Source organism: Eumetopias jubatus, unplaced genomic scaffold (genome assembly GCF_037043125.1).
Source record: "Eumetopias jubatus isolate StellerSeaLion01/CBP00866 unplaced genomic scaffold, mEumJub1_p1.0 scaffold_4, whole genome shotgun sequence".
Lineage (NCBI taxonomy): Eukaryota > Metazoa > Chordata > Mammalia > Carnivora > Otariidae > Eumetopias > Eumetopias jubatus.
In genome coordinates, this window is record NW_028274810.1 from 64,991,297 (window position 1) to 65,063,067 (window position 71,771).

At 43.5% G+C, this 71,771-nt stretch overlaps 2 protein-coding genes and 1 non-coding gene across 5 annotated transcripts in view; 2 read left to right on the top strand and 1 right to left on the bottom strand.

Moving 5' to 3' along the window:
• The first annotated feature begins 27,546 nt into the window (after positions 1-27,546).
• On the top strand, positions 27,547-44,806 carry COA7 (cytochrome c oxidase assembly factor 7). Its single transcript, XM_028106732.1, has 3 exons — positions 27,547-27,709; positions 30,921-31,061; positions 43,526-44,806. The coding sequence occupies exons 1-3, from the start codon at positions 27,604-27,606 to the stop codon at positions 43,972-43,974; spliced, it is 696 nt and encodes a 231-aa protein (XP_027962533.1). The 5' UTR covers positions 27,547-27,603; the 3' UTR covers positions 43,975-44,806.
• Positions 44,807-67,148: 22,342 nt separating this feature from the next.
• Positions 67,149-71,771, bottom strand: part of SHISAL2A (shisa like 2A) — a 17,414-nt gene continuing 12,791 nt past the window's right edge. Inside the window, exon 3 of one of the 3 annotated variants that reach the window (XM_028106779.1) lies at positions 67,149-67,393. In XM_028106779.1, coding sequence (XP_027962580.1) covers positions 67,149-67,393 — 245 coding nt within the window. Of the gene's footprint in view, positions 67,430-71,771 lie in introns of all 3 variants that reach the window. The other 2 variants (XM_028106778.2, XM_088022991.1) reach the window with 2 other exon arrangements.
• On the top strand, positions 68,115-68,187 carry TRNAK-CUU (transfer RNA lysine (anticodon CUU)). The gene has a single exon. It is a non-coding gene; the product is annotated as a tRNA-Lys (tRNA).

Below are 71,771 nucleotides of genomic sequence, written 5' to 3' on the forward strand. Positions count from 1 at the left end.
TACCTCTGCTAAAAGACTTTTTTTTCCTCTGATCTCAAACCTAATTTTTGTAAAATGTAATAAAAATTAATTATTAAAACAAATTAAATTTTAAAACAGACATACCAAATGCAAGCCCAGATCACTTTTTTTACCATCTTCACCACTTTTAAATGTACAGTTCAATGGCATTAAGTACATTCACATTATTGTGCTACCACCAACCACCATCTAGCTCTTGAACCATTTTCATCTTGCAAAACTGAAACTCTGTACCCATTAAACAATCACCCCTTATTCTCTCCTCCTCCAGCCCCTAACAACCACCACTCTACTTTCTGTATCTATGAATTTGATCACTCTAAGCCAGACTTTTTGTTATTAAATTCCACAGACACAATTTTTCTGTTAAATTGCTATAAAAGCTTCTAGGGGCACCTGGGTGGCTCATTTGGTTAAGCATCTGACTCTTGGTTTTGGCTGAGGTCATGATCTCAGGGTCATGAGATCCAGCCCCACGTCGGGCTCCATGGTCAGCAGGGAGTTTGCTTGAGATTCTCTCTCTCCCTCTCCTCCTGCCCCTCCCCCCACTCACACACTCTCTCTCTCTCTCTCTAAAATACATAAATAAAATCTTTTAAAAAAAGTTTCTAAATATTTACTCTCAATTTTTACCATAAATTGGTAACAAGCTGTTCACAGACCATCTCTAGTCCACAAATCACACTTTTGGTAGCACAATGCTAAGTCCCACATGGTTTCATTTCCTCGAAGACATCTACCAGCAATTCTTTCTATCTTCTACATTGTCATTTTGTTTTTCTCTCCCATTGACATACCAACATGGACTTATTTCTTCCATCTCAAAAACAAAACCAGAAATACCTCTCTTGACCCAGCTTGACTCTGCAGCTCTCAGCCTGCCCCATTTCTCTGCCCTTCTTTACAGCAAAACATCTCATAAAGGTGGCCCGTTACTGTGCATGCTCCTCGATGTCTTGACTTCCTTTTTCCCATTCTGTGGACCCATCCTCTACTACTCCACTGAAATGCTCTCATCAAGGCTACCAGTGACATAATTTATTAACATCAATTTTCACTCTTACTCGACCTACCATGAGCACTAGACACAGCTGATCATTTCTTCCTCCTTGGCTACCATGGCCCTCCACTCCCCTGGATCTTCTTCTATTTCACGGCTGCTCCTGGCTTCTCCACATTTCTCTGACCTCTAAACACTGTCTCAGTCAAGTATTGACTTTGACCTTTTATCTTTGCCATTTATACTCCTTCCTTGATGATCTTATCCCATCATATTACTTTATATATGATCTATGTAGGGTTAATCCCCAAAATTACACCTCCACTCCAGACCTCTGTTCTGAATTTCAGATTTATATATCCAACTACCAACCACACACCTCCTCTTTTTTTTAAAATTTTTTATTGTTATGTTAATCACAATACATTACATCATTAGTTTTTGTTGTAGGGTTCCATGATTCATTGTTTGTGCATAACACCCAGTGCTCCACGCAGAATGTGCCCTCTTTAATACCTATCACCAGGCTAACCCATCCCTCCACCCCACACACCTCCTCTTGTAAGTCTAGTAGATTTCTATTATTCATTAGTAGCCACCCAATAGACTTCCCCTCAAGTCCTATAGGCTATGAATAAACCAACAAATAGCAAAGGGAATAAGACTACCAATATTAGCTTTGACTAATCATGATTTAGTCTCTATGTCTGATTTGGGAGTCACCATACCTGAGGACCTGGTGGTAGTAGAGGAAAATCACTATTAAAAAAATTAGGGTTCTGCCATCAAGAAAGAATGAAGCCATAGTTGATCTATAATCAATGACACAGAATAGAAAGTCCAAAAATGTATCCAAATATGCATAGGAATTTAGTATGATAAAGGTAAAATTTTAGGTCAGTTAAAAAAATAGTAGTGTTTTTGGTGTTAGAATAACTGCATAGCCATCTAGAAAAAATTAACTTGGATCTACACCTCACATTATTTACCAGGATAAATTTCAAATACATCAAAGATTTAAATGTAAAAAAAATGAAACTAAAAAATACTTGATGTATCCATGGGGGAAATTTTTATAATCTCAAAGTGAGGAAGGTCTTTTAAAATATATATTTTAAAAAATGTGGTTGCTATAAAAGATTGACAAATTCAACTATGTAGAAATAAAAAATGTTTGTAGGGCAAAAAACACCTTAAGAAGAGTAAGATGACAAATAACTATAAGCATGTTTGCATTTCATATCATAGGAAATTGATAATTTTCATATTTATATACAGAGTGGAAATCACGAAGAACTAAAATACAAGGGGAGATGGGTGGGAGATGGGCTAAATGGGTGACGGGTATTAAAAAAGGCACTTGGGGCACCTGAGTGGCTGAGTTCATTAGGCGTCCACCTTTGGCTCGGGTCATGGTCCAAGGGTCCTGGGATCGAGGCCCACTTTGGGCTCCCCACTTACCAAGGAGCCTGCTTCTCCCTCTCCCTCTCCTTGCCGCTCTGCCTGCTTATGCTCTCTCTCTTTCCCTGTCAAATAAATAAATAAAATTTTTAAAAAATAAAAAAGTTAAAAAAAAATAGACAGCACTTGTGATGAGCACTAAGTGTTGTATGTAAGTGATGAACCATTGAATTCTACTCCAGAAACCAATATTGCACTAAATGTTAACTAACAAAATTAAAAAAAAAAATCCAAGGGGAAAATATGCAAAAGACATAAACTGATATTTCATAGAAATGGCTCTTAAATGCTTACTCTTACTTGTAATAAGAGAAATGCATTAGAATTTGTTTGAAATGCTATTTTTCATCTATCAGAATGGCCAATATCCACAAGACTGATAAGATGCTGTGGTGGCAGGGGCAGTTTGACGTGTATGTACTCTTCTATTTTGTTTGTGGGAGTGTAAATTGGAGCGACTATGGAAGACAATTTGAGGGTGGTATTTATCAAATTTTTATTTATTTTTTTTTATTTTTTAAAGATTTTATTTATTTATTCATGAGAGAAAGAGAGAGAGAGAGAAGCAGAGGGAGAAGCAGGCTCCCAAAGAGCAGGGAGCCCGATGTGGGACTCAATCCCAGGACCCTGGGATCATGACCTGAACTGAAGGCAGACGCCCAACCATCTGAGCCACCCAGGCGCCCAAATTTTTATTTTTTTTAAAGATTTATTTATTTGAGAGAGAAAGAGCAAGAGCACACACGCTGGAGTGGGGGGAGAGGCAGACGGAGAGAATCTTCAAGCAGACTCCCTACTGAACCCTACAAAGTGTTACATCCCAGGACCCTGAGATGGTGATCTGAGCTGAAACCAAGAATCGGATGCTCAACCTACTGAGCCACCCAGATGCCCCTATCAAATTTTTATTTATTTTTTTTGAAGATTTTATTTATTTATTTGAGAGAGAGAATGAGAGAGAGAGAGCACATGAGAGGGGGAAGGGTCAGAGGGAGAAGCAGACTCCCCGCTGAGCAGGGAGCCTGATGCGGGACTCGATCCGGGGACTCCAGGATCATGACCTGAGCCGAAGGCAGTTGCTTAACCAACTGAGCCACCCAGGCGCCCCCCTATCAAATTTTTAAATGCACATTCCCTTTGACTCAGAAATTCCACTTCTAACAAGCTTTGTTTATAATAACAAAAGATTGGAAAAACTTAATTGTTTATTAATAAACTGGTTAAATAACAGTGTATTCCTACAATACATACTCTGCTGCCACAAAGAATAAGCAAGTTCTTTATGTAGTGATATCGAATGATTTTCAAGATCTATTAAGTGAAAAAGCAAGGTCTTTTTTTTTTAAGATTTTATTTCTTTGTTTGACAGAGAGAGACACAGTGAGAGAGGGAGCACAAGCAGGGGGAGTGGGAGAGAGAAAGGCAGGCTTCCCATGGAGCTGGGAGCCCGATGCGGGGCTCGATCCCGGGACCCTGGGATCATGACCTGAGCCGAAGGCAGACGCTTAACGACTGAGCCACCCAGGTGCCCCAAAAAGCAAGGTCTTAATGTATATCACATACTGTCATTCCTGTAAGAAGTGATGGTGGTAATATATATACATCATTGCTTATATATGCAGAAAATATCCCTGGAAGAATTTAAAAGAAACTGACACTATCAACTGTCCTATTGCTGCTGGAAAGGACAACTAGATGGCAGGAGACAGGTAGGAGGGAGACCTTTCATAATATAACCTTTTGTATCTTTTGATTTTTTTTAGGCTTTTTTTTTAAGTTTTATTTATTTATTTAAGTAATCTCTACACCCAACATGGAGCTCAAACACACAACCCCGAGATCAAGAGTAGCACACTCTGCCAACTGAGCCAGCCAGGCGCCCCCTGTATCTTTTGATTTTTTTAATCATGAGGCTATATTATCTATTCTAAAAGTAAATAAGATTTGGAAGATAATCATTTGGAGGCACCTATTTGTTTTACAAGTAAAATAATTTTTTACAATGAGGAATAACTTTATCGCCGTTCCCAATTTTAAAAGATTCCGACAGTATTTTATTCTTGTTGAGTTAATGAGAACTAGATCAGTAGTTACTCATCATAAGTTTGGTGAATCAACCTCCTTTGGCAAACAGTTTATAACTTTAAATGAACAAATATCATTTTCTACAACAAACATTCTAACAAACGTAGTTTCCTATAGCAATTCATAATCTCAAGGTCACAAATCGAGATTCTTTGAAACTATTAAAATAAACCTTTTGATATTATTGTGAAGCTCTGCTCCTTTTGATAAATATAGAAACTCAATTTTATGAGGAAAGAGTAAGTATAGCTTTAAATTAAATTCAAAGACAAATGGTATATAGTTGCACACTATTCTTTCCTCTTATCTGTGTAAACAGAAGTTAATGGTTAATTCAGTATTTTGCCCTCTCAAAAACACGTGTACCCTTTCATTCACCCCAATGTTTATAGCAGCAATGTCCACAACAGCCAAACTATGGAAAGAGCCTAGATGTCCATCAACAGATGAACGGATAAAGAAGTTGTGGTATATAGATACAATTGGAATATTATGCAACCACCAAAAAATGAAATCTTGCCATTTGCAACAACGTGGATGGAACTAGAGGGTATTATGCCAAGCGAAATAAGTCAATCAGAGAAAGACAAGTATCATATGATCTCACTAATATGAGGAATTTGAGAAACAAGACAGAGGATCAGAGGGGAAGGGAGGGAAAAATGAAACAAGACAAAACTGGACAGGGAGACAAAGCATAAGAGACTCTTAATCTCAGGAAACAGACTGAGGGTTGCTGGGTGATGGACATTGGGGAAGATAGGTACTATGGTGAGTGCTGTGAATTGTGTAAGACTGATGAATCACAGACCTGCGCCCCTGAAACAAATAATACATTATATGTTAATAATAATAATAAAAAAAAACATGTGTACCCTGTCAAAATTTCTGCTTTGAGCTTGTGGCCTTTTTTTTTTGTTTTTTAAGATTTTATCTTTATTTGAGGCAGAGAGAGAGAGAGACAGAGCACAAGCAGAGGGAGAAGCAGGCTCCTTGCTGAGCAAGGAGCCCGATTCGGGACTCGATCCCAGGACCCTGGGGATCATGACCTGAGCCAAAGGCAGACACTTAACCGACTGAGCCACCCAGGTGTCCCGACTTTCTTAATCTAAGTATAATCAAGGCTGAATCTAAGGCCTTGTGATTATTTATTTATCTGAAAAGTCAACTGTTTACAGAATAGGGAAGATTCCTTCATATTCTTGAATGATAGCTGTTATTATTATTATTATAAAGAGAATATCAATTTGTTCCATTTTGCTTCAGAAGGTAGAGCTAGAGGCAAAGGGGATGGGAAGTTATAGGAAGGTAGATTTCAGTTCAACAATGGGAAGAACATTCTAAGAGCAAGAACTGTCCCACATAGAATGGGCTACTTGTGAGGTAGTAAACTCCTAGTCACCAGAGATGTGAAAAAAGGGGCCGATTGACAGAATGTTAGGGATGGATAGACAGGAGTTCCATGATTAGTTTAAAAATGGACTTGATGATTGCTCAAATTCCTTCTAATTCTAAAAGTGATTTGAGAAAGTTAAATGGGAAAAGGCAAAAGCAAAGGATTCGGAATTTCAACACACCTCACTGATTTCAGAGGCAGGATATCCTGTTATTTTTAATATTCAGTGCCCTCAGTCTTTAAGGGAGGGAACCATTCTAAAGGTCTTCTGTCTTTTGTGTTACTCTGTTGGATAATGAAAAACACTCCCAGTTAAAAATACACAAGTTTCTCCTTAACAATTTAATAAGAGGTAAAACAAACACTGAGTATGATGAAATTTCAACTGGCTACTTCTGAGTATGAGGTGCTGAACTGCATTCCAATCACTCAGAACCCAAGATTCAGGGCAGAAGTTCCCAATAAGCATCAGCGGTAGGAAAAGTCCACTCTGGTTGGTGGCTGGCTACTCTCTGTGTTGAGTTAAGCAGTATCAAAGGGATGGTTTCAGGGCTGAACGTCACAATCCAGATACTAACGCTAGCAATCCCTCACAAAGTCATAGCAGACAGTTTTGAAAAAGCAGTTTATCAGCCAGCCTCACATTTAATCCTCATAACAATCCCCTGGAGCTGATAGAAGGGGTTATTATCTCATTTGCTAGATGGGAAAACACAGGCTCGGAGATGGGAAACTCCACAAGTCAGCCATGAAAGAGCTAAATCTGAGCCAGGAGCCCATTCTATCACCTCACAGCCTTGGAGAGGATTGGAATTTCTCTCTAGGATAGAAAGGACCATGGGAACAGGAGGTCTTTCTAATGAGGAATTAATTTGTTACTATAATGTTTCTTAAACTTCAGTGTGTATTGTAATCATCTAGAGCACTTGTTAAAGCAGTTTACTAGGTCCCTCCCTGGAGTTTTGGATCCATAATGTCTGGGTTGGGGCTCAAGATTTTGCATAACTAGCACATTCCCAGGAGATGCTGATGATGAGCCACTCTTAACTCTATCCTTCCTTTCTACTGTCTTCTGTCAGACGCCAGAAGGCAAATGAGGATGATTTGAGCAGAAAAACAGAAGAGGGGGTGCCTGGGTGGCTCAGTCAGTTAAGCGTCTGCCTTCGGCTCAGGTCATGATCCCTGGATCCTGGGATGGAGCCCCATGTCAGGCTCTCTGCTCAGTGGGGAGTCTGCTTCTCCCTCTCCCTCTGCCTCCTCCCCCTGCTCATGCTCTGTCTCTGTCTCTCTCTCTCTCAAATAAAGAAATAAAATCTAAAAAAGAAAGAAAGAAAGAAAGAAAGAAAGAAAGAAAGAAAGAAAGAAAGAAAGAAAGAAGGAAAGAAAGAAAGAAAGAAAGAAAAGAAAGAAAGAGAGAGAGAGAGAGAAAGAAAGAAAGAAAGAAAGAAAGAAAGAAAGAAGAAAGAAAGGAAAACAGAAACTTTTTATACCTCTCTTGGCTGCTGCTAAGCAACAAAGGTGCTGTCTCAGGATGAGACTGAGGAGCCCTGTGCCAGGAGTCAGAAGGGTTGAATGCTAGGCCCCGGCTGTGACATTGGAGAGGTGGGATTTAATACCTTTCAGACCACTTGGATGGGGCGCCTGGGTGGCTCAGTCGGTTAAGCGTCTGACTCTTAGTTTTGGCTTAGATCACGATCTCAGGATTATGGGATGAGGCCCTGCATCTGGTTCTGTACTCAGTGTAGTCTGCTTGGGATTCTCTCTTCCTCTCCCTCTCTCTCAAAAACACAAACAAACGAATAAACAACAACAACAAAAAAAAACACTTGGAACCCTGAGATGCTGAGGCCTTGGGCAAGTCTTTCTTCTCTCTTAGGAATCCATTGATCATCTGTAAAATGCCCTAAGGGGATGAATGGTCAGGAGGGGTAGCCTCCAAGTTCTCTGCCAGTTCTAACATTCTGGTCTAGCTAGAATCTTGATTTCTCTAGGTGCCTATGTCTCCAGGGTGGACAGAGTAGCTGATACTTAACATAGACCACAGGAACTCTGAGAAATCAGAGTGTATATGGGAAATCCTCTTCATATGATGGCTCTGAGACCTCATAGGGGAGCTGGTGAGAACTCTGGACTATGAAATCAGAAATTATGTCTCCAGAGAAGAGAAATGTGGGTTAAAAATCAATTAAATATCTTCTTGTTCTGTCTTAATTAAAGAGGAACACTGAACAGAGGGCTTTGTACAGAAAGGAAACAAACTCATGAGACTTATAAGTATAGTGATGTAAAGTGAGCCTTCTTAACTAACCAGGCTGAGGCAGAGGTCTCCAACAAGATTACATTTTACCGTGCTGTCTTTTAATGTAAGTTACAAGTCTTTCCTATATTTTCCTGACTTTTTTTTTTTTTTTGGTGCCAAAACCCAGGAGCGAAGACTTTTTTTTTTTAAAGATTTCATTCATTTATTTGACACACAGAGAGAGAGAGAGAGAGAGAGAGAGAGTACAAGCAGGAGGGGCAAAGGGAGAGGGAGAAGCAGGCTCCCCGCTGAGCAAGGAGCCGGATGTGGGACTCAATCCCAGGACCATGGGATCATGACCTGAGCCGAAATCAAGAGTCGGATGCTCAACCAACTGAGCCACCCAGACACCCCTGCCTGACTTTTTTTTTAAAAAGCTTTATTTATTTATTTGAGAGAGAGAGAGAGCATGGGGGGGTGCAGAAGGAGAGGGAGAGAGATTCTTTTTTTTTTAAAAGATTTTATTTATTTATTTGAGAGAGATCACGAGCAGGGGGAAAGGACAGAGGGAGAAGCAGACTCCCCACTGAGCCGGGAGCCTGATGCAGGACTTGATCCCAGGACCCCAGGATCATGACTGGAGCCAAAGGCACACGCCCAGACGACTGAGCCACCCAGGCACCCAGGGGAGAGATACTTAAGCAGACTCCACACTGAGCACGGAGCCCAACATGAAGTCTGATCTCACAATCTCATGACCCTGAGATCAGGACCTGAGCGGAAACCAAGAGTCTGACGCATAACGAACTGCGCCACCCAGGCGCCCCTGTATTTTCCTAACTTTTAATGTAAATAGATAAGGTTAACTCCTAAAACTTGTAAAATATGTTTCAGAGAGTTGCAAAAAGGCACAAAAAGTGTTTATTGTGAGAAAGAGCATTAGTTTGAGAAATATGCTTATTATTCACTTAATCTATAAATGACCTTTCTAGTGTTTTCTTTTTCCTTTTTTCATTCCCCAACACATAGTGAAACCTCTAGGAATAGAAAGCAGTTTGGCAGTTCAGTCGTCTTTTACTCCCCTGAAGTTGCTGGTTTTTAGAATAAAGGTGACTTTAGCTATTTCTGATTCAAACATCAGGGTGGAATGTGTTCCATAGAACAAGGACTCAAAGCCCTAGGATGTAGGAAGATGAAAGCTGCCAAAACTTCTGCTACAGGGTAGGGGGAAGTATGTGCCCAAGATAGACAAAGAAGTGACCATCAGATGAAGCGTCCGAGTGCCAAGGCCACACTCCAAATCAACTGTACAGAACTGGTATCTCTCCTCCATTGTTCTCATCAGCTAAACACATTCACAGAAGAGCTTGGCATCTGACCCAGTCTTCACTCTATTGTAGTAATTGTCAAAGTGTAGTCACCATACCACTAATATCAGCATCACCCAGGAACTTGGTAGAAATGCAAATTCTCAGGCCACCAAGGCCAACTAAATCAGAAACTCTGAGTGGGGGGCCCAGAAGTATGCTTTGTAACAAGTCTTCCAATGGATTCTGATCCACACTAAAGTTTGAGAGCCCCTGGGCTATTGCAGTCCTATAATAACTTGGGTGACTTTATATTCAGCTCAATGACCATCCAGCTACCTGGCCTCATGCTCCTTGACCTCCTCAATTCTAATGACTCTCTCCTCCACTTCAGCCACCCACTCCCATGGCTGCAACCTGGACCTTGTCAGACTAAAAATTCCTTCATGTCTGAAGTCTGAAAACATCCTACACACACATCACAATCCCATCTTTGTATAGATTGTGCTTTCCTTGAATGGTAACAAATTCCCAATGGCTTCATGTAGACAGGGAGAGATCAGCCCTATATTCTTCTTCTCCTGGATCTTTCCCCCAGGCTTCAGACCTCCACACCCAATGCCAAATGTGGACTTCACCTGGATGTCCCACCGGTGTCTCATAGCAACAGGTCAAAAAATTAACTCTCCATCTCTCCCCCAGACTTGTTCCGTTTCTTGTGCTCCTATCTCAGGAGCAGATGCCCACAGATGAGTTTTTAAGGGTGACCCAGGAGTCATCCTTGACACCTTCCTCTCCTTCACCCCTTACAGACAAGAAGTCACCCAAATCCCACCAATTTTACCTCTTTGGGGTCATAAGTTATTCATTTATTCTTCAACAAATACTGAGGCTTGCAAAGCCCTTTCCAGACCAGAAATCCTATGGGTGATTTCTTCAAATCTGTTCTTTCCTCCTCCTTCATAGCCCTAGCTCCAGTGCCTATGTTTAGCTGCAATATTCCTTCTCTAGGCCAGTGGTCCTGATTTCATATTAGGATCACCTGATAAGCTTTCAAAACTATAAGGCCTTGGCCCAGTATCCAAATAATCTAATTTAATGGGACTGGGCTGTGCTCCAGAAACAGAATTTGTTTGTTTGCTTGCTTGCCTTAAGAGAAGTTCTAGATTTACAGCAAAATTGAATGGGAAGTACAGAGATTTCTAAAATACTCCCTTTTCTTTTTGGTGCTGAATAATATTCCATTGTCTGGATTTGTCACAAAACCTGGAGGGTTCGTTTTTTTTATATATATTTTATTTATTTATTTTAGAGAAACAGAGAAACAGAGTATGGGGGAAGGGGCAGAGGGAGAAGAGAATCTCAAGCCGACTCCGCACTGAGCACAGAGCCCAATGCAGGGCTGAATCCCAGGACCCTGAGATCACGACCTGCGCCAAAACCAAGAGTCTGATGCTTAACTGACTGTGCCACCCAGGTGCCCCCAAAACCTGGAGTTTTTATTTATTTTTTTAATTTTTTTAAAGATTTTATTTATTTATTTGAGAGAGAGAATGAGAGAGAGAGAGAGCACATGAGAGGGGGGAGGGTCAGAGGGAGAAGGAGACTCCCTGCTGAGCAGGGAGCCCTATGCGGAACTCGATCCTGAAACTCCAGGATCATGACCTGAGCCGAAGGCAGACGCTTAACGACTGAGCCACCCAGGCGTCCCAAACCTGGAGTTTTTAATTTTAAGCACCCTAGGTGATTCTAAGGTAAAGCCATTTGTCAACTTTATCCTCTTTTTTAAGATTGATTTATTTATTTTAGAGAGACAGACAGACAGAGGATGGGAGGGAGGGGCAGAGGGAGAAGAGAATTTCAAGCAGTCTCCACCTGAGTGTGGAGCCCGATGCAGGGCTTGATCCCAGGACCCTGAGATCACAACCTGAGCCAAAACCAACAGTCAGATGCTTAACTGACTGAGCCACCCAGGCGCCCCCCTCTAGAAGAACTGTGAGAAACTATGGTTCTCTTCACACATTTTAAATTTGACATCTATATTTTTATTATCAGTTTAACACTTGCTTACTGAACACTTTTTTTTAAAGATTTTATTTATTTGACAGAGAGAGCGCAAGCAGAGGGAGAGAGAGGGAGAAGCAGGCTCCCCGCCGAGCAAGGAGCCCGACATGGGACCCGATCCCAGGACCCCGGGATCACGACCCAGGCCGAAGGCAGCTGCCCAACCAACTGAGCCACCCAGGCGTCCTGCTTACTGAACACTCTTGATTTGTTCTTCTGGGACTCTCCCTCAGAAGCCCTGAATATTCAAATCAATGAGTTTTTAAGGGTGACCTAGGAGTCATCCTTGACACTTTCCTCTCCTTCACCCCTTACAGCCAAGAAATCATCCAAATCCCACCAATTTTACCTCTTAAGGGATCATAAATTGGTGCTCCAGACATTTTTATCCCCAGGGCAATACTCTTACAGTAATATTCAGGATAGGTGAGAAGTATATCTTTCCTTTAAAGGTGAGAGAAACATTATTATAAAAGAGAAAAAATTTAAAAAGCACACTATCAGGCAGATCAATTTTAGGGACGAGTGCACACATAAAAGTTGGGGATGTAGAAATTGCTCATGCTTTGTACCCCCTGGAAAGTTTTCATGAAACTCCAGGGGTGTGGGTTCCCCCATTTGAAGGTTGTTGCTTAAAACATTTCAGTAGCCTTGGTGGTCACTCTTCTACCCGCCTTTTTCCTTTTTTGGATATATAATTCACATGCCATAACCGTTTAAAGTGTACAATTCAGGGGCACCTGGCTGACTCAGTTGGAAAAGTATGCAACTCTTGATATCGGGGTCATGGCTTTGAGCCCCACATTGGGTGTAGAGATTACTAAAAACAATAAATAAATTTAAATAAATAAGTAAAGTGTACAATTCAGTGGTTTTTTTAGTAAATTCACAAAATTGTGCAACCACCACCACTGATTCTAGAGACCTGTACCCAATGGCAGTCATTCCCCCATTCCTTTCTTCCGCAGGTCCTGAAAACCACTAGTCTCTGTTCTATCTCTATGGATTTGGCTGTTCTGGGCATTTCATATAAATGGTATCATATAATATATGGCCTTCTGTATCTAACTTCTTCCACTTAACGTTATATTTTCAAGCCTCATATATGTTGTAGCATGTATCAAGACCTCATTTCTTTTCATGGCTGAATAATATTCCATGGTATGGATGAAGCATAATTTGCTTATCTATTCATTAGCTTGATGGACACGAGTTATTTTCATTTTTTTTGGCTATTATGACTAATGATGTTATGAACATGCATGTAAAAGATTTTATGTGAACCCATTTCTCTTGGGTATATACCTAGGAGTACAATTTCTGGCTCATATGGTACCTCCATATATATCTTTGATGAACTGCCAAACTGTTTTCCAAAGCAGCTGTACCATTTTACATTCCCCCCAGCAGTGTTTGAGAGTTCCAATTTCTCCATATTCTCACCAACACTTGTTATTGTCCAGCTTTTTTTATTTTAGGCATCCTTGTAGGGGTGAAATAGTATCTCATTGTGATATGAATTTGCATTTCCCTAATGACTAATGAGGCTGAGCATCTTTTCATCAGCTTAAAAGCTGCCTTCAGTCTTAAATCTCTAATTCAACCCCCTTTTGCTACCAAATTATTTTTCTAAACCATATTACACTCCTGTTTGGAGCTTTTGAATGGCTCTACATCTCCTATAGGGTGAGGGCCAAACCTCTTAATTTGACAACTGAGGCACTTTCCTGCCTGGCCTCTGTCCATGCCTTGGGCAACAACACTTCCATTCAGGGTCTCCTAGCTCTGTTCTAGCCATATTAAACCACTCATAGTTCGTGGAATATATATAGTGTTATTTTTTCAAGCCCCTGTGCATTTACTCATAGCATTCCCTCTGCCAAGAAACCCTTTCCTGGTTTCTTCAAATATGTCTTCCACTTGCTCTTTGATACTAACTTATGTGTCTCTTCCTCTGGAAGGCCTTTCCTGATCAATTCCTCCATAATTAAGTTAGCTATCCCTTATGAGCTTCCCTCTATAGCAGTACTATACCAGAGTTGTCTCTTTTGCTTGTATCCTCAACTGGGCTGTGAGCACCTTTAAAGTGTTGACTGGATTCAATTTACCTCTGTTTTCAGGGCCCAGAACATGGCAAAATTGGAGGAATGAATTTCATGGGATCCACATGTCCCTCAAATGCCCTCTGGCTGAAGTGCTAAGAGCTTGTTCCAGTTCCTCAGGAGAAGGCAAAGCCAGCTTACCTTTAGGGCATCTGAAAATAGCCCAGACTACTCAGACACAAAACCTTCTTCCAGTTGCAGGAGTATGTACTAGTTGAAAGATGAGTGATATATTTTTTTAAGATTGTATTTATTTATTTGACACAAAAAGAGAGCACAAGCAGGGGGAATAGCAGGCAGAGGGAGAGGGAGAAGCAGACTCCCCGCTGAGCAGAAAGCCCAGGCGTGGCACTCTATCCCAGGACCCTGGGATCGTGACCTGAGCCAAAAGCAGATGCTTAAACAACCAAGCCACCCATGCGCCCCTAAAATGAGTAATATTAATCTATTTGGGGCTATCTCATCAACTACAGATACTAGATTACTTCTTTTATTGTCAATATTTGTCATGCACTATTAGGAGGCAGACACCTTCACTCTCACACAATTATTTTATTAAAGAGACAACATAGAATATAGAACTTGTTAAGAGCATAGGCTCTGGAGCAAGCCAATCTGCCTGGGTTTCACTCTCAGCTCCATAATTACTAGCCGGATGATCCTGGGAAAGTTATGTGACATTTTTGTGTCTCTGTTTCTTTATCTATAAATGTGATTGTACTTACCTGATAGAATTCTAGTGAGGACTAATTGAATTACTCTCTCTCTCTCTCTCTTTCTCTCTAGTCCTGCCTTAGACAGGAGTTGGCAGGATATAAGTGTCATGTATGTAGTAACTATTTTATAAAATCCTCCTGACAATCCTGCAAGCTAGATATTATTATCCCTCTTTTACAGATGAGGAAACTGAAGTTTAGGGAGAGGTGATAGAATTAACTTGATTCCCAGGCCTGGGAACTGATACAGATCTCATATTTTGTGTGTACATTTTCTTGTCTTTAACCCTTCTGCCACTCCCTCTTGGGGTGGTGGAGAAAGGAAGAAGTGGCAGCTAGTTTGGAACCATCACCCCAATCAGACTATTGAGGCCTTGTCTCCAGGGCACCTTTCTGTAAAGGGTCATCTGCCCATGTTCTCCAAATCATGCATATGCCATGGGCTGGGCAGAGGGTGGGGCCTGTGTGTGTGTGTGTGTGTGTGTGTGTGTGTGTGTGTGTGTGTGTGAAACTCCACTTCCCTAGCCATCCTTGCCTGCCATCTACTATTTAGTGTCCTAGCTCTTTCCAACGAGGTCATTTTATTTATTTTTTAAATGATTTATTCTTCAATAAATATTAAATGAGGCTTTGCAAAGTCCTTAAACCTGGAATTCTAAGGATGGCAAATTCCCTGACTAATGATAACTCTTCTACTATACATTATTTCCACTGGCTCATGTGCCCAATAAATAACCTCTCCTTTGTGTCATGCCATATGCTGGACACTGAGGACACAAAAATGAATAAAACTCAGTCCCTGCCATCAAGTTGCTCAGGTCTTGTGGGGAAAAAGATAGACATTAGCAAAATATGATTATCACTCATAAAAGAAGCATCATGTCTACCAGAGCACAGAGAGGCATCCAGCCCAGTTGACCTGGGCTTTGAAAGGCAAATATGAGTGGGGCACTTGGGCGGCTCAGTTGTTAAGCGTCTGCCTTCGGCTCAGGTCATGATCCCAGGGTCCTGGGTTTGAGCCCCACATCGGGCTCTGTGGGAAGCCTGCTTCTCCCTCTCCCACTCCCCCTGCTTGTGTTCCCTCTCTTGCTGTGTCTCTCTGTCAAATAAATAAAATCTTAAAAAAAAAAAAAAGAAAGGCAAATATGAGTTACCTAAATTAAGAGGGGAAGAAAGGGAACCACGTGTGTGAAGGCACTGGAGGATGAAACCACAATGACATGCTTAGGCTCTACAAAGAGTTTTGGATGAGGCACAAAGAGTGTATATATGGCAAGGGCAGAGACAAAGCTGGACAGGCAGGCTGGGGCAGATTACAGCTGGATTTGTGTGCAAAGGTTAGGAGCTTGTAATTCAACTTTAACGTTATGTGACATTTGGTTACAGCCCTTTTCTTGCACAACTGCTTTTTTTTCTGGCAGTCAGCATTCATTTACATTTAGAAGTCCAGATTAATTTACCCATTCATTCATTTATTCAACTTACAACATGTACTGAGGACCTGTCAATTTTTATATAGGGACAGGAGGCCTGAGGAATAGACTTTTGGGATCACAGCTTGAAATCTTGTGAGCTTTTACAGAAGGCACTAAATCTCAGCCCAGGCTTGAGATGATTTACCCTGAAACCCCATCCCTTCCCTACTCTTGGTTTTGGGTCGTTTGATCTTCCCTGAACATGCTATGGTGAACCAGGTCCAGGACCCATTATGGGAAAGGCTACAGTGATAACAGCTGAATCAGTCAGGCTGGGTGGTGAAGAAGTGCCCACTGTGCTCAGGCACATGGAGCCTTGTGAGTGAGATGGAGAAAGAAGAGAATATCAAGTCCTCATGCTCTGGGAATTCACAGCCTCAATATGCAAAAAGTTAGACCTGGAAGACACATTACAAATCATTAGTCACAGGGGATAAACTGAGCTCTTACAAAATGCCTGACTCTGGGTTGGGACCTGAGACCCAGTTCCTATCCTTAAGGAGCTCACAGTCTGATAAAACAGGAAATGTAAAAACAGGTTCTCACCATAGTACCTCAGGAGGCGGAGGAGATAACCAGCTGACCACAGCCCACTGTCAACCAGTAAAGGTTAGGAAGGTGTCCTAAACAAGGACTGGGGGTGTGGGGGGTCTCACGTCTGAGCTGGTGGTATAGTCTGAGCTGGGGCTGGAGAGAAGTGGGAAAAGCAGCCCACACAGAGAAAACAGGACAGAGAAGAGTAGTAGGTGAGAGTGATTGGTTTGCTTAGAATGGGTGGGGAAGTATCAAATAGAGGGTAATAAGGGGCCAGATGACAGGGCCTTGAATGTTGAGCTAGGTATGTGGTGGAGTCACTGGTTTCAAACGTGGGGGTGGCATGGCTAGATCTACCTTTTAGAAAGACAAGTCCCTTTCATTGCTGGGCTCCAGGGTACACATCTGTAAAATGAGGGAGTTAAATTTGATCTTCAAAAGCTTTTCAGGGCACATGTCCTATGAGTCTGATTTAAAGCAGTGCTTCTCAGACTTTATTGTGCATCTGAATGACTTGGGAATCTTGCTAAAATGCAGATTCTGGGGGCGCCTGGGTGGCTCAGTCGTTAAGCATCTGCCTCCGGCTCAGGTCATGATCCCAGGGTCCTGGGATTGAGCCCCACATTGGGCTCCCTGCTCAGCAGGAAGCCTGCTTCTCCCTCTCCCACTCCCCCTGCTTGTGTTCCCTCTCTCGCGGTCTCTCTCTCTCTCTCTCTGTTGAAAAATAAATAAAATCTTGGGGCACCTGGGTGGCTCAGTCGTTAAGCATCTGCCTTCGGCTCAGGTCATGATCCCAGGGTCCTGGGATTGAGCCCCACATTGGGCTCCCTGCTCAGCAGGAAGCCTGCTTCTCCCTCTTCCACTCCCTCTGCTTGTGTTCCCTCTCTTGCTGTGTCTCGCTCTCAAATAAATAAATAAAATCTTAAAAAAAAGAAAAAGAAATAAAATCTTTAAAAAAAATGCAGATTCTGGTTTAATAGGTCTGAGTGGGACCCAAGAGTCTGCATTTCTACCAAGATCTCAAATGCTGCCAATGCTGCGGACTACACTTCCAGTAGGAAGGATTAGAATCATTTCCAACCTATAAATTCTATAAATTGTAGATTATATGATTAGACATAGTATGTTACTTAATTTTCACATTGTTTTAAGGTTTGCAAAGATATATACTTATATTATCTCCTTTTACTGCTTTCAGCAATTCTTCCTGAAAGGTAAGCTAAGGAGACAACACATTTGTGGTGGTGTGAGCATCCTTAAAACTTCACTATTTCACCATCAGAAAAAAATGAAATCTTGCCATTTGCAATAACGTGGATGGAACTAGACGGTATTATGCTAAGTGAAATAAGTCAATCAGAGAAAGACGGTTATATGATCTCACTTGTGGAATTTAAGGAGGGTACATGATATAATGAGCACTGGGTGTTATATAAGACTGATGAATCACTGAACTAAAACTAATAATACACTATATGTTAATCAATTAAATTTAGATTAAAAAAAAGAATTGGTGAGGTTTAAAAAAAAGAAAACTTCAGTATTACAGTTGGTCTGTCTCCTACCAGTATCATGCTGGAGTTGGATTGTGAGTTTCATTTTACAGATGAGGAGACTGAGGATCTGAAAAGAAAATGGACTTAGCCAAGGCCAAATACTGTAGAAGTGGCAGGACAGGAATTAGAATGGAAGCCTCCTGATCCCCATTCCAGTGCATCCATTCATTCACTCAGCAGAGATTTATTATACACCAACTATATTTCAGACCCATTACAACATGTGAATGTGACTGGAAAGAGTGAAATATATAAATGTAGGGGGAGAAGGCTTATTGGACAGTGTGCTTTATTACTGAGCTGTCAGCTCTAAAGATGGACTACATAGGAAAACCATTCATTCAGGCAAGAGAGATATCAATATTAATCTCTGACTTTTGTATGTACATTTATCACATATTGACTAAGCCCTAATCTAGGCCTTATGTTAGATTCTGATGACAGAGGTATGAGTCAGACAAGTTTCAGAGAACTCACAGTTTCACCTAATATTGCATTTCACTATTTACAAATCCTTTCCCCATCATTACTGTTAGCTGCTATTTGCTGAGTGCTTAATAGGTACAGTGTTGTACTGAGCTTTATACACCATTATCATAATTATCTTAATCCTCAAAAGTTTCATTCGAAAGTATACCCCATGAGGGCAGAGCGATATCAATATTAATCTCTGACTTTTGTATGTACATTTATCACATATTGACTAAGCCCTGATCTAGGTCTTATGTTAGATTCTGATGACAGAGGTATGAGTTAGACAAGTTTCAAAGAACTCACAGTTTCATCTAATATTGCATTTCACTATTTACAAATCCCATGAGGGCAGGGATTTTTGTGTTTTGTGTATATATCCCTAGAATCTAGAAGAGTCGGGCGCCTGGGTGGCTCAGTCGGTTAAACGACTGCCTTCGGCTCAGGTCATGATCCCGGAGTTCCGGGATCGAGTCCCGCATCGGGCTCCCTGCTTGCCGGGAAGTCTGCTTCTCCCTCTGACCCTCTTCCCTCTCGTGCTCTCTATCTCTCATTCTCTCTCTCTCTCAAATAAATAAATAAAATCTTAAAAAAAAACATTTAAAAAAAGAATCTAGAAGAGTCATTGTCACATAATGCCACTCAAAAAAAATGTGTTAAGTAAATCAATAAACAACCATGTTATATAAATACAACTATTAGGCCCATTTCACAGATGAGGAATCTACGGAGCAGGTGGGTAAAATGCTTTGCTTAAGGCCTCTCAAATAGTAGAAGGCAAAACTAAGACACTTTTAGAAGGACTCAGAATTGTCTGACCCAAACCCAGTGGTTTTACCCACTATATACCAGTAGTTGTCAAACTGTGGCATGCGTCAGAATCACCTGTAGAGTTTGTTAAAACACAGATCGCCGGTCCTCCAAGTTTCCGACTCAGTAGATCTGGGGTAAGGCCAGAGAATATTCATTTCTTTTTTTTTTTTTTAAGATTTTATTTATTTATTTGAGAGAGAGCGAGAGCGAGAGAGAGAGAGAGAGCACAAGCTGGTGGGGAGAGGAGAAGCAGGCTTCCCGCTGAGCAGGGAGCCCCTGGGGCTCGATCGCAGGACCCCAGGATCATGACTTGAGCCAAAGGCAGAGGATTTACCGGCTGAGCCACCCAGGCCGCCCCAGAGAATATTCATTTTTAACAAATTCTCAGGTAATGCTGATGCTGCTGGTCCAGGGAAACCACTGCTCTATACTAAACTGCCGCCCAATTTCTTATTTATTCCTATTGGGTAAATAGAGTAGAGGTTCATATCCAATGACAAATGAGGAAAATAAGGCAAGGAAAATAAGGACAAGTAACACTACTTGTCCAAGTTCCCACAGCAAGTGTGGGATTCCAAGGTAGTGTGATTCCAAACTCCTTATCATTCTTGATAAACCTTGCTGCCTCAGATGATGATACAAAAGCAAGAAACACAGAGGAACCCTGAGGCAGGGAGGAGAGAGGGTATTTGTCAGGATGAGGTGAAGATAAAGTTGGAAAGTTTACCATCCAATTTGCTTCCCTGAAGAAACAGTCCATGTCTCTGTTATTAACTTGCTCTGTGCCCTGGGCCAAGCCCCTTCCTTTCTCTGGACTCCAGTCCTCTTCTGTATAAAGCAGGAGCCTTTCCAACGTGAAGCCCAGCTACTGCCTCAAAGACAGGCAGGGAAGTAGAGGTTGCATTGAATCCTATTTCTTTTCTCTTCTTTTTTTTTTTTTAAAGATTTATTTATTTATTTGAGAGAGAGAGTGTGTGTGAGCACAAGCAGGGGGAGCGGCAGGCAGAAGGAGAGGCAGAGGGAGAAGCAGGCTCCCCACTGAGGAGAGAGCCCGATGTGGGACTCGATCCCAGGACCCTGGAATCATGACCTCAGCTGAAGGGAGACGCTTAACTGACTGACGTCCAGGTGCCCCTTGAATCCTAGTTCTGATCGCATTGCCCTAGCTCGAGGCCAGGCAGGTCAGGCGAGGACTAGGTGATATGCAATCACCGTGGCTGGAACTGGAGTCTGAGCAGGGCTGGCACCTGTCACGGCTTCTTGATTTCAGCGGGAGGGATCCCCGCAGGGAGTGCTGTTGGCTCTGCAGGGGCTGGGCGTGGGGGATTGACCGGCCACAGCAGGAAGGGCAAAACGCCTCCACGACTAACCCACCAATGCTAAGGGTCCACAGGGGACCAGCAGAGGACAGAGAACTGGTGCCCCAGGGTAACCCGGGGAAAGCCTATTTGTCCCCAGCCTCCTGCCTCCCGCAGCCACACCGGCCGCGGAGGACAACTGGCTCAGCATGGACTAATGAGGACCTATCCCCAGGCCTTCAAAGTGACCTCAAAGCAAATGTGATTGGCCGGGTCTTTCTGCCCGGGGTGGGGGGTGGGGATTCTGTCAGCTTAAGGATGCCTAATCTTTGGGGAAGTCTTGGTGTGCTGTGTGACCTTGAAGAAATTGCTCTACTTCTCTGAACCTCGTTTATAAAATGGATTTATTAGTACTTATCCCGAAATGACCCACAGGACTGTGAATATGTCTAGAGGACACAACAAGTCTTTAAAAAATGCTTTTATTATTTTGTTTGCTTACAAAAGTAGTATGTCATTATAAAAATAAAGATTGAATACAGACACTGGAAGTTCCCTGTGTACACAATAGTGTACAAACACTATTCTATTCCTCCTTTCCAGCTCATAGTTAACTATTAAAGGTCAGGGTATTTTCCCTTGGCTTTTTTTTCCCCTATGAACATACAAAAGGTTATTTTTAAAACAAAAACTTGTTATACTATAGGATGTTTTGTTTTTCACTTAACAATGCATTTGAACATCTTTCAATGTTGAAATAGACCTATTTAATTCTTTTTAATGTCTACATTGCATTCAAATCCCCTATTCTTGGATATTTGTTATTTCTATTGTAACAACAACAGCAACAACAAGAAAACCTGCAGCAAATATTTATTTATTTGTGTAAGAATTTCTGTAGGATACATTCTTGGAAGTTGAACTTCCAGGTCAAAAATATAAACCCATTTTATTTTTTTTTTTAAAGATTTTATTTATTTGACAGAGAGAGACACATCGAGAGAGGGAACACAAGCAGGGGGAGTGGGAGAGGGAGAAGCAGGCTTCCCTCTGAGCAGGGAGCCCGATGTGGGGCTCCATCCCAGGACCCTGGGACCATGACCTGAGCTGAAGGCAGACGCTTAACGACTGAGCCACCCAGGCGCCCCTATAAACCCATTTTAATGACACCAAAAGCACAGGCAACAAAAACAAAAATAAACATGGGATTACATCAAACTAAAAATTGTCTGCACTGGGGCGCTTGGCTGGCTCAGTCTCTTGAACTCAGGGTTGTGAGTTCGAGCCCTACATTGGGCATAGAAATTACTTAAATTAAAAAATAAAAAGTATCTGCACTACAAAGAAAATAATCAACAGAATGAAAAGGTGACCTATGGAATGGGAGGGAATGTTTGCAAACCAGATACTTGATAAGGGGTTAAACACCAGGATATATGGGAAACTCCTACAACTCAATAGCAAGAAACTAATAGCCTGATTAAAAAATGAGTTAGGGAGGGAACACCTGGGTGGCTCAGTCAGTTAAGCGTCTGCCTTCAGCTCAGATCATGATCTCAGGGTCTTGGGATCGAGCCCAGCATCCAGCCCCACATTGAGCCCCACACTGAAACCCGCATTGGGCTCTGCATCGGGCCTACCGCTCAGCAGCGAATCTGCTTCTCCCTCTGCCTCCGCCTCTGCCTCTGTGATCTCTCTTGCTTTCGCTCTCCCTCAAATAAATAAGTAAAATCTTTAAAAAAGATGAGTTAGGGATTCAAGTGGACATTTCCTCAAAGATGTACAAGTGGCTGACAGGTAAATGAAAAGATGCTCAAAATACTAAACATCAGGAAAATGCAAATCAGAACCACAATGAGATATTGCCTTACACCTGTCAGGATGGCTGTTATCAAAAAAACAAGGCAAGAAGTATTGTCGAGGATATGGAGAAATTGGGACCCTTAAAAAAAGAGAGAGAGAGGCAAACCAAGAAAGAGACTCTTAACTACAGAGAACAAACTGATGGTTACCAGGGGGGAAATGGGAGAGGGGATGGGTTAAATAGGGGATGGAGATTAAGGAGTGTACTTGTGATGAGCACCCGATAATATAAGGAAGTGTTGAATCACTAAATTGTACACCTGAAACTAATATTACAATGTGTGTTAACCAACTGGAATTTAAATTAAAACTAAAAAAAAAAAATTGGAACTCTTGTACACTGTTGACAGGAATGCAAAATGGTGCAGCCACTATGGAAAACAGTTTGGAGGTTCCTCAAAAAATTAAAAATAGAATTTTTTTAAAAGATTTTATTTATTTATTTGACAGAGAGAGACACAGCGAGAGAGGGAACACAAGCAGGGGCAGTTGGAGAGGGAGAAGCAGGCTTCCCACGGAGCAGGGAGCCTGATGCGGGTTTTGATCCCAGGACCCTGGGATCATGACCTGAGCTGAAGGCAGATGCTTAGCGACTGAGCCACCCAGGTGCCTCCTAAAAATAGAATTACCATATGATCCAGCAATCCCACTTTTGGCTATTTATCCAAAAGAATTGAAATCAACATCTTGAAGAGATATTAGCACCCTCATGCTTGTTGCTGCATTATTCACAGTAACCAAGATGTGGAAACAACCTAAATGCCTTTGACAGGCGAACAGATAAACAAAATGTAGAAGATATACACAACTGGAATACTATCCAGACTTTAAAAAGAAGGAAATTCTGCAATATGCTACAACATGGATAAAACTTGAGGACAGGGGCACCTGGGTGCCTCAGTTGGTTAAGCATCCCTCTTGATCTCATCTCAGGTCTTGATCTCAGCGTCCTGAATTCAAGCCCTGCGTTGGGGCCCAGCGTGGAGCCTACTTAAAACAACAACAACAACAAAAAAAACCCCAACAATAACAACTTGAGGACATTATCCTAAGTGAAATGAGACAGTCACAGAAAGACAAGTACTACATAATGGACAAGTACTTCTATGAGTTATCTAAAACAGTCAAATTCTTAGACTCAAATTGTGGAATGATGGTTGCCAGGAGCTAGGGAGAGGGGGAAATGGGGAATTACTAATCAAGGGCATATAGTTTCGGTTAAGCAAGATGAATAAACTCTAGAAATCTGTTGTATAACACTATACATTGTACCTACAGTTAACAATAATATATCGTACACTTAAAAATTTGTTAAGAGGGTGGATCTCATGTTAAGTGTGCTTACCACAATAAAATAAAATGCAAGCAAGCAAACATAAAAATATGAAGTGGCTACAGCATTTTGAATTTCAATCAGAAATGTATAGAAGGGTTCCAGTTTTTTAATATTCTCATCGACACATGGTATTGTTTGTCTTGTTGATTATAGTCATTCTAGTAGTTGTGTAGTGATATCTCAGTGTGGATTTTTATTTGCATTTTCACATGCTGGGTGTCTTTTTGTGTGCTTGTTGCCCATCCCTATGTCTTTGGTGAAACGTCTACTCAAATATTTTGCCCATTTTTTAAAAACACTGTCTTCTTATTGTTGAGTTGTAGGAATTCTCTATATGTTCAGGATACAAGTCCATTGTGGGATAGGTTTGCAAATCTTTCTCCCACCCTCCAAAATACATAAAAGCACATTTAAATGTTAATAAATATTACCAAATTGCTCTCCAAAGAGGAGGCATCAATTTACATTCCCACCCATAATATATTGGAAAGCCAATTTCTCAGCATTCTTTCAAACACAGGATGCCAGTCTTTGTTGGTCGAAGAGATGAAAAATGCTATCACACTGTTTTTAGTTTGCCTTCCTTTGATCATTAGGAGGAGTATCTCATCATATGTTTATTGACCAGTGCTTTTCCTCTTCCAAGAGTTGCATGTTCTTGTTGAAATCTTGCATTTTTCAATTCGGCATCCCTTAAGCCCTAGCAATTTTTCAGCATCCAGGGAATGTTTGTTGAATGAATGAAGAATAAATGAGATAATGAACCTAAAGTACTAAACTCATAATTAGTGGTCAATTAATAATAGCTGAATCCAAGTCTGGAGTCAGTAGTTGAGTGCCATAATGCTCTTGAATTCTTCCCTCCAGGATCTGGGATGGTTATTGTGAACTCTAGGATTCTAAAGCGTCTGGTTTCCCCTCCTGGTCCTCTCACTATGTGTTGTTGTTGTTGCTGTTGTTTTTAGAGAATTTTGTTTATTTATTTGACAGAGAGATAGCGAGAGAGGGAACACAAGCAGGGGGAATGTGAGGGGGAGAAGCAGGCTTCCCTCAGAGCAGGGAGCCCAATGCGGGGCTCGATCCCAGGACCCTGGGATCATGACCTGAGCCTAAGGCAGTCGCTTAACCAACTGAGCCACCCAGGCGCCTCCTCTCACTATGTGTTTTAGAGTAAATCATTTAACTTCGCTGACCTTTGATTTCTCTGCAACAGTCTAAACAGTGTCTATAAGCCATATCATGCTTAACGAAAAGGAGTATTAGGTGAAAAACATGAGATTAATTCACAATAAGCATGTATTCATGTATTACTTGAATAATTAAATAAGTTTAAAAAGTAAATGTGCACATTTATAAGAATAAGGGGGAATAAATCTACAGAGATAAGGACAGGACTAAAAAAAGAAGTTGGCTGCTTTTTTGATGACCTTAAATTTCCTTTTAAGTATGTAATTTCATACTTGGCTCAGCCTATCTTCCATCTTTTCCCTAACTCTCTATCACCCCCTACTGCTCAGGTGGGCTCATTTTAATGTAGTTCAACTCAGCAAAAATGATTATGGGAAAAGTATAATTTGTGGCCTGTCACTGACCTTAGCTATCTACATCACCTTCACCAACCTTTGCTCTATTCTTGACCCTGTGACTGGCAAAAGGGACATAGAGCTCACAGTGTCATGGGGGACACAGACTTTCATGCCATTATTGGCATGACAAGAAACATTTCTGGAACAGGAATGACTCTGAGCCAGACTCCACTAAGCACACTGCATACCTGAACTTTTAATCCTACTGACAGCCACAAGGAATTTTCATTTACGGAAGAGGAATCAAGCTCATAAATGTGATTGGTTCAAGGTCACAATTTAGTAAACATGGGAGGGACATAGATTCTGATTAAGATCTGTCTGTCCTCCAAAGCCAGTCCTTTCCTACTATATTATACCAGAATAAACCAAGTAGTGTGGAACACTGAAGTGGGAGCATTTAAAGATTGATTGATTGATTGATTGATTGATTTCAGAGAGGGAAGGGGAGGGGCGGAGGGAGAGAGAGAATCTCAAGCAGACTCCCCGCTGAGCATGGAACCCCACCTGCTGCTCCTTTTCATGACCCTCAGGGATCATGACCCGAGCCTAAATCAAGAGTTGGATGCTTAACTGACTGAGCCACCCAGGGCCCCCTGAAGTGGAAATGTTTAAATCTACTTTGGAGGTGTGTTGTTGTTGCACCTGGGAAGACTCTACAGAGGAGAGAATCTCTGATTTGGGCAGAGAAGGGGGGGGTTCAGGCCTTAAGAACAGCAGTAAACAGGGACACAAACCTGTGACCTATTCAGAGATCAGAAGGTTGGGTGGGGTATGGGGGAAGAGAGGCATGATATGAAGTTAGAATCAGATTGTACTGGGCCTTGAAGGCCAGGCTAAGGCAGGTGGGCTCAAAATCAAAGGTCAGGGCTTCCCTTCAAGGAGTATGTGTACTGAGGGGTCTCCCAAGGTGATCAGGGGTTATGAGAAACCACACGAAAATGTGGCATATCTCTTGAAATGTCAATTTTACCAAAAGGCTTGGGGAGAAAGCACTCTTGTGTTTTCCTATGAAAGATATATTACTATGGAATTGAATGTGAAATCACATGAATTTTTAAAGTAAAATTGAGACTTCAAAGACATTTTCCAGTTGCAGTAAGCTGCTCCCCAATAAGGAAGGGTTGGAAGTGGTTGACTTTCCGATGCCTTTAAGGATAGGTTAATAGTGGAGTCATTGGGGAAGCATTGCTATAGGTGAAGGTAAACCATGGACTGAGTACCACTGAGGACTCTAGAATAGGGTTGGCTAGGACTCAAAAATGAGCAAGATCTGACTGTCTTTGGAGAGCTTTCTGTCTAGGCTTTATGGAACTGATGATTCTGTTCAAGAGAACAAAGCAAAAACCAGGCAAAGTTTCCCTCCTCCATCTCCTTTACATGTTCCTCTTGTACAGAGGAACATATTTATCGCACAATTACTCTCACTTCCTGTGTGACCTTGGACAAGTTATTTAAATTCTCTGTAGCCCAGTTTCCTCATCTGCAGAATGGGTATAAGAATACCTACCCCATAGCGTCACAATAGGGGTCATAGTGAGAATTAAATAAGACTTTGTATAAATCTCTTAGAATGGAATCTGGAACAAAATTTTCAACACTGTTTAAGCATTCACTATTATAATAGAATTATTACTACAACCTCTGTAGCTCCTGTGTTCCAGTCATCATCTCCCACAGCCATTCATTTCTTAGGTCATTCAGGTTGGGGGCGGGGGTGTGGGGAAATAGGTCTGGGAGGAACATACAGATGAACCAGACTTCTCATTGCACTAGAATAGACTTATGAATATTGGTTTGTGCAGCTATACCTGCCATAGTAGATGCTCAGAATGCTTGCTGAATGAATAAACAAATGTCTTCCTACCAAACTGCAAGCTCTTTAAAGGCAGGGACCATACTTCCCAATTGTATTACTGGAACCAAGCACTTGGTGAGGCACACAGTCGGCACTTAGAGATCACCAAACAAACGAACGAATGAACTAAATAACTGCAGGCAGAAAATCATGAAGGGCACAAAGCTGGCACAGAAAAAGTGCTGCAGAAAGACTGTCTCCGGTTTTAGTAAAGGAATGAGCGTAGCAAGATTTTTAACAGCTTGAAACTTCGACAGCTCCGGGATTTAGGTTCGCGGTGCTCCCGCTTCCGGAATACCGGGTGAGCGCACAGCCCTCGGCGGCACGCCCCTCCGGGGCCCCGCCCCTCCGCTGGCTCACGTGACCGCAGGGCGGGTGTGCTGAGCCGCGGCGGGCTAACCTCGGCTGGGCGAGCGGGGGCCATGGCGGGTGTGGTGGATTTCCAGGATGAGGAGCAGGTGAAGTCGTTTCTGGAGAACATGGAGGTGGAGTGCAACTACCAGTGCTACCGCGAGAAGGACCCGGACGGTGAGCGCTGCCAGCGCAGCCTGGGGACACGTGGGGGCGCATGGGGGAAGGGTGGGGGCCCCACGGGTCACGAGCGACCGCTGAAGGAGGTCTGGAAGGGGTCTCCGGCCGGGGACTCATGGGGACGCGGTGGGACACTGACGACCTTGTGTGTTTTGGGGGGAAACGGGTTGGGTTCCCCCAGGACTTGCGGGCCTCGCAGCGGGGGGATCCTCGGCGGGACCGAGCCTGGAGGCCGGGGCGGGTACGAGGAGATGTGCTTGGGTGTTGGGAGAGAGGGGTGGGGATACATCAGTGAACAGATAGATACCATTCCCTGTTCTTCTGGAGCTTACATTGTAGTGGAGGGAGTTGGACAATAAACGTAAGGAAATAAATGAAACCGTATGTTAGAAAGTCTGCAATGGGAAAAAGGACTGACAGGTATGGGGAGTTGAGGGCAGTTTTTAAATTAAGTGGTCAGAGGGAGTCAGTGAGAAAGTGGCATTTGAACAGAGCCTTGAGGAAGGTCAGGGAGATCTATGCTAGGCAGAGGTAACAGCTAGTGAAAAGGCCCTGAGGCATGAATGTGCCCCTTGTGTTCTGGGAACGTTGAGTTGACTTGAGTGTGTCAGTGGTCACCCAGAGCAGCCAGTACCTTTGGGTGGTTTTCTTCTTCCTACTTTATTTTTATAAAGGGAAAAAAAATGACACTGGCCCAACCTTCTTACAGCTTGCAGTCTGGTTTCCAGAATATGGTAAAGCTATTTCTTGAAGCTAACCAACTAGCCAGAGTTTGCTGTGCTGTATAATGGCTTAACAAGAACCCAGGGTGGTTCTCTGAGGGCTCGCCAGTGTCCTAAGAAGAGTTGGAGTCACTGAGGAGCAGGAGAGTTGGGGAAGACTTCTGGGGGAGGTCAGGAGGAGCAGGCAAGTGTTGATTACGTGGAGAACGGTGTGGGAGAAGAGAATGCTGTCTTGTGGAAGATTGAAGGGAGGCTATAGTTAAAAATACGATTGAAGAGGGAGTCCGGGCCACGGTGTATCAGGCCTTGAATGCCAGGGTAAGGCATTTAGACTTTATTCTGTAGGCAGTGGAGAGCCATACATGTCTCTGAGGAGAGAATTCGTGGTAATGTATGCTGGAGAGTAGTATACGGAGCAGTGGAGTGCGGAGAGTGGGCGTAAAAGGACTGGCTGCAGCACTTGAGAAGGAGAGCCTGAGAGGAGGCTATCGTTACTATAGCTACTGTCCTTTGAAGTCATCATGATCTCTCACCAGGATTACCGAAATAGCCGCCTAACCTGACTCTGTTTGCATGCGCTCTCCCTTAAAATCTGTTCTCTGCCCTCAAACTGGTAGTTGAATTTTCATTTTGTTTTACTAAATGCTATCTTATTGGATTTTTAAGTAACAGAACAACACGTTTGTTGTTATCAGTGCTGGAGTGTACCCCTTCATGTATTTTGTTCTTCCGTATTCATCCAGGCATGTACAAACATATACACTGGAGTAACCTTTTAAAAATGCAAATTGGGGGCACCTAGGTGGCTCAGTTGGTTAAGTGTCTGCCTTGCGCAGAGCTCATGATCCCAGGGTCCCAAGATGGAGCCCTGCCCTGCATCTGCCTCCCTGCTTCGCGGGGAGGCTGCTTCTCCCTCTCCCTCTGCCTCTCCCCCTGCTTCTGCTCTCTCGAGTGTGCGTGCTCTCTCTCTCTCTCTCTCTCTCTCTCTCTCTGTCAAATAAATAAATAAATAAATAAATAAATAAATAAATAAATAAATAAAATATTTAAATAAACTAAATAAATAAAAATGCAAATTGAATCATATCACTGCCCTTCTTAAAACCCTCCAGTGGTTTGCCATTGACCTGGAATAAAATCCTAAGTCCTTCCTGTGTTCCACAATGCCCTGTGATCTGGCCCCTGTCTTTCTCTCCTCATTTCCTACCCCTTTTCTCCTCGATCCAGCTACATTATACCTTATTTGTACCAAACTTATTCCCTCTTTTGGGTCTTTTTATCTATTGTTTCTTATACCTGGAACTTTCTGCCCCATTCCATTTCATTGTCTTTAAATAGCTAGTTCAGGGCCCCTGGGTGGCTCAGTCGTGAAGCGTCTGCCTTCGGCTCAGGTCATGATCCCAGTGAACTGGGATCGAGCCCCGCATCGGGCTCCCTGCTCCGCGGGAAGCCTGCGTCTCCCTCTCCCACTCCCCTTGCTTGTGTTCCCTCTCTCGCTGTGTCTCTCTCTATCAAATAAATAAATAAAATCTTTAAAAAAAATAGCTAGTTCATTCTTGTTATTCACATTTCAGCTTGGACATCACAGTCCTTACTAGGCCCTCCCTGACTGCCCGGTTTATGGTAACTATTCCCCCAACGTGCATAACGAACTATTCTATCCTGTTTTATTTCAATCATATAACAATTTATTACTGTTTAAATGCATCTTAAAAAAATAAATGCATCTTGCTCACCTATTTACTTATTTTTTTTTCCCCTCCTCTAGAATGTAATTTTTAGGAGGGCAAGTGACTATATTCCCAGCATCTAGAACAGTGTTTGGTACATGGTTACACATAAATGCACAAATATTTGTTGAATGAAAATGAATGAGATGAGTGTCATTTGGGATGAAGAAGAAGGGACAAAAACAGAGGGGAGAGATGTTAAGAAGAGGCTCACTGGGACCAGAGACTGCCAAAGATAGAGTCTTATTTCCAACTCCTCTAGTAGCTACTATTTCTACTCTGTCATTGGGCTTCTCATTCCCAACCTGGCTGAGGTGTATCGTCATGGAGGCACACCTTTCTTGCTACTACAAAGACTAGCCCATGGACCTTTTTGGTTTCCAGTGTTTTATTGCTGAACTTCCTGGGAAGTTCCAAAGGTAGCAAAGTTTCAATCGTGGAAGTCAGTGAGTCTTTGGCCCTGGGTGACAGGGAGCAGAAGGGCTCCACCCGGATGGCTGGTGAGTGATGGAGCCAGTACAGCGGCCATGGTCTCTCCAGCCTGTATATTGCTCAGTCCCTGGCTAAGGGCAGATGATGGCATTTGTAGGAATGACTGAACACCTGCATTCTTTGTGGTGAGGTCACCTTGCCACTCCTCAGGAGGACAGAAGCTGGTCCTAAATAAAAGACATTTTGGCCCGCCCCACCTCAGCCTTCCCCACTGCTGTGCAGCAGCCCCGAACATGAAGAACAGCTCTTGCCTTTTCCTCACAGGATGCTATCGGCTGGTGGACTATTTGGAAGGGATCCAGAAGAATTTTGAGGAGGCTGCCAAGGTGTTGAAGTTCAACTGTGAAGAGAACAAACACAGCGATAGCTGCTACAAACTGGGGGCCTATTATGTGACTGGGAAAGGTAAGGAGGCCTCTGCTTTCTTTGGTCATTGTTATTGATAGTCATGCTGGCCTCACATCCTGAGCCTCGTGCTGTGCCCTCTTTACAGAAGGGTCCTCGCAGACCTTGGGAAGCACATTGTAGGAAGATTTGGAGAGAGTTCAGCAGGGTGGGTGGGGGAAGAACATAACCTTTCAAGTCTGGCCGACCTTGGGGAATGCTTTTAGCAAGTAGTGGGACTTTGAGCCAGTCACTTTAACTCTGCCTTAGTTGTATCACCTGTAAAATGGAGAAAAATAGTACTTGCTTCATAGGGTTGGTGTGAGGATTAAATAAGATAATGCAGGTAAAGGCATCAGCATGTGCCTGGCACAGAGCAAGGGACCAATGATTAATTCTCTACCATCTTATCTTTTTGCCTCATGCCCTAATTGCAGTTATCACTGGAGTAATGAGTTTATCTATTGCTAAATAAGAAATTATTCCAACGAACTTATTATTTCACATAGTTGCTATAGGTCAGGAATTTGGGATTGGCTTAGCTGTATGCCTCAGGGTCTCTAATGAGGTTGCAGTTAAGGCATTAACCAGGGAACTAGGGCTGTAGTCGTTTGAAGGCCTGACTGGAGCTGGAGGTTCCAATTCTAAGATTGTTGGCTTGTTAGGAAAGACCTTTCCAGCTGTTGTCAGGAGACCTCAGTTCCTGGTGACAGGGATCTCTCCATGGGCTGCTTGTGTGTCATTATGGCATGGCATCTGGTTTCCTCCATAGTGAGTTATCCAAAAGAGAGAGCATGATGGAATCCACAGTGTCCTTTATGACCTACCCTTGGAAGTCACATGTTTTTCATTTCCATCACATTCTGTTCATTAGAAGTGAGTCAGTAAGTCCAGCCCACACTAATAGAGAACTGATAGCCTACTCCTTGAAGGAAGGAATATCAAAGAATTTATGGGCATATTGTATTTTTTTATTTTATTATTATTTTTTATGGGCATATTTTAAAAACACCACAAAGGGGTGCCTGGGTGGCTCAGTCAGGTAAGTGTCTGCCTTATGGCTCAGGTTATGATCCCAGAGTCTTGGGATCACCCTCTGTTGGGCTCCCTGCTCAGCCGGGAGTCTGCTCCTCCCTCTCCCCCTGCCCCCCCATGTGCTCTCTCTCTCTCTCAAATAAATAAATAAAATCTTAAAAAAATAAAAATAAATAAAAATCTTAAAAAAAAATTTAATGTGAAAAGATACCCCGGTATTATTTACCTAGCAAAATTTTATTTTCATTAACTTACAATTTACAAGTAATACATAACTGCATTATATTAATGATTTAAAAAAAACCCAAAACCTGTGTGCCAACAGTAGCAGCTTAGTTAAATATTGTTACCTCCATTGTATGGAATGTTATTTAGCCCATGAAAAAATAACATTCCTAGAGCATCTTGTTGATGTGATGAAAAACTTATGAAATATTATATACATATATATTTCTTCAGTGAAGAAAGCCAAATACAGATTCGTATATCGTGTGAACTCATCTATAATACAACATGCAAAACCGAAAATGTTCCTAGCTATTTAGTCTCTGGATTTGTGTCTTGGTAAAGTTTTGGGTTCTTTTTGTTTTTATACTTTTTTTTTTTTTAAAGTAATCTCCACACCAGTTTGGGGCTCAAACTCACGACCCTGAGATCAAGTCGCATGCTCTATTGACTGAACCAGCCAGGCCCCCACCCCATCTCTTTTAAAGTAATGTTTATACCATATTTTACTATAGTTTTTACAAGAACTTTGAGTTCCTTATTGAAATAGGGAAAACAAAAGGGGCTCTGAAATTATTTTCTCTTATTAGACAAATCTATGTGATTAATGACTGTACATTGAGACTTTTTTCCCCCTCTTAAATGTTCCTTTATTGAGCACACTTGTACTATCTTCAGTGAAACAATGAATTAGATATGGACCAGTAGCGGAGAAGAAGGACACTAATACCTGTTACACCTGGGAGAGCTTGATAAGCATCTTCAGAGAGACGTATAAAGTACTGTGGGGGTTCAGTGCTGGGAGTGTGTGTTCAGTGCTGATGCAGAGGGTGCTGTCACAGAGGAGGCAGCATTGAAACTGGGACTTAAAGCACACAGTGGAGTTTGGTGGAGGTGGAATGGAGTTGTCTCAGGCAGAGAGAAGGTATTTGAGGGTGAAAGAACACAGAGTGTTTAGAAATCAATACTTAATCCTGTTAAACTGACATTCTTTTTTTTTTAATTAGTTTCTTTATTATTTTTTATTTTTTTAAAGATTTTATTTATTTATTTGAGAGAGAGAGAATGAGAGATAGAGAGCACGAGAGGGAAGAGGGTCAGAGGGAGAAGCAGACTCCCTGCTGAGCAGGGAGCTCGATGCGGGACTCGATCCCAGGACTCCAGGATCACGACCCGAGCCGAAGGCAGTCGCTCAACCAACTGAGCCACCCAGGTGCCCTAAACTGACATTATTAAATAAATTTCTCTGGGTGTTCAAACCAAAGTAGTCACAGAAGATCCTGTTAGCTGATCTTTGCTACTCAAGCCCTTTTGTACTGCTCTTTAGCAGACCTTGGACCCTGCCATGTCTAAAAGCCAAAACTGTTGGGGCACCTGGATGGCTCAGTTGGTTAAGCCTCTGACTCTTGATTTTGGCCAAGTCATGATCTCAGGGTCATGAGATCGAGCCCCACGTCAGGCTCCATGCTCAGTGGGGAGTCTGCTTGAGATTCTCTCTCCTCCCTCTGCCCCTCACCCCCACTCGCATGTGTTCTCTCCCTCAAATAAATAAATACATCTTTAAAAAAATAGGGGGCACCTGGGTGGTGCATTTGGTTAAGGTTCTGACTCTTGGTTTCGGGTCGTGATCTCCTGGGTTGCAGGATCAAGCCCCATGTCAGGCGCCATGCTCAGCGTGGAGTCTGCTTAGGTTTCTCTTTCCCATCTGGTGGCTTAGTCGGTTAGGTGTCCAACTCTTGGTTTTGGCTTAGGTGATGATCTCGGGGTTGTGGGATTTAAAAATCTTTTATAAGTAATTAAGTAAGGAAGTAAGGAAGTAAATGCCAAAACTGTTGACTTCCCCTTGTCTAGTTCTGAGCCAAAGAATTTTCCAGTCTTTTTGCCCTCTTTTCCTAAAAAAAAAAAAAACAACAACAAAACACCCAGTGTCCTTTCTTGACACAGACTGGTTAATAACTCTCCTTTACCAAGGATCACTTGGGGCAAGGGAAAGAGCAGGAGGCCAAAGAACCCACTTTTAGATAGTGCAGCATCAAGCTAGACATTTTCCTTCCCTGAGCCACAAATTCTTTGTTGACAAAATTAGAGTAGTACGGCCCGCTCATACTTGCTTCATAGGATTTTTCTGAACCTCAAACAAGAACAGATGTGACTGCTTTCTTAAACTGTAAAATGTTCTGGGACACCTGGGTGGCTCAGTCAGTTAAGCATCTGACTTTGGCTAAAGTCATGCTTGGGGTCGGGCTCTGTGCTCAGCGAGGAGTTTGCTTCTTCCTCCCCCCTCCCTTTGCTCCTCCCCCATGGTTGTGTTCTCTCCCTCTCTCTCAAAAAACATAAATAAAATATTTTTTAAAATTGTAAAACATTCTATCAATGTGAACAGGTCTGACTGTATTGGTTGCTGCAGAACCTACCTTGGATTATATACTTAGAGTGTGCACACCCAAGGAATGCTTTGGCCAAATGTTTTCATATATGAATTTAGCTCTGAACTATTTTTGTGAAGCAATCTAAATGTCGTATGAAAAGAAGTAGAAGTTAACTCTTGGGCGCCTGGGTGGCTCAGATGGTTAAGCGTCTGCCTTCGGCTCAGGTCATGATCCCGGGGTCCTGGAATTGAGTCCCACATCGGGCTCCCTGCTCCTTGGGAGCCTGCTTCTCCCTCTGCTTCTCTCTCTCTCTCTCTCTCTCTCTCTGTCTCTCATGAATAAATAAATAGAATCTTAAAAAAAAAAAGTTAACTCTTAACACATATCTCTTTGAGGAAATACTATGCAGCCAGTAAAACAGATATTAAAAAGGGTTTCTAATGGGGAGTGAAGACGACTTGTGACATGTGGAAACAAGACCAAATTGGGGCACCTGGCTAGCTCAGTCGGTAGAGCATGGGTTGCTTGATCTTGGGGTCGTGAGTTTGAGCCCCATGTTGGGTGTAGAGATTACTTAAAACAAAAAAGCAAGGCCAAACTACATAGTGCTAAGAGGAAATACACCAAAAATGAAGTAGTGACGGTCTCTAGGTGGTGATAACAGTGGATGATTTTTGTTTCCCTTCTGTTTAAGAGTCCTCAGTTTGGGGGCGTCTGATGGCTCGGTTGTGTATCTGACTCTTGGTTTTGGCTCAGATCATGATCTCGGGGTTGTGGGATCAAGCCCCGTGTCTCGCTCCGTGCTGGGCATGGGGCCTGCTTGGGATGCTCTCTCTCCCTCTGTACCTCTCCCTGCTGTGCACGCTCTCTCTCACTCGCTCGCTCTCTCTCTCAAAGAAAAAAAAGAGTCCTCAATTTGCTCTTCTAAAAAGTGGAATTTAGAGGCAGAGATGAAGGCTCAGATAAGTTGATGATAATGCAAATAATCTTTAATCTAGACCATTCTTGTATACTTCAGACCACATGTAGCTGATTGTTTATTAGATATTCCTACTTGGAGTTCTCATAGGCATCTCAAATTTAACAAACCAAGTATGGAATTCTTAATTGTTTTCTTCTCCCCCTAGTTTATTATGCCCCTGTTACCTTCCAAGAGATACCCTTAGCAAGTGGTACCTCTCTCTACTAGTAACTCATGGCCGGTTTATCTCCAAAATATGTCTCAAATCTGTCCTGTCTCTCTCCCTTTCCTCCTACCATTCTTACCCAAGCCACCCTCCTCTCCTACTTGGATTACAGTTAGGAGATTAATGCAAGTCCCTAAATCTCTTTCCATAAGGCAACTAAATGAACTTTTAAGAATATAAAACAAAGGGGTGCCTGGGTGGCTCAGTTGGTTGAGTGTCTGCCTTCGGCTCAGGTCATGATCCCAGCGTCCTGGGATTGAGCCCTGCATTGGGCTCCCTGCTCAGCGGGGAGCCTGCTTCTCCCTCTCCCTCCGCCTGCCTCTCTGTCTACTTGTGATCTCTCTCTCTCTCTCTCTCTCTCTGTCAAATAAATAAATAAAATCTTTAAAAAATTTTTAAAAAAGAATATAAACCATGGACACTGTCTTGGGGATGTGTCTGAGGGCAGCCAACCCGCAGCCTATACTTTCTGTGGAAGCCTGAGCTGGCCTTTCTCCCTTTGTGTTGTAACCAAGTCTGCCAACGACAGTGCAATTCACCTGCTGTCCATCTTCACAGATTGAAGAACAAGGGGAAAGACGGTATAAAAATGAGGTGGTACCGAGTAGAAGTTAATGTGAAACCTGAGGAAAGCTAAGGAGGAAGACTAGATGCTGAAAGGAGAAATGTAAGCTCATTTCTTGATAATGCTACTTCTTCACTGCAGGAAAACCACAACAACCAAGGCAGTGTAAGTTGGTCTGTTGATAACATTGTCAAAGGCATAAATAGCAACAATTTGGAAAGCCACCCCCAGGCTACTAAAGCTGCTAAGAAACTGCTTTCTGTGGAAAAGCAGCCCACATAGACAACATAATATGGGCTGGTTTGATTCCAAAATTTGTGTCTTTTTGGACAGAAATGTTCATAGTCCCATTCAATTGAATCTGCTTGAGTCCTCACTAACATTGTTTCTGGGATATCAGAACAGACCAAGGCTGTGGTAGATAGAGGTGCTATCCCAGCATTCATTTCTCCATTGACATCTTCCCATGCTCACATCAGTGAATAAGCTGTATGAGCTCTAGGAAACATTACACAAAATAGTTCAGTTTTCTGAGACTTGGTTATCAAATATGGTGCATTTGATCCACTGTTGGTCCTTCTTGCAGTTCCTGGTATGTCATCTTTAGCATGTGGTTACTTAGATAATCTTATCTGGACACTTTCAGATTTTTGTTCCAACAAGGATCCTATGCTCCTGTAGATGCTGTTGAGCAAATTCTTCCCACTTTAGTTCATCTCCTTTATTGCAGTGATCCAGAAGTATTAGCAGATACCTGCTGGACCATTTCTTACCATACTGATGGTCCAAATGAACAGATTGAAATGGTTGTGAAAAGAGGAGTTGTGGCCCAACTGGTGAAGCTTTGAAGAGCTCCTGAACTGCTCATTGTGACTTCTGTGCTAAGAGCCATAGGAAGTATTGTCACTGGGACAGATGAACAGACTCACGTTGTAATAGATGTGGGAGCACTTGCCATCTTTCCCAGCCTGCAATGAGCCCCAAAACTAATACTCAGAAAGAAGCAATGTGGAAAACGTAAAACATGATATCTGGCTGCCAGGACCAGATGCAGTAAGTTGTGAATCAAAGATTAGTCCCATTCCTCATTGGCATTCTAAGGAGGACTTTAAGACACAAATGGAAGGGGCGCCCAGGTGGCTCAGTTGCTTAAGCATCTGACTCTTGATTTCGGCTCAGGTTGTGGGATCAGGGTCATGAGATTGAGCCTCACGTGGGGCTCCACGCTTAGCCTGGAGTCTGCTTGGGATTCTCTTCCTCTCCCCCCACTTATTTGCTCTCTCTCTCTCTAAAATAAAATAAATAAATAAAATCTTAAAAAAAAAAAAAGACACAAAAGGAAGCTGTATGGGCTATGACCAACTATACAACTGGTGGACCGGTTGAATAGATTATAAACCTTGTTCATTGTGGCATAATATAACCACTGATAAACCTCTTAATTGTGGAAGATACTGTGGTTATTCTGAACATCTTTTCAGATGTCTTTCAGGCTACTAAGAAACTAGGTGAAACTTAGGGGGCGCCTAGGTGGCTCAGTTGGTTAAGCATCTTCTCTGTGTAGCTCCTTCCTTCCTTCCTCCCTCCTTCCCTCCCTCCCTCCCTCCCTCCCTTCCTCCCTCCCTCCCTCCCTCCCTCCCTCCCTCCCTTCCTTCCTTCCTTCCTTCCTTCCTTCCTTCCTTCCTTCCTTCCTTCCTTCCAGATTTTATTTATTTGAGAGAGAGAGAGAGCAAGCATGAGCTGGGTGGGGGGCAAGGCAGATGGAGAGGGAGGTGCTCCAGAAATCCATATAGGGATGCTCTTGTCTTTGGCCTAAAGTTAAGCTGCACATGCATAGAGGGAGACTGAGAGACCTTGTAGTGGAAAGCTACTGGGGAGCTATGAACTGAGAAGAGATTCCATATGTTTCACAGTGATGGGTTTGAATTCCAACCAGCCAGAGTGGAGAGACATCGAACATCACAGACATTCAACCAAGACTCCAAAAAGGCCATGCCTTAGTAGTAAGATTATTCTAGGTTTGCTCTAACAAAACTTAAAAACAAGTCCCGAGGGTGGCTGGGTGGCTCAGTTGGTTAAGCGTCTGCCTTTGGCTCAGGTCATGATCTCAGAGTCCTGGGATTGAGCCCCACATGGGGCTCCCTGCTGAGCAGGGAGCCTGCTTCTCCCTCTCCTTCCCACTTGTGCACTCTCTTGCTATCTCTCTCTCTCTCAAAAAAAAAAAAAGTCCTGAAGACATTTTGGCTTGATTCACCAGTGAGCTACCTGCCAGAACAAAATTCAACAATCTTCAAAGGAATACAACAAAATTCAGACTGAACAAAGTATCGTTTACAGCGTTTCGCATAAAGTAAGAAATTGCTAAACAACAACAAAAAAAGCAGTCCATAGACCTAGATATGACAGAGATGTTGGAATTAACAGTTAAATATTTTAAAACAGGTATAATAAGGGGCACCTGGGTGGCTCAGTTGGTTGAGCCAACTCTTGGTTTTGGCTCAGGTTGTGATCTCAGGGTCATGGGATTGAACCTTGTGTTGGCCTCCACACTCAGTGTGAATTCTGTTTGTCCCTCTCTTTTCACTCCTTCCCCTATGCCTTTGCACAGGCATGTGCCCGCTCTCTCTCTCTCAAATAAATAAATATTTTTTAAGAAACCTGTTAAAACAGGTATAGTAAATATTTTTAAGGGTTTAAATAAAAGATGGGCATAATAAGTGAACAGATGGGAAATCACATTAGCGAAATTGACACTTAAAAAGAACTAAATGAAATCCTATAAATGAGGGGCGCCTGGGTGGCTCAGTCAGTTAAGTGTCTGCCTTCGGCTTAGGTCATGATCCCAGGGTGTTGGGATCGAGCCCCATGTCAGGCTCCCTGCTCAGTGGGGTGTCTGCTTCTCCCTCTCCCTTTGTCATTCCCCCTGCTTATGCGTGTGAGTGCGCACTCTGTCAAATACAATTTAATAAAAAAATCCTGTAATTGAGAAACATAATATTTGAAATTGAAATTTACTGGGCAGGCTTAACAGCAAAATAGGTATTTCAGAAAGTAAATTTGAAAGATTGGTGAACTTGAAAATAGGATTATAGGTATTATCTAAAATAAAGTGCTAAGGAAAAAAAAGAACAGAGCCTCAACCCGTGGGGTTCAGTATTCATCATTCTAACATATGTGTATTGGAGTCCCAGAAAGAGAAGAGATTGGGGGGGTAAATATTTGAAGAAATAACAGTAGAAAAATTTCTAAATTTGATGAAAAGTATCAGTCTACAGATCCATGAAGTTCAGTGAACTCAAGCAGAATAATCAATGAAAATTACACCTGGAGACATCATTACCAATTTGGTGAAAACCAAAGATAAAGAGAAAATCTTAAAAGCAATCTGAGAAAGACACTGAAGGGAACAGTGGTGAGAACAACCCATGACTTCTCATCGGAAGCAACATAAGCCAGAAAACAAAAGAACACCATCTTTTAAGGGCTGAAAGAAAAAACTGTCAAGTTTGAATTCGACTTTAGCAAAAATATCTTTAAAAATGAAGATGAAATAAATTCATTTTCAGATAGACAAAAGCTCTGGAAATGAGTCATTAGCAGAGCTACACTACAAGAAATGTTAAAGTTGTTTGGGTCGAAGTAAAATGGTAACAGATGGAAACTCGGATCCATACAAAAGAATAAAGCACACTAGAATATGTGTGTAAATAAAAGACTTTTTCTTCATTTCTTACTGTCTCTAAAAGACTGTCGAAAGCAAAAATAATAGCAGTGTTTGTGAGGCTTATATAGAGAAGTAAAATAAAAAAGTAGTATATGTAGTAGTAAAACTTGATGGCAATTAATACAAGGGATGGAAATGTGGTAAGTGAATGAAAGTATATTGTAAGGTACTTAACATTGTATGTGAAGTGGTATATTAATTCATGGTAGATTGTGATAAGTTAATGTTATATATTCACTAGATAAGTCACTGAAAAGGGAGGTATAACTAAAAAGCCAATGATGAGAATGACATGGACTATTAGAAATACACAATTTGGGGCACCTGGCTGGCTCATTCGGTGGAGCGTGCAACTCTTGATCTCGGGGTTGTGGGTTTGAGCCCCACATTAGGTGTAGAGATTACTTAAAAAAATAAAATCTTAAAAAAAATACACAATTCAAAAGAATGCAAGAAAGGAGAAAAAGCAAAAAGCATTTGGAACAAATGGGAAAGAAACAGATTGTAGACTTAAATCCAGCTATATCAGTAATTGCATTAAATGTAAGTAAACACTCCAGTAAAAGGCATAGATTGTCAGGCTAGATGTAAAAACAAGACCTTAACTATATTCTATTTAAATATAAAGGTGTCACGAATACACTCTCAAAACTCAAAGAACTCAGGGGATATAGAATCTCTGAGCTTTTCTGGAAAACTCTATTTGATAACCAATAAAGAGGTTAATCAAAAGAGGTAATTCAGGGGGCACCTGGGTGGCTGTCTGTTAAGCGTCTGCTCAGGGCATGATCCCAGAGTTCTGGGACCCAGCGGGGCATTGGGCTCCCTGCTTCTCCCTCTCCTGCTCCCCCTGTGCTTGTGCGCTCTCTCTCTCTGTCAAATAAATAAATAAAATCTTAAAAAAAAAAAAAGTAATTCGGGAAGGGAGAATATCTAATGAAAAGACCAGTGATGAGCAGAATCCATTTAGAATGACTAGTAGGCTAATTAGGGATACCAAATAGAATGTAAATAATGTAAACTTTTAGGGCATTAAAAACCATAATATTTCCTGAGCACTTATTATGTGCCAGGTTCTTTGTAAAAACACATTGAAGTTTCTGACATACGAAGTATAGTTACTGTTTTCCTTATTTTACAGATGAGGAAAACAGAAGCTTGTACAAATTAAGTAACTTGCCTAAGGTCACAGCCAACAAGAAATGGAGCCAGGACTAGAGCCTAGGTTTTCTGGCTACAGGGCCCAGGCTTCTGTTAACCACTGTGCTGTGCTGTCTTCCTAAGTTGAAGTAATTGAAATGACTAAACGTAGAAGGTGGGGAGGAAAGTTGGGAGGAAGTATGAGATGCCAGTATCCTCACCTTTTATAGTTGTGAGTTAGTACTTCTAAAATTTGGTTCAAAAACAAAAACAATGACTGTAACCTTTTTAATATTTTAAAGAATCCCTTTGTAACTCCAGGGGCCCATTTAGGAAATTTCTCTGGTGAGGGCACCTGGGTGGCTCAGTCGTTAAGCGGCTGGCTTCGGCTCAAGTCATGATCCCAGAGTCCTGGGATCGAGTCCCACATCGGGCTCCCTGCTCGGCGGGAAGCCTGCTTCTCCCTCTCCCACTCCCCCTGCTTGTGTTCCCTCTCTCGCTGTCTCTCTCTGTCAAATAAATAAATAAAATCTTAAAAAAAAAAAAAAAGGAAATTTCTCTGGTGAGAAATATTCTCTTGAAGTCAAGTAGTTTCTTCAGTGTCACTCAGTTTGGTTTTCTTCTGATAAATTCAAGTAAAACCAAAGTTAAATTTTTTATTTGTAAATAACATATGCAACCCTATTTTTCGTCCATTCAGCCAGCAGCATCTTACCTGAACCCATACTACAAAGATAGCTGGAATGGTATTCTCTTAGTGATGTTATTTCTAGGAGGTGGATTTGGAGTGATTTCTTTTAAAAATGTTAAAAGATAGGATGTTTGTATTTTTTGAGAATGGGTGATAGTGATGTGGAGAACAAAGGCAAAAGGAAAAAATTAAACTTCCTTATAACTTACAGCCCGTTTACAAGTTCTTGAGACAGGCAGGAACTCAATGTTACTACTTTGCTAAAGGCAAAAGGTAACCTTAGCTTGACATTAGCCCAACCTCAAGGATCATGTAAAAATCCCTTTGGAAACTTCATCTCTACCCCACCCCCCAAGATGTATGTTAGCAATCATCCTCCAAGCATATGGCCCATTGATATACATCTGAAGGGTCTCATGACTAAGGTTTTACTAGATAGTAAATGACACTTTCTAACAACAGCTAGCCCCTCAAGGTCTTGGAAACCTTGCTTCCAAATTCCTTAGAGACTTACACCATCCCTAACCCCCTCCCAACTTGAAAGTATATAATCAGTCCCTCCTCACAACCCCAGTGCAGGTCTTTCTGCCCACGGGTCCTGTCCCCTGTGCTTTAATAAAACCACCCTTTTTGCACTGAAGGTGCCTCAAAAATTCTTTCTTGACCGTTTGCTCCTGAGCCCCAACATTTCACATCAGTCATACATGGGGATTTGAAATTTTCCATGAAAAAACAACAACTAAAGAGAAAATTAAGCCCTGTCACCACCTTTGTTTAAAATCACCTGTTAGCAGCTTCCCATTGCTCCTAGGATAAGTACAGGATCCTGCGTGTTCTGACCCCTGCCTGTCTCTACAGCCTGTTTTCCCTAGTGATTTCTGGGTTCTAGCCGTATAAGCTCCTTTTCTGTTTGTATCCTATTCCTGCTGCCTGAACAACCCTCACCCCGTATTTTTTTCCTTCTTTTTTCCCATTATATTATAGCTCAAATGTCACTTCTTTGGGGAGGCTTTTCTTGACCTTATCCCCATCTAGGTCAGAGTCCTGATACATTCTCATAACATCCTGTACTTTTCTTCCACATGTTTGACACACTTAAAATCCTAACACTTAGTTGTGTGGTTGTTAAATATCTGTTTCATTAGACTTAAAATCCACAAGGTTAGGGACAGTGTTTCTTTATTGTCCAGAACCTAGCACAGTGGTTGGCAAATAATATGTATTCATTATACATTTAAATTAATGAACATTGAATGAAGTGCTGATAAGATCACATGTTCTTGTTGTAACCCCACAAGGTAGCTATTATTATAATCCCCACTTTTCAGCTCCTTTAGGGGTGGCATATCTCACAAGATACCACTTGAACAAAAGATTCCAAGGCTAAAAAAGCTGGAAGGTTAGTGCATCATACCAGGCCACCTTCCTTTTGTGCTGCCTTAGCTCAAAATATATGAACTTTATTCAGGAATTCTCTAACACTGGCCTGAGACATTCAGGTTCTGCCCTGGCTTGGGTTTATTTTATTCTTCCCTTTCCCTCCTCCCAGGTGGACTGACCCAGGACCTGAAAGCTGCCTCCAGCTGCTTTCTGATGGCATGTGAGAGGCCCGGAAAGAAGTCTGTGGAGGCATGTCACAATGTTGGTCTCCTGGCACATGATGGACAGATCAATGAGGACGGCCAGCCTGACCTGGAGAAGGCTAGAGACTACTACACAAGGGCCTGCGAAGGCAGCTATGCCTCCAGCTGCTTCAATCTCAGTGCCATGTTCCTGCAGGGTGCCCCTGGCTTTCCCAAGGACATGGGCCTGGCATGTAAATATTCAATGAAAGCCTGTGATTTGGGCCACATCTGGGCCTGTGCCAATGCCAGCCGCATGTACAGGCTGGGGGATGGCGTAGATAAAGACGAGGCGAAGGCCGAGATACTAAAAAATCGGGCCCGGCAGCTGCACAAAGAACAGCAGAAAAATGTCCAGCCTTTGACATTTGGGTAGTGTGGTCCATATTCCTAAGCAACAAACAGCTTGAGGCTGGCACCTCCTATGTCTTATGTAGCCCTTAAAGGTCAACCTGCTGGGGCAGGAAGACTTGGGACTTAATGTCAGTAGCTCTGGTTACATAGACCCATTGCCCCAGAGTGTCACCTACTGGGTTGTAGCCTAAAATGTTTATTTCAGTCAGTGTTCTTTTTGTCTGTTGTGTTCTGTGAAGGCACGCACATAACGGGATTTTTGTTCTCAAAGTCTTATAGCTCAGTGAAAAACAGCAAACTAGAGAGCCATAGAGATTGTGGGGGGGTGCAGAGGGGAGACAGAGCAGGAAGTTGGAAAAATCAGCAGCCATAGTGCCTGAAGGAATCAGATGTTGTTATTATTATTATTTTAGTTGGGAGGGCTTGAAAATCAGAAAGTATCTTGATTTACATAATAGAGGGCTTAAGCAGCTAAGAACAAGTCAAATAGTCACAACTGCCACCCTCTGACTTATGTAATCATTGGTGTGGGTTTCCTTTTTGCCTTTAGAGTCAGATCTTCAATAAATTCACAGAGATTGGGAGGGACATACAACATAAAATTAAAGGTCGTTATATGTCAGGGTTGCCAAAGATGATGAAATATAAGCCTGCCTTTAGTGGAGGCATTCACAGTTGACAGTTAGCATCCCCAGTCCACTCCCCTGGCATTGCTCACCATGCTTAAGGAGCAGATTATTCCCAAGGCAGCTTCAGCTAGGGATTTGTAAGCAAGGATTTTGTGACACATTTTGTCCCTTGGACCTGAACCTTTTTAACTGTCCCTGTGAATAAACTATTTTGATCGATTAGTAGTTTGTGTTATTAGTTTCTCTCCAGACTCTGGGTAAGGTAGAGATTATGTTCTACATGGTGGTTGTGCTTTTTTAAGTAAACATTTGCTCTTTTTATTATCTTTCTAACTTGTCACTAGGGGGCGAGCTTGTTGCTTTCCTGCAATAACAGGTCTGATCTGTCACCACCTACTGTTTCTGGGCTTCCAGTTTTGCAGCTGTCCTAGAAGGAAGACTTGCTGTATGGATGAAGGTTTGTAAGCACAGCCTGCCAGCTTCTCAAGTTGATAGAGGAGAGGGACTTTCCCAGGAGCAGACAAGAAGTTTTAAAAAGTGAGTTTATTTTTTAAATGTGAAGTAGCTTTTGTTTTGTTTAATATAAACTCTGTAGGCCAACAAGCATATGAAAAGATGTGCAGCATCACTAATAATTAGGGAAATGCAAATCAAAAGCATGAAATAATTATCTCACACCTGTCAGGGTGGCTGTTTTATCCAAGCATTGGCTGCCAATCCAAGCATTGGCAAGGATGTGGAGAAATTAGAATCCCTATTCATTGTTGGTGGGAATGTAAAATGGTATAGCCACTACAGAAAACAATATAGCAGTTCCTCAAAAAATTAAACCTAGAATGACCGTAGGATCTAGCAGTTCCATTTCTGGGTATACCTATGTTCACAGCAGCATTCACAATTGCCAAAAGGCAGAAGCAACCCAAATGTCTAGGTGAGTGGGTAAACAAAATGTGTATACATACAATGGAATATCACTCAGCCTTAAAAGGAAGGAAAATCTGACACATGCTACAACATGGGTGAACCTAAAAGACACGCTAAGTGAAATAGACATCACAAAAAGACATACTGTGTGATTTCAATTACATGAGGTGTCTAAACTCAAAGCAGAATGGTGGTTGCCACAGGCTCGGGAAAGGGGAAAATAGGGAGTTGTTTAATGGGTATAAAGTTTGAACTTTTCAAGATGAAAAAGTTCTGGAAATTACTTGCACAAAAATGTGAAATTTCTTTATTGAACTGTACATTTAAAAATGATTAAGATGGGGGCGCTTGGGTGGCTCAGTTGGTTAACTGTCTGCCTTTGGCTCAGGTCGTGATCTCGGGGTACTGGGATTGAGCCCCACACTGGGCTATCTGCTTGGCAGGGAGTCTGCTGCTCCCTCTCCCTCTCAAATAAAATCTTAAAAAAAAAATGGTTAAGATGGTAAATTTTATGTGTCTTTTACCACAGGTTTTAAAAAATGTAAACATTGAATTTTTTTTAATGCAAGGTTTGAAGTTTTTGTTTATAAAAGCAATATGTTTACATGAAATGCAGTTTGGAACATGGCAGAGGAAACAATTACCCCTCACTGTCCTTTATAGCCTACTAGCATTCTTTGGCTCAATAGTGTTGTTGCTTAAGTACTTTTTAAAGAATAGCATCTTTCCAGTTAAATCATTGGTTTTGTAATTTTGAAGAGTTAATTTGATTTTTGGTGGCAGATGTGCTGGGTTTTTTTTATGGACCAGTTCCTGCCTGGGACCCAAGGTGCCTGCCGTCTTTGGATCATATATTGAGATGGGGTTGGGAACAATGGAGTAAGCATTAACAGTTTCAAAATGTAACATTTCACAAAAGTTATTAAAATGTAAAGAGCAATAATTTACTGTCTGGAAAAATCTGGAAAGGTCCAAGGCCGTTTCATACCCAGGTTGCTCTGGGAAGGAATGGGTTGATGAGAGCCAGCATGGTTGAGTTTCTCACTTTTGTGCAACCTTTGAGGCAAGGGTTGAAAGCAGGTTTTCAGATTCTGGTCACAGCAAGCTACTCATTACTGTGTCCTCTGACTAGCAGGCGTTTGAATCATCATTAGCAACTATTTCTAATGTTTTTTTCTCTGTGCCAGACTTGGGCTGGATGGTCTAATGAAGACGAAGTTTCGTAATTGACTAGTGGTTTGTGTTCTCATTAGTGTTCTCACTAAAATTTCACAGTGCAGTGCTCAGTGTTGTGAGAAAGGGAAGCAAGAGTCTCAGAGAGGGAGGGGAAGGCCGGAGGGTCTAGTGATTTGGATTTTATCCTTTGGGTCATGCAGAGTCACTGAAGGGTTTTAAGCAGGAAATTAGATCACCCTAGTGTAGAAAATGGATGGGAGAATAATGTGGGGGTGGGAGGATGGTGGAAACAGCTTGAGATTTAAAAAGAACCCAAATTTCCAGCCTGGGCACTTGGGTGGACAGGGGGTGCCATTCATATTGATTTGGAGCCTGTGAATGGGGATGGGGACAAAAAACTTTTTTGAACTGTTTGGTACATTTTTTTAAAAATTAGAAATAAATTGCATTTTAATTTGTTGAAGTTTTATGAAATTGCTTCAAAACATTTTGAGAGGTAGGGGCGCCTGGGTGGTTCAGTTGGTTAAGTGTCTGACTCGATTTTGGCTCAGGTCATGATCTCACGGTCATGAGACTGAGCCTCGCTTCGGGCTCTGCGCTCAGTGGGGAGTCTGCTTGAGATTCTCCCTCTCCCTCTTCCTGTGCTCTCTCTCGTTCTAAAATAAATAAGTCTTTTTTAAAAAAAGTTTTAAAGATTTTATGTATTTATTTGAAAGAGAGTGCAGGAGCATAAGGGGTGGAAAGCAGAGGGAGAGGGAGAAGTAGACTCCCTGCGAGCATGGTGCCCAATGAGGACATGGAGCTCAATCCCAGGACTCCAGAATCATGATCTGAGCCAAAGGCAGAGGCTTAACCAACTGAGACACCCAGGCCCTCTTAAAATAAATAAATCTTAGAAAAAAAAAAAGATTCTTTCCCTCTGCCTCTCCCCACCTTTCTCTCTCCCTCTCAAAAAAAAAAAAAAAGAAAAAAAAATTGAGAGGCAACATGGCAGAGGGAAAATGCCTAGATTTCAGATCCTACAGATGTGGGCAACTCTGGATTAGTCAAAGGCGTACTAAGCATGAGTGATTAGGGCACCTAACAAAGAATGAGAAAATAATAAATTAATAAAATTATTTTGTATTTTTAAAAAGCATCAAGTAATCACTTTGGGGGGAAAAGTGAAAACATTTTTGGCTTCCTGACGATGTTATAGTTTAGATTTCTCATTTTAAATTCTATATTAGGGTTGGTGGATGAGGGGGGTACCAGGCATTTTCCAATTCTTAGGTCTAAAGGTCTTAATCTGGATTCTGATCTGGATTTTGCCTTTTATTGGCTGTGTGACCTTGCACAAGTTTATCTGATCTCTGGGTCGTGGTTTTGTCACCTATCACATGGGGATGACGATGCCTTCTAGGGTTGTTAGGAGAATTACATAGGAGCTCTTATCAGAGAACGATTAATGTTTCTTTTAAAAGATTTTTATGGGCCCATATTTTATAATTAGGTAATTGTTTTCTTTCCACGTGGTGGTGGTAACTTGTGAGGGAGTCTAGCTTTTAAGACAGTCTGCCTTTGCTGCCATTCTTTTAATATCCAGGGAGTTGATGGTGAGGCTCTCTAGAGGTATTCAGGGCATAAAACAGCTGCTGGAGACAGGCCTGAGGAAGGGGTGGGTGTGGGGCCCGCCTCCTGTCTCCCCCCACCACTGCCCCAGTGGGGAGAGAGTCACTGAGAAGACTTGCACCTGCCTGGGCCTGGAGTGGAAACTATTCCCAGCTGGTGCTCCTTCCCAGGCTTAAGGAATGGTGATTGTATTACAGTTTATAAATCAGGCCTCCCCACTGTCTAAAGGGGAAAGGCCAAAATTCTTTGCCTAACATATAAGTCTCCCCACCCCCATGATATGTTCCCGGCCTCCATATTTAGCTCCATCTTCTTCGTAACTTGGGAGCTGCCTGGAGTCTCTGCACCACTGCCAAAAAAAGAGAGAGAGAGAGAAAGAAAGGAAAGAAAGAAAGAAAAAAAGAAGAAAAGAAAACACCCAGACTGTTTCTTACTGCCAACCATTTATGATGCTGGTTGCTCTCTCTCGAATGCCCTTTTACCTTTCATTTTTTATTTTTTTTAAAGATTTTATTTATTTATTTAATTGACAGAGAGAGACACAGCGAGAGAGGGAACACAAGCAGGGGGCAGTGGGAGAGGGAGAAGCAGGCTTCCCGCTGAGCAGGGAGCCCGATGCGGGGCTTGATTCCAGGACCCTGGGATCATGGCCTGAGCTGAAGGCAGACGCTTAACGACTGAGCCACCCAGGCACCCCTCGTTTTTTATTTGTATTTATCACCCCTCCCAAGTCCCGATCCCCACCCCTGACTCTCCCCCATAATGGGGTCAGAGAGCGAGGGCCCCTGCCCCTTCTACGTTTTAAGTAGAATACCTCATCTTTTCACTCTGGAAGCATTCCCTTTATCACCTAGGCTGGTTAGAGACTTTCTCTGCCCTGAATTTCATCCATCACAGCGCTGATCACACTATTATCATCTGTGTATTGATGGCCTCCACTTTCCACAAGACTGTGAGTTCCTGCAGAATAGGGACTTGATTGGCTTCATCTCTATCCTCAGTGCCCAGAATGAGGCTGGGCACATGCTGGAACATCAGTGGCTGCTTGCTGAGATGAACAGCGCAGTGTGGCACCTTAGCAGCCTCCAACCACCCCAAGACAAATCAGGTCCAGGCTCATCTTCATATCTAGGAACTGTAAGCCACAGGGGTGTACTGTTTTTGAAGCTGCTCATGAAGAAAAGTTCCTGTCTAAGCTGGAGCTGACACATGATGGATCAGTACTTTTTGGGGCTGTGGTCAGGACAGTGTCTTTATTTTATTTTATTTTTAAGGATTTAGTTATTAATTTATTAGAGAGAAAGCAAGCACACAGAGGGAAAGGAAGAGAGGGAGAAGCAGACTCCTCACTGAGCAGGGGGCCAAATGTGGGGCTCCCCACTCAGCAGGAAGCCTGCTTCTCCCTCTCCCCCTGCTTGTGTTCCCTCTCTCGCTGTGTCTCTCTCTGTCAAATAAATAAAATCTTTTTAAAAAAATATTTTAGAGAGAGAGACCACAAGCGGGAGAGGCAGAGGGAGGGAGAGAGAATCCCAAGGAGACTCCTTGCTTAGTGAGGAGCCCAAAATGGGGCTCCATCCCACGACCCCAAGATCATGACCTAAGCGGAAATCAAGAGTCAGACACTTGGGCACCTGGGTGGCTCAGTTGGTTGGGCGACTGCCTTCGGCTCAGGTCATGATCCCGGGAGTCCTGCATCGGGCTCCCTGCTCAGCGGGGAGTCTGCTCCTCCCTCTGACCTTACCCCCTCTTGTGCTCTCTCTCTCGCTCGCTCTCTCAAATAAATAAAATCTTAAAAAAAAAAGAGACACTCAACCGACTGAGCCACCCAGGTGCCCCCAAAATCTGGATTTTAAATAAGCAAACCCCAGGAGATTCTTAGACATACTAAAGCAGATGATCCACTCACGTGGTTTGTAGTCATAGCTCCTTGGTTTGGCACCACGACCCTCTGCAGACTGGGCTCCACAGCTTCAGCTTTTTATATAGCAGTTCCACCAAAGCATCTGCTTTCTTACCCTCCTTGACACAAGCCTAGCCAATTCCTAATAGTCCTTCAGTACTCAGCCCAAATGTCACCTTCTCCGGGAAACCCTCCTTGATCCCCAGGGTCAGTGGTGCTCTGACCATGCTTGTACTTCTTGGTTGTTTTCAGTAGGTTTGGGACAGGCTGTAAGTGCCTCAGGGCTATGGGTTATGTCTGACTCATCTCTCTTCCCAGTGCCTAGTTCAGGATCTGGTACAGGTAAGGTACATAAAAAATCTTTACTAAAGGAAAGGGAAGGGACTCTGGGGCACAAATTCTATCTTCCAGTGGATCAATTGAACATTGAAAAGGTAGCATTTTGGAGGATCTGGATTTAAATCATTTCTCTGCCACATACAAGTGTGTTATGCTACCTCTCTGAGCCTCATTTTCCTTATCACTGAAGTAGGGATAATGTTTACTTTTCAAGACTAATGTGAAGGTTGAAGGGTTAAATGAGATAAAGTAAGGGAGATGCCTAGTTTAATGCCTGGCACATTGTAATTGTGTAATAAATCACTGGAGGACTGTCTTCTGGAAGTGGAGCCAGGCTTGTTCTGTATAGTTCCAGAGAGCAAACCTAGGCCCGATGGATGGAAGCTGCAAGGCGACAGACAGAACTAGAACCGATGGATGGAAGCCTTAGGAAGAGGTGAGTTTCCTATCACAAGGATATGCAAGCCAATAGGAGATGCCCACCTGTCGGGGCTGATGCAGGGGAATCCTCTACATGAGGATTGGGGTCAGGGATGAGTGTGGTGAAAGATGGGAGCCCAATAAGGCATTTCCATTCAGTGCCCTCCATAATTCATTACCCATTCAACAAACACTGAGAATGAGTTGAATGTAACAAGTTCTCTGTCATTTAGGAGCTCACGTCTACTATGTGCCAGATGCTCTAATCCTCTCAGCAGCCCCCTGAGGAGCTCTCAGGCAAAGAAACTGAGGCTCAGATAGACAAAGTGACATGTAAAACGACACAGACCCAGAGAGGAGTGCAGCTGGGATTAAACTGGAGTCCTGCCTCTCTCCTGACCCCTTTTCTCACTTCCTGAGGCTGCCTGTCATCCAGAGGTTGAAAACTTTCTACAATCTCTGGGAGATCCCAAAACAGCATCCAGGTTCTTCTGGGCACCAAAGAGATGCTGATGAACAAGAGTTAAAAGGCCGAGGTCAGCTTTAGGAGGACGTGGTCTCCCTGCAGCATGCTCTGTGCCCCAAGGTTCTCTCCAGTCTGGGCCATGTAGAGAGCCCAGGAGAACATGCTGAGGTCAGATCTCAGTGCTCACATAACCAGCCAAGCTGCCTGGGCCAGGGCTTTCTGAGGGAACTTGAAACCAGCTGAATTCCATCAGCTCCAAGAATAGCAGCTGACCCTACTCTCCCTGAGCCAGTGGCCTCCAGTCAGTTCCTAGGAGGCCCCAGCAGTCATCAGTGGCAGCAGACTTTGACCGTGAAGCTGCTCTGGGCTAGAGTAATTATAGCTACATTCACTAAGGGCCAACTGTGGTGCAGAGCACCTTCTGGAGGAGGAGACATCCAGAGATATCTAGGAAGTATGGAACCCATTTTACAGATGAGGGAATTGGGGGCTCAGAGATATTGAGAAATTGCCCAAGATCACAACAATATGTAGCAGAGCAGGATTTGAACCTGAGCTGCCTATGCCAGTGACCCTGCTTTTGTGAAGAGAGAAGAATATTATTCTTGAGGCCTGAGAAGAATCTTCTGCAGAGGTGACAAACTGCATTAGCTTTCAAAGTGATATTACTCCAGCAGGGTGGGGCCCAGGTGCTTAGAACAAGATCAGAGAGGCAGTAGAGATGATGGAGAGGAGCTCCATTTGCTTGAGCCTGTTTCCTCATCTGTAAAATGAGAATCACACCCTTATGGCAGGTGGAAAAGTGTTAGCATAGACTTTGGAGCCAGGCAGGTGTGGATTAGAATCCTGGCTGTGGCATTTTCTAACTAACATCCTGGACAAATCACATCACTGCCTCTCTAGACTGTTTCCTCATTCATTTGTTCCACAAATGGCTTTTGAACACCTACTATGTTCCAGGCATTATTCTAGCAGTTGGGGATACATCATGAAAGAAAAAAAAAAGACAAACATCACTACCCCTGTCAAGTTTAAATTCTAGAGTTCTGAAAAATATCTCGTTAGTTTATCATGAGGATCAAACCAAGGAATGTACAATGGTATAATGTGTCTGGTATCGTAATGGTGTCTGGTGAATAATAAGTGCTCAATTTAATGATAGGATCATTATGATGTGAACATGCCTGGGCAGTGCTCAGTGAAAGAATACTTAATTTGATATTGAATTCAACCATTTCACTTTAATAGACAGGAAAACTGAGACCAGAGAGGACATGAAATTCCTCCAGTTGCCCAGCAAGGCAATGATAGGTACCCAGATCCTAATCTGGTATTTGTATTACCATCCACTAAACCCATAGGGCTGCCTCCAACAAAGGGAGCCAGGGGGGAAGTGGGCAGACTAACTCTTCAGCCAGGGAGGTTTAAGGTAGACTTAGGCTAATTGACGGACTCCAGAGCCCAGGTGGGCTTTTTTTTTTTTTAAAGATTTTATTTATTTATATGACAGAGAGACAGCGAGAGAGGGAGCACAAGGAAGGGGAGTGGGAGAGGGAGAAACAGGCTTCCCGCCGAGCAGGGAGCCCGATGCGGGGCTCGATCCCAGGACCTTGGGATCGTGACCTGAGCTGAAGGCAGACACTTAATGAGTGAGCCACCCAGGCGCCCCATACTTTATAAATATTAACTCTTAATTCTCACAACAACCGTATGAGATAGGTACTATTTTTTTTTAGCTTACAGAAATTTTACTTGCTGTGAATAAAAAGAGACATGGGAAGAGAAAGACCAATAATATATTAAGTATTATTTCACTCACTTAGCATATTCCGCAGAATGGTGTGTTATGGGAGAGGTAAATCTGCTGTTCCTTCCATTGGTATCAGTTCCTACACGCCTCATAAAATCCTTAGTTTGTGCACATTTTGCCATACTGAGTGTGATTCTAGTATTTAAGGCAAGCCAGTCTCTTCAGACATACCATCAAAGAAATAGCAGTCTGTTCTATTACTAGAGGAAAAATTGGCTGTGTTATTGAGTGATGGTTCTGTACTTGTTGAATGATTGAAAGGATTTCCAAGGATATTTTCATTATACATGATACCTCAGAATCTTACCCTAGGTAAGCTTTGACTGAACTATAACAAATAAGGTGGTCAGCCATCTCAGTTTTTCTGGGACCAAAGGGACTCATGGGACACAAGACTTTCAGTGTTAAAACTGAAAAAGTGTTGGGGGGCCTGGGTGGCTCAGTTGGTTGAGCATCCAACTCTTGATTTCAGCTCAGGTCCTGATCTCGGGGTCCTGGGATCAAACCCCATTTTGGGCTCCACGCTCAGCAGGGAGTCTGCTTGAGATTCTCTCCTTCTCCCTCTGCCCTTCCCCCTGCTCTCTTACACACACACACACACACACACTCACTCTTTCTAAAGTAAATAAGTTTGGGGGCACCTGGGTGGCTCAGTTGGTGAAGTGTCTGCCTTCAGCTCAGGTCATGATCCCGGTCCTGGGATTGAGCCCCACATTGGGTTCCCTGCTCCGCGGGGAGCCTGCTTCTCCCTCTCCCTCTGCCTGCCTCTCTCTGTGTCAAATAAATAAAATCTTTTAAAAAAAGTAAATAAATCTTTTGGTTTGGGGGTTTAAAATTTTTTGTTAAGATTACTTATTTGAGAGAGAGAGAGAGCGCAAGAGAGCATAAGCAGAGAGAGGGGCAGAGGAAGAGGGAGAAGCAGGCTCCTGGCTCAGCAGGGAGCCCGATGCAGGGCTCCATCCCAGGACTCCGGGGTCATGACCTGAGCTGAGGGCAGACGCTTAACCGACTGAGCCACCCAGGTGCCCTAAAATAAATAAATCTTAAAAAAAAAAAAACCCAACTGAGAAAGTGTCAGGCCAATTGACATGAATTGGTCACTGTACTACAGAACACATCTCTGAGTCTATTGTGAGGGAGCCCTGTTGAGGCCGTGGTCCATTACATCATTCTTTATGAGGATCTCAGGAGAAATTCTTGTCTGGTCTTTATACCAAGAATAGTTGTATGTCCCCTAAAGAGTAAGTGGTTTGTTTTTATCTTACGAACACTGTGAACTGTGTAAGTGAACAGGTTTCCCTTTTTACTTTGGCTGCTGGAAGTCTTAGAACTAAATATGTGGGATACAAATTTAGTGTGGGTCACTATGTTCTGCACTTTTTGCATCATTCCAGGCTCCACTTTGTCCCTACATGTTTGTTTTTTTTTTCAATCTTATCCCATCTTAAACTTAGGTCTTGTTTTATTTTAAATGTCTTTCTGGATTAAGGCAGAGTAAAATTAAAGTTCTTACCTTAGAGTTCATGGACCCTGCTGAGGGTCACTGGAAATCTGAGATGATATGCAAAATTTATGTATATATATATTTTTTTCCTGGGCAAGAAGGAGACAGAGATTTTAATAATTTCTTAAAAGGGTTTGTGTTCTCCCAAATATTAAGAGCCAGTGGTATAAGTGAACCAAGAAACAAATAAGTGCTTTTGGTAGAAGGAAGTTGGAAGGTTGGAAGTTCCTATTGTGCTGGTATTTGAGAATGTTGGAGTGGTGGTATGGAGGAATGTTGGTGGGGCAGAACATTGGAATGGCAGAGGGGAATGTTGCAGGGGTGGAATGTCACCCATAATGAAATGGCAAGGTGACAGATTGCAGTGTGCTGGAACATGAGTGTGTTAGAATATTAGTATGTTCTGGAATGTTGCTGGAACCGGTTCCCTAAAACACCTCCTTCTACATGTTCTGGCATCTTCCTTGCTTAGTTTTACCTCAATGTTGGGCCTCTGATTCAGACTCTAACTCCCATATCCCCTAGCTGAGTGCCCTATAAGGGCCCAGTAAAGACCTAGTTGGCTGCTAGAGCTTCTCATTTATGGGCACCTGGCTGGCTCATGGGTTTTTGTCAACTTCACACTGAGATGCCTTTTCCTTTCTGCATTTGTCCACTTTCCTTTGAGATATGTCTCAAATACCTTGCATATTCAAGACCCCAGTAGACTACCTTGTTCACTTCTGTGTCCTCAATGCCTGTGTCAGGGCCTGCCCAGAGGGCATGCCAGTCTGTGGCTCCTGTATGTCCTTTCTTCTAGGGTAGCCTGGCAAAGCTGCTGACCAGAAAGCTACCTACAGATGGGGCTCTCAGGATTGGAGTTCACTTTCTGGGGACATTAGACTGAAGGCAACTCGGGGTCCTTGTAGTTGGTCAGGAGTAGGGGAAGCCAGGTCAGAGTTAGTTGGGAGAGAGTTAGAGTCTTCATTATCAAAGAAACTGGATCCAGAGACTAAATCCAGGAATTAGGATGGGACAGAGACTGATGTCTCTCAGCCTGGAGTTTAGAGTGGGAATAGAGGAGGAATTGGGGTAAGGACTGGGTTCCTGGGCGTTCTCTTCTCTTTCTCCATCCACTCCCTCAATTAGCTAACATTTGCTGAGGCCTCTCTGCAGCACAGTTTTCCATACCCTGGAGTTAACAGTCTGCAATGGAGGAGACAGGCGAATAGACAGTGACAACCCATTATGGTCACGGATGTGACATACATAGGAAAGCTGTAGGGGCTGTGGGAGACCAGCATAAGAATCAAAAAATTTTCCTAGAGGAATGCTATCTGAGCTGACTCTGGAAGGAGTCAGGAGGGGAGGAGGGGCCCCCTGTGTGGTAGGAAGGCTGCCTCAAGGGCCAAGGCAGATGGAAATTCCCAGTGTCTGGGTGTTGGCCTCAGATGAAGGTACTAATGATCACAGACTGTCCAGTTCTTTGGGCCACACGAGTTTGATCTGTCCAGGTTTAATCTAATTGCGTTCAGATCCCTCCTCCCAACTATTCTAATAACCCACAAATTTAAATCTGTATCAGTCTGTTCCAACCAGGATGAGATAATTGGCTCTTAATGTTTGGAGACATTTCCTGATTATGAGAGAACAGAATTTTCTGGAGGTTCAAAGCCTCCTACTTCTCAGCCATCCTGCTGCTATGTCCTTCCTTCCGGGCCCACACCTAAGCCAGGTCCTCATCCCAACAGCTGGGGCGGGGGGCATGTACTCCCCTTTTGTCCATCTTAGTTACATCAAGTTTCAAACAAGCTGCCTTAGCCGTGTGGGCAATTCTCACTAACTGGGAGGCAAGAGAGCTGTATTCCAACCCCGGCTCTCGTACAGAGGCTTCACGCACGGTGCTGTGTGAAGTTGGGCAGTGTGCTTCCTCTCTCTAGGCCTCAGCTTTCCCATCAGGAAAAAGGGAGAAAGGATGCAAAGACTCTGAGGCCTCCCTGCCATGGCATTCTGTGTCTATATTGAATCCTGAATGTCCTGCTTTCAGCCTGCTTCTTTGAAACAGAGGCCATGTGATAGAGCAGACCCTGGGAACAGGAGACCTGGATATGATTTGGGCTCTGGCTTGCTTTGTGAGCTTGAAACAGTCACTTAACCTCTCTGAGCCCCTGTGTTCTCGTGTGGTAAACTCAAGTAATACCTAACTCAGGTTTTGTGAGGCTCCAGTGAGCCAAAGGCAGTATGATGGTGGTGATGATGATCTGTCTGCATAGGAGTCCGTCCCTTGGTATAAACTACAATTGTGTGTATTGCCAGGAAGTTAGGGGCCAGCTCCAGAGTCACAGGGAATGTGAACAAGTCTTTGAAAGCCTTCCCCATGGCTGAGCAAACATTCCCAGCAAGAGCTATTACTCAGGGGGAAAAGGGAATTAATATTTGCTAACTACCTACATCCATTTGTTCCTTCCATTCCTGTGAGGTGAGTGTTAGTGTACCCACTTGCCTGCTGGCTGACCAGTAAGCAAACCCTTCAGAGACAGTCTGTTCTGTAAAATGCAACATTCCCTGACTCAAGATTGCTGAAGCCTTTGGTGGACATTGACCACATATGGCTGTCCAGCATCCAGATACTTTGCCTATTTGGAGGAATTTCAAGCTATATGGAAGCTGAGGGGGGCAGCAACTCTTCCCCTGACCCATGTGGGTCTGGCCTGGGCCGAGTCTATCCCCCCCACCCCCCCCCAGGGCTTTGAGTCCAGTGGGAGTTAGGCAGAGAGGGGAGGACAGAGATTATGTCAAGAGGCTGCAGTGGGGACAAGATCCCAGCAGGGCAGTGGTGAGTAGCACGTGGCCGTGTAGCATGAAGTGGAGTCTGTCCTAAACAGACAGTTCCTGTGGAGGACTTTGGCTCTGCCCAGCTACCCCTGATTTTTGTCTGGCTCTCTAGTCTCCTCATCATTTCAGTGAGCCATCCAGCAGCCTTCCAGTAAAGCTCCTTTTTGCTTAGTTTTGCCAGAGATGGTTTCAGTTGTTTGCAGCTGAGAATCCTGACTGGTATAGAGTAAACCATGTAACATGCCAGACACAGTGTCCGGCATATACTAAGCATTCAAAAAACCACACACATGCATGCATGCATGCAGAAACAGGTTCAGAAAAGTAAAATGACCTGCCTGAGGTCACATAGCTAGGTGGTGGTGCTGGTATGGGGCTGACCATGAACGTTTGGCCATGAATGTCGTAGTGGTATATTGTATTTAGATATCACTTTACATCACAACACATCATTTTTTAACAATTTACCAATTTACTGTTGACAATTGGTTCAGAAGCTTCAGAACACCCTGTAAGGCCCAGAGGGCCAGAATATTCTCTTTAGACAGAGAAAAAGATATTAGCTCAATGTAACCCTGTTAACAGTCATGGCTTGGGAGCCAGGTCTGAAGCCTACAGTCCAGGGCTAGTGTCCTGGTGTTGTCCACACATATAAGCTCACATGTATCCATGCTGCTGCAACTAGTGAAGCAGCCCCTTCTAAATATGTGGATACCTGCTGCATTAGCGACCTGGGGTGAGTCAGCAGCTGCCTGTGAGGCCGCTGGGGAGGAACACCATGTACCAGAACCTGCAGAAAGGAATGCTCCTGTAGCTACTGTGCTAATGGGTGTGGAGGGATTGGGGGATGGTGCTTGGAGTATGGGATAAGGGGGGTGACAGGTGGAGTCATCCTAAATGGGGGCCTCCTCTGTTGGGCCTAATAAGGGAGGTTTTGATTCCTGCAGTGTTGGCAAAGTGATTTAATTGGGCCTAATGTGAGACTATGTGTGATGAATATGGATAATACAGGTGATGAGGCCCCAAGGAAAGCTGGTTGGAGGAAGGGTAGGAGCTGAAGACAGGTCTGATGGGAATTAGGCTATGGTTCCATGGGTGAGCCCAGACAGACAGCAGGGACAGCTGCTCTTCCCGGGGGGCCTAGAATGCTGACCTGGGTCTTCACCCTGCCTGGCCTTCAGACCTTACCTTCACACTTGCATGGAATCAGAGAATGTCAGACTCACAGGGTTCTGGGATTAGAATCAGGTTTAGGATTCTAGAATCTAGACCTTTAGCATCACACATGTTAATCATAGAAAACTTCAGAATCTAACAATCTGACAGTGGGAGGCCCTTGGGAAAAAATTTAGATCTTTCTCCAGCCTTCATTTGATAACAATAAATAACATGTGTTGAGCTTATCACAACTTCCAAAGTACTTTCACATCTGCACAGCCATCACACAGAAGGGGGTGGTATTCCACTTTCTGGTTGAATAATGTGTAGAAGATCAAATGAGGTTGGGACTGGAATCCAGCTTTGCAGGATAAATTCTATTTTCCATATGCCAAGGTTTTGATACCCGTGTCTTTTAGAGTTCTAGAAACACTTTTAACTACTTGGCATACATAATGTGTCCAAATTCTCAGATGTTTGTTATGTAAATTCTTCATGGTCCTATACTGTTTTTCTTAATGCATTCTGGAAAATTGCAATGCTCTAAGATGTGATTATCTTTGTTGCATCAGCACAATCAGGGCGGGCACATTCTGCAATAGCTTTTTGGCAGGTTTTATCATCCAGCACTATTTCAGTTCACTAAGGACTTAATTTATCCAAGAATAGATTTGAAGTCACTAATGTAAAGACAGAACTTCAAGTCACTCCGCGTTTAGTCAGAACCTGTTCTGAATTCCTTAGAACAAAAAGCGAAACTACCAAAAATGCGGAAAGAAGAAAAAAAGGAACAATAAGCCTCCTTGGGTAGGAGCGCGCCGACACACAGGAGGGTGGTTGTGGTGAGGGCGAGGGGCGCCTCGTGCAGCCTGGGGCAGGCCCCTCCCCTTCTCTGGGTTTCCGTTTTCCCCGATTTCATACCGAGGTAATAATTCCTGTCCTGGGGAAGTTCGGGAGCTTATCAGCCCTGGCAGGGGGTGGGAGGGGGGTGGAGGATCTGCAGCCGCGGGAGAGAGCTGGGAGAGATGGAGGAGGGGGAGGGGTTCCGAACAGCAGGGAGCAGCAAGGGGCTTACGGTCTCCATGGTAACACACGGCGGCCGCGAGAGAAGGCGGGGTTTGGGAACCCTGGGCTAAAGGTTTTGAAAATGAAGGTTTCACAAAGGAAGCTCCCTCCTCGCGGGAGAAAGACCTCGTCCGAGATCCCTCTCTCCGCGCTAGCATTGCCTGCCGGGCGGTGATTCCTACCCCCTGTTGCCCACGGGGAGAAGGCGGCCCAGCCAGAGGACCCACGTTGGCAGCAAGTCACCGGCAGGGCCGGCATCTGAGGCCCGCTGTCCTGACCCCTGATCAGTGCCCCTCTCTGTAGCAGAATGCTGTTTCTCTGAACCCTGGTTTCCCCAGTTGTATAATGAGACAAGGAATAGGTCTCTGAGGGCCCTTTGCGTTCTGACAGTGTTCGATGCAACTGTTAGCAAACACACTGGAGACGGCGAATGCTAAGATGAGGATCATGTGAGGGGTGGGCATTGTCTGATTTGTCTCTGGATCCCCCACCCCAACAAATGGGGAGGCACAGAGTGGACACTGGTATTTGGGGAACGAATATTTATGCGGAGGGACACATTCATTCTTTAGTTCCACAAGGTTTAAAGAGCACCTACTACGTGGCAGGCATTGTGATTGCTCAGAGAAGGGCTCAGTCACCGAGGACTGGAGTGTTCTGGAAGCTCTGTTGGAGAAGGAAGTGTGGGGCAAGGAAAAGGGGGGCTCAAGAGGGCAGAGATGAGGGAGAAGACTCCAGTGCCTTGAGCCGCCCAACTAAACGCACTGCTTTCATGTCCTGGGGCTTTCCAGACAAAAATGACTTTTCCTCATCCTGTCTCCAGGAGGATGATTTCCCATTCTCAAGGTTCCTGCTGGGCAATGAGGTAGGCAGCGGGGCTAAGACCTTTTCTTGGAAAAATTAAAAAAGTTCTGTTGAAGAACAGGGTGGGGCAGGTGGCCCCTGCTGGCTTCTCCTAGGAGGTCCCACTTTATTTTTCTTTTCCCGTTGGCTTATTGGAGAGGTGTGTCAAGACCATGCCTCTCCCCACCCCTCACCTGGTGTGGCAAAAATGAACGCTGAACCAAGAGTCCGAAACCTGGATTCAAATTCTATTTCCAGCTCAGTGTGTGGCCTTCCACAGGCTGTTTTCCTTTCCTGGTCCTAGTTTGCTAAGAGAGATAGATGGATAGATAGGGATCTTCATGGCGATGTCATAAGAATGAAATGGGAAAATGGCTATGAAATCCTTCCTACCTCCTCACCAAAGTCATATTTATCATTTACTCTGACCCAGACATTTTACAAACATTATCTATAATCTGAGCAACAATCCTGGAGTGTTGGTATTTGTTATCCAAATTTAACACATACGGAAACTGAGACTCTTCTGGAGAAGTGAAGAAATGTGCCTAAGGCCATATAGCTAGGAAACTACAGGGTCAGGATCCAAATCCCAGTCTTTCTGATCAAAGTGTAACTTGAACAGCAGATTCCTTGGAATCTTCATTCCTCCACCAAATGGCATTATTGAACATATACTGTAAGCTAGGTGGCAGATGAGGATAGAATAAGGAATAAGAAATTATCATTCAGGGGCGCCTGGGTGGCTCAGTTGGTTAAGCGACTGCCTTCGGCTCAGGTCATGATCCTGGAGCCCCGGGATCGAGTCCCGCATCGGGCTCCCTGCTCAGTGGGAGTCTGCTTCTCCCTCTGACCCTCTTCCCTCTCGTGCTCTCTATCTCTCATTCTCTCTTTCTCAAATAAATAAATAAAATCTTTAAAAAAACATAAATTATCATTCAGGATGTCAGAAGGAAATAGGTGGCATTCTCAAACTGGGTAATCTGCTAGTAATCATGTTAGAGCACTAGTTACTACCCTTAGGCCTAAAGGAGCAGGGGAGGGAGCAATTACTAGAATCTGGACCAAGAGAGCTGTTGTAAGGGCTATCTGACAGGAATCCTATCCCTTAGTCTAGAGATGCATCCGTGGTGAACTTTCAGGGAAGAAGCTAGGAGGATATGTCTGCTGGGACTCCAGTGGGCCAGACCCTACCAGATTCCAGAGGGCAAGGTAGCCTCTTTGTATAACCCTCTCAAGGTACAGAGCAAGGTGGAGAAGGGAAGAGAGTGGATCTGGAGTGGCAAACAGAAGATATTTAGCACAGTTTCTTTCCTCTAACGAAGAGCTCACAGACAAATGGAGAAGACATGTACACACGTTCACAGTTGTAACAAAATATGTGAAAAGAACTGCATCAGTAATCTCTTGCTATGTAACAAACTACCCCAAACATATGGCTTAAAATAATAGCCATTTATTTGCTCATGATTCTGTGGATTGGCACTTTGGGCTTAGCTGGTGGTTCTTCTGTTGATCTCACCTGGGGTCACTCATGTAGTTTCACTCTTCTGGTCACTCATTTGGGAGCTGGTTAGTCTAGAGGGCCTCAGTGGAGAGCTCATGTAGCTTCTGCATGGTCTTATCTTCCAGCCGGCTAGCCCAGGCTCCTTGCATAGTGACACTGCATTCCAAGAAGTTGAGAGAGGAAGCTGCAAAGTCTCTTTAAAGCCTAGATTCAAAAGTGGCACAATGTCACTTCTGCCACTTGCTATTTTTTAAAGCAAATCACAAAGTTAGCATAGAAAGAAAGGATGGGAAAATACATTCTATCCCTTAACTGAAGGGTGGCAAAGTTACATTGCACTAATGTAACACCATGTATAAAGTTAGCATAACCATCTTTCAATCAGCGAATGAACAAAGCACTTTCTACACTATATTGTAACTGTCTCTTTAAGTTATCAGGCTTCCCCAGTAGCCTGAGAACTCCCCAAGGACAGGAACTTTGACTGACTTCTTTCCTTGTGCTCAGAGCAAGGTCTGGCACACAAAAGATATTAAGTGTGTGTTTGTTGAATGACTATGGCTGGGGTAGGGCTGGTGAATGAATGATCTACTTGTCCAAAACCCTTAGCGCCACAAGTAGTATTCTCTTTAAATATAAAGTTGACATTATAGAACACTTTCTCTACCTCACTGAGATCCTTCAAATATTGCCATGATCCATCAAGGTCAAATTCAACCCCCACTTCCTCCATAAAGGCTTCCAAGGCTATTTCTTTTCTTTTGTTATAGACTCTCTGCAACTCTAATGGCTCTTAACCCACAGCTTGACATTTGCTTTTGAATTCTCTGACTGCTCCCTAGGGGTTATGGGTCAAACCTACTTTTCATCCCTAGTGGTAAGTCCCCAAGGCTTAGAGAGCTATATCTTCTCTCCTAAAGGGCTTGTCACAGTGGTGGGCCCACAGGATGTCCTCAGTCAACACTCCCTGAGTGGACCATCCACTCTGAGTAGCCTTAATCCTGTGAGGTATGGGGCGCCTGGGTGGCTCAGTTGGTTAAGCGACTGCCTTCGGCTCAGGTCATGATCCTGGAGTCCCGGGATCAAGTCCCACATCGGGCTCCCTGCTCGGCAGGGAGTCTGCTTCTCCCTCTGACCCTCTTCCCTCTCGTGCTCTCTATCTCTCATTCTCTCTCTCTCAAATAAATAAAATCTTTAAAAAAAAAATCCTGTGAGGTATGGAGAAGGTGTGCAAGGAGCCATTCGTACCCTCATCAGTGCCATGCACATGAGAGCCTCCTGGGTCTCTGGGACAGAGTGAGGCACAGCATTCTTCTGGGCTCTGGTCTATGGCCTGGGCCTTTGTTGTACCAGGCTCTGGCCCCTGAGCTAACTGAGCATAAACCATTAATGACAGTGGAATGGCCTCCTCCCCCTAATAAGAGTCCAGGGCCTGAGTCATTTCTTGTGGACACGTGAGCCATCACTGCCCTTCAGACTTCTGAGGTCTCAGGAACCAAAGGAGCAGGTGTTCAATAGGCCCCCAAAGCAGAGCTCCTGGGTAACACATTTTACTTCAGTGTCATGAACAACATGAAAGCAAGCTATCACATAAGGTTCTGAGTTCCTTCCCATGCTAAACCCTTTCCAGTCACTTCTCTTGCCCTCAGGATAAAGCCTGAGACCCTAACTATGGCAAAGTCTTCAGGACTTGGCCCACATACCCCTCCAGCTTCATCTCTCACCATCCCACCTTGACTCCAGTGTCCACCCAAACTGAACCATTTATTGTCCCTTGAATCACCATCTGCTCTCTCCTAGCTCAGGCCTTTGTGTATACTATTCCCTGTGCCTTAAATGCTGTTCCCCATCTTGCATCACAAACCCCTTTTCACCTGTCAGTGGGTTCTTCAAGACTTAATTCAGATATCACTTCCTCCAAGAAGCTTCCCTGAAGCCCTTAGGTGTGTTAGGGATCTCCTGTAGATGCCATAGCCATGAGCTCCTTCAGGATAGGGACTGGGACTTCATTTAGCCCAGATTCTGGCAGAGAATCCCTGGCAGTCAATGTTGAAGGAATAAACAAATGAGAGTGTTTGAGAGGCTGGAAAACCAACTAGCAGGAGTCTTATAAGGGCAAGTGCAAGGTTCTAGTATTTCTGAGGTCTAAGATTCAACAGTTCCCTAATTCTTGGCTGAAGATTCAGACTTGGGCTTCCCTCCATCTGGAGCCCACTCCCCAGCTAGTCACCTCCACCCTGTGCCTTCCGAGTGTTTGTTCTCAGGCAGGCACACACACATGTTCTGAACAGAACCGGGAAAGCAATTTACAAGAGATAATTGCTGGTCAATGTGTGCTTGGGAGCAGTGGTGAGCGCAGACTATTTCTGTCTGTGCGTCAGCCCACCCAGCTTCCTTCCTCCTCCATGGCCCTGAGGAAGGGGGCTCCCACTTCACAGGGAGGGCAGTTGGCTTCTGACCCCAGACGCAGACAAGCCAACCCCAGTGAGAGCCAGCTCTGAGGATTGATTGAATTCAAATGGGAGAACCTGAAACATGGTGGATGGGAAGAGCTTTATGGGGTCTGGGATGTATAGGTCAGCAAAGGTAACACACAGTCTGTTTTCTTTTCTTTTTTTTTTTTTGAAGATTTTTTTATTTATTCATTTGAGACACAGAGATACAGAGAGAGAGAGAGAGAGCATGAGCAGGGGGAGAGGCAGAGGGAGAGGGAGAAGCAGGCTCCCCGCTGAGCCAGGAGCCCGATGTGGGGCTTGATCCCAGGACCCTGGGATCATGACCTGAGCTGATGGCAGATGCTTAACCATCTGAGGCACCCAGGTGCCCCAGACAGTCTGTTTTCTTCCTATTCCCACCCCATCTACACAGGCTCCTGCTGGGAAGTGCTACTGGACCTTCAGGGAACCTGCTCAGTGTGAGGTTTCCTCTTAATCTCTCTAGCTGCGTCCTCTAGCTGCATTCTTCCTGGCCAGTCATGCTCAGAAAGCTAGCCCAGACCAGCAGCAGCAGCCTCACCTGGAACCAGTTAAAATTGTGAGGGCTTACTCCAGACCTACAGATTCAGACACTGCAAGGTGGGAAAGAGGTGGGCCCAGCAATCTGTGTTTTAACAAGTCCTCCCTCTGATTCTGATGCAGTCTGAAGTGTGAGAACCACTGCTTTAGGCCACTGATGACCAAATGAGTTTTTAGAATTTATAGAGTATGTCCCCCCCATCAGACCATGAGCAGCCTAAAGTATTGGGGATTACTGGGCAGTACTGGATTCTTTCTTGATTCTTCCTGGAAGGCTCAGCACAGGAAATTCAGAGGAAAATTGAAATTTACTGATGGGGATACTAAGAAGAGAGACAGGATCTGTCCTGTAAAAGGTCATGAAGAACATTAGTGACTAAACCTCCCATCTGTCACCCACTCGTGCCACACACACACACACACACACACACACACACACACAAGTACCCTAAGCTCTCTCTCCAAAAGATAACTTGCAGTTCCTGAGCTGGGTTAGGCTCTCTCTGATTTGGAACAAGTTGTACTCTGAACATAATGTCTTCTGACCTTGTCTCACCTGGAAATTTTGACTCATCTTTGATGATTCAGCTCAGACATCACTTATTCCTTGCTCAGACTGCATAAGGGGCCACCATTGGGCCCACTTCCCTTTTGTGTGCTCTCCTTGCCCTCCATGGGATCCCCTTGAGGGTAGCAGCTCTGGCTGATTCCCTGTTGTTTCTGGTAATCCATGAGAGTCCTAGCGTAGAATAGACACTGCTGGATGTATGATAAGTGGACAAAGGTGCTGGGTTTAGAGCACTGAAAATAAAACACACACACACACACACACGCAAATAAAAGACACATATATGCGCGCGCGCACACACACACACACACACACACACACACACACACTTATACACACAGAAGACAACAAATGAAGACCAAAACCAATGTCTCTCGACTTCTGGCCTAGGCCACTTCTGCAGGTGATTCACCCTGCCTTGTCACCCCACCGTGTGCCCTTGGCTGGCTCAGACCCCATGCACAAATATCTAAGAGTAGCCATTTTACCTTTGCCAAATCTAGCAGCAGTTCATATCACTGTCAGAAATGTTGAGATCTGCTTTCAGTGGCCACTGAGTCTCCTCAGTCCTTGCCTTGCACTTCCAAAGCAAAGCCTAAAGCTACTGCCAAAATTAAGATGAAGAGAACAGCCAGGAAAGGGGTGGCAGTCAGCCATCCTACCCTAAGATTCCTTAACAACAAAATAATAACAATAACAATAATAATGATGATGATGATGATAGCTAACACATAGTGCTTTCCATGAACCAACACTGTTCTTTTTTTTTTTAAGATTTTATTTATTTATTTGAGAGGGAGAGAATGAGAGATAGAGAGCACGAGAGGGAAGAGGGTCAGAGGGAGAAGCAGACTCCCTGCTGAGCAGGTAGCCCGACGTGGGACTCGATCCTGGGACTCCAGGATCATGACCTGAGCCGAAGGCAGTCGCTTAACCAACTGAGCCACCCAGGGGCCCGAGCCAACCCTGTTTTAAGTACTTTGCGTGGACTAAGTAATTTAATCCCCCCCACCAAACTCTACACTCCTTTTCATTCTATTCCTCGTGGCAGAGCTGCAGAAGTAGGAGACACCTGCCTCTGGGTCCCAGCCATCTTCCTGGGGGATCCTAAGTATACCTCTTCTGTAGCAGGAAGACCAAGTCAGAGCTCTCTGACTCCCTAAGTTAGGTGAGGGGCTCCTCTGAGCCTCCATAGGCCCCAGACTTCCCCCTGATTGCCTGGAGTTGTTACTGACCATTTCCCTAGGATTCATGTCTAAACTCTCTTTGACCCACAGTAGGCCAGGCAGAGCAGTATAACTGGGTCCAAAGCAGGGCCTGGGTGGGTTTGCTGGGAAAAGCCCTCATTTATCCCACCAGTCTCCAAAGTCCCTTTGCTCATCACCACCCCCACCTTTCATGGAAAAGAGGCTCCAGAAAAGGATGGTGTAGAGGCATTTATTGGATGTTTATGGGGTTGGTCCACATGGATCTAGATTTGGGACAAGGGCCTCCTGAGGGCTGCCTGGGATGTCACTGGCAGTCACTGTGGCCATGAAGCAGTGCTGGAGCAGACGTTTGGGGTCCACAACCTGCTGCTCATTGCAGTCTAGCCATGGGTTCAGGAAGGGGTGATTCTGTCCAAGAATGCTCACTCCTGGCACCTCCATCGAATTGCCTGCATTTCCACCTTGGCAGTCAGGGGGCGCCTCCTCTTTGGGGTCTGGAAAACAGCAAGCCGAAGGCATTCCTCTTACCTTCCTCCCTGACAGTCACATGCACCCTGGCTAAGTTTCCTGAGTGCTTACCTTGGGCAGGACTCACTCAGTCTTAAATGCATCATTCGCTTAACAAATATTTATTAACAACATACTACATCATTCACTAGGAGCTGTCCGTGCTTCTAATGAACTTAAAGTCTAGTGGGGGAGACAGACAATAAATAATTGTTAGGAAAAAATGAAGACTTGACCTTGACCATAAACCCATGAGGTAGGTACTATTAAAAACTAATTTTATAGATGAGGATACAGATGAGGATACACAATTAGCATGCAGAAAAGTGCTGGAAAAATTTAAAACATATATTATTCTCTTCTTTAAGAATAGATTCCATGACACACTACTGATTTATCCTCTCCTCTGTATATGAGCTTGAAAGGAGGCTCACTTGGGTGGGTTTGCTGGGAAAAGCCCTCATTTATCCCACCAGTCTCCAAAGTCCCTTTGCTCCCTTTTAGTATTCCCCACTTCTCGTTCATGACTTATTCTGCCGAAATTTACTTGGTTTCTGCTCCCAACATACCTCAAAACGTTTTGTCACTAAATCCCACAGTCACTTACGAATCCTTACCTCCCTTGACGTATTAGGAGCATTTGACACAATTGAGCATTCCTGCCTTTTTGGATAAAATGTGTATCAAGCGTTCAGGGGTACCTGGCTGGCTCAGTTGGTGGAGCATGAGACTCTTGATCTCAGGGTTGTGGGTTCAAGCCCCATGTTGGGTATAGAGATTACTTTAAAATAAAATCTTTAAAAAAAAATAGCATTATCAACTGTTCAAGCCGGAAATGTGAGTCACCAAGTCCCTCTGATTCCACCAATTACCATCTTCCATATTCACCCATTTCTCTACATCTTCAGGGCCACCACCCTCAGTCAGGCTTTCATCTTCTTCCTCCCAGACCACTGGAACACCCTCTAGTTGGGTGTCCTTCAGTTTACCCTCCAGTTTGTAGCCAGAGAGAGCTTTCTAAAGTCAAGTGAGTCCATGTACTGTTCTTTCTCAAAAGCCTTCAATGTCTTCCCATTACCTGTCATCCTTGGGGTGGCATTCAAGGCTCTTCACATACTGTCCCTTCCCTTCTCTTTGGCTTCATTACTATCACTCTTCCCTTAAGAACTCGATGTTTGCGACACCAAGGTTTTTATTGTGCCCTAAATAGCGCCATTCCTTTACATCTCTGATTTTTTGCTTGTGCTGTTTCTTCTGCCTGGAATGACATTTTATACCTTCTCTGTCTAGAAAGCTCCATTGATTGGGGATACCCAGGAAGAATGATGCCTCTGAAACTAGGGGAAGAGTGAATTTTAAGAAGGAAGTTATATTGGACATTGGAGTTGACTACGTAACATTCATTCCACCTCTTCCCATCTGGTAATAGCAATTATATTTGGGTGGTATTGGTCCCATCCCAGCTCTAGGAGTGGGGTTGATCTGAGCCAATCAGATAATCCCATTCCTTTGCCACATGGATTGGTAATGGGTGCATAGCATTTCCCTGGGGACAATGATTGGTTTAGGGGTGGACACATGCCCTGAATGGTCCAATCAGAGTAGAGCTCAGCCCCCCCCCCCCCCACTTTGAAGGAAGAGATAGTTTCCTCTTTCTTCTCCTGGCTAGAGGGAAACAAAAAGCTGGTGGCCCCAGGGACTGTTGGTAGCCAACTTTCTACCATAAGAAAAGTCAGCCTGAGGAGTTAGCCAAGTCAAAATAGACGGTAGAGTTGAAAGAATCTTATAGGATAGAGCCACAAACCTGACAACATAGTGAACTTCTATTCAAACCATGCATAAAGCCTACCTTATTTTTAGACTTCTCACCCACTGAGCCAATAAATTTCCTTTTTTGTTGTTTGTTTTGTTTTGAACTTTCTATTTTTAAATAATTGAAGACTCATAAGAAGTAACAAAAATAGTACACTTATCCTTCACCTAGGGTAGCTTTCCCCAATGATAACATCTTAAATTACCACAGAATAACTTCAAAACTAGGAGGCTGACATTGATACAATATGATTAACTAAACTACAAATCCTATTCAATTCCTACCAGTTTTTATATGTATTTTTTTTTTCTTTTTGGTGTATGGTACTGTCAAAGTTTATCACATATATAGATTTATATAATCACTGCCACAGTCAGGATAAAGAACTCTTCCATCACCACAAAGAAACTTTCTCATGCTTCCTCTTTATACTTGTACCTTCCTCCTAAACCTAACTCCTGGTAACCACTAACCTGTTCTCCATCACTATAATTTTGTCATAGCAGAAGTGTGATATAAATGGAACTATATAGTATACACCCTTTTAAGACTGGCTTTTTTCACTCTATATAACACACTTGAAACCCATTTAAGTTGTTGTGTGTATCAATAGTGCATTCCTTTTTATGGCTGCATATATTCCATTGGGTGGTTGTACCATTTGTTCATTGAAGGACTTTTGGGTTGTTTCCAGTTTTTGTCAATTACAAATAAAGCTGCTATGAACATTCATGTATAGTTTTGTGCAGACATACATTTTCATGTCTCTAGGATAAATACGTAGGAGTGTAATTGCTGATTTGCATGGTACAGTGGGCTGAATGGTAGCCCCCAGATATTAGGTCCTAATCTCTGGAACCTGTGAATGTTACCTTATATGGTAAAATTTTGCAGATGTGATTAAATTAAGGTTTTTTTTTCCTAAAGATTTTATTTACTATTTGACAGAGGGTATGGGGGGCGGAGCACAAGCAGGGGGAGCTGCAGAGAGAGAGAGAGAGAGGGAGAAGCAGGCTCCCCACTGAGCAGGGAGCCCGACGCAGGGCTCGATCCCAGGATACTGGGATCATGACCTGAGCCAAAGGCAGACGCTTAACCAGCCGAACCACCAGGTGCCCCAGATTAAGGATTTTGAGATAAGGAGCTTATCCTGAATTATCTGGGTGGGTCCTAAATGCCATCACCACTGCCTTTATGAGAGAAAGGCAGAGGGAGATGGACACACACAGAGTGTTGTAAAGAGACACATAGAGATTGCAGTGATACAGCTACAAGCACAGGGATGCTGGCAGTCACCAGAAACTGGACAAGGCCAGGAGCAGATTCTCCCCTGGAGCCTTTAATTTCAACCCAGTGAGACTGATTTTGGATTTCTGGGCCCCGGAAATGTGAGATAATGCCTTTCTGTTATGTTAAGCCACCAAGTTTGTGGAAATTTGTTACAGCAGCTGTAGGAAGCTAATACATAGAGTAAGTGTATGTTTAACTTTATGAAAACACCAAACTGACGGATGGTGAGAATGGCTGATTAGGGATCTCCCACCAACACCTTTTAGAGGGAGAACTGAACTCTTGCCTATCATTTTCCCCGTTTTTTTTTTTTTTGTCTCTTATTAAATGTGTCTAGGTTGGAATATCACCTCTACATTTACCTCATTCACCTCATCTGCAAAATAGAGTTGATAATAGCCACTTGGCAGAGTAGTTGAGCAGGTTAAATGGGATAAGGTGTTTAAAGCATAGCGCCCAGCACAACAGTAGGAACTCAGTCACCCTTCTGATCAAGCTAGTTCCTCACAGAGTACCAGAGTAAGAAAGTTACGGTCTTTGTTGCATCCTGAGTTTGGGGGATGGGGTTGGGGTTGGGGTGGAAGTGATGGGATAGTACAGAATGCCTGGGCAGCAGGAGGAACCTATTTTCAGAAACTCTGGTCCATTTCCACTCTGCTCTTGCCCCCTAGTCAGATATCATGGCCCCAAGATACAGTGCAATGATTGTAGGCTTTAGAATCTGGGAGATCGGGGTTGACTCCTCAGCAACACAAGCTCACTAGCTGTGTGGACTTGGCTAATGCACTTCCCTTGGCTAACCCATGGTTTCCTCTGCTATACAATGGGGCTAATGATCTCTGCACATGTCCTGCTAGAGAGGGAGACAGAAATGAAACATTTTTGTAAAGGTAAAGCTCTGATGAATATAAGACAGTGGGTCTGTAAACTGTCTCAGATGCAGGAGGGACAGGAGGCTCCTGGTAGATGCTGTGAGTTCAGAGGAAGGAGAGCGTGGCACTTAATGAAGGGGAGGAACTAAGAGCTGAGTTTGGGCAAAAGGCAGAGAGAGCTGAAATCTATCACTTAGTAAAAGGTCAGGAAATGCATTTTCCATCTTAAAAATAAGAAGCAAAAAGCAAGATCACAAGCTGTCTCAAACCCTAGAGACTGGATAATCCAGCTGGTGGCTGAGCGGCGAAGAGTAGGAGGGTGGTTTTCATTCACAGGGCCAAGGCATGAACTATATTTCATTTGAGTCAGAAAGGTTTGGG

What these genes read in the sequence shown, in the direction of transcription:
- COA7 (XM_028106732.1), top strand. Translation starts at nt 27,604, where the DNA reads ATGGCGGGTGTGGTGGATTTCCAGGATGAGGAGCAGGTGAAGTCGTTT. An exon ending in CCGCGAGAAGGACCCGGACG is followed by an intron (nt 27,710 to 30,920) that starts GTGAGCGCTGCC and finishes TTTTCCTCACAG; the next exon opens with GATGCTATCGGCTGGTGGAC. An exon ending in CTATTATGTGACTGGGAAAG is followed by an intron (nt 31,062 to 43,525) that starts GTAAGGAGGCCT and finishes CCCTCCTCCCAG; the next exon opens with GTGGACTGACCCAGGACCTG.